At 43.9% G+C, this 72,089-nt stretch overlaps 2 protein-coding genes across 2 annotated transcripts; both read right to left on the minus strand.

Annotated features, from left to right (window-relative positions):
- Nucleotides 1-16,360: 16,360 nt before the first annotated feature.
- On the minus strand, nt 16,361-27,245 carry LOC311327320 (NACHT, LRR and PYD domains-containing protein 3-like; the record flags this gene model as incomplete). Its single annotated transcript, XM_084460353.1, has 10 exons — nt 16,361-16,423; nt 16,539-17,065; nt 17,336-17,385; nt 17,762-17,923; nt 18,199-18,369; nt 21,237-21,449; nt 22,614-24,386; nt 24,569-24,611; nt 25,604-25,852; nt 27,158-27,245. The coding sequence occupies 10 exons, from the start codon at nt 27,243-27,245 to the stop codon at nt 16,361-16,363; spliced, it is 3,339 nt and encodes a 1,112-aa protein (XP_084316479.1).
- A 2,979-nt stretch (nt 27,246-30,224) lies between these two features.
- LOC311327321 (NACHT, LRR and PYD domains-containing protein 3-like) lies at nt 30,225-47,797 on the minus strand (the record flags this gene model as incomplete). The annotated part of the gene is made up of 13 exons (XM_084460354.1): nt 30,225-30,287; nt 30,426-30,949; nt 31,216-31,265; nt 31,644-31,805; nt 32,066-32,236; nt 41,489-41,668; nt 42,261-42,488; nt 43,563-43,645; nt 43,802-45,551; nt 45,734-45,776; nt 46,492-46,740; nt 46,854-46,909; nt 47,538-47,797. The coding sequence occupies 13 exons, from the start codon at nt 47,795-47,797 to the stop codon at nt 30,225-30,227; spliced, it is 3,819 nt and encodes a 1,272-aa protein (XP_084316480.1).
- Between the last annotated feature and the right edge of the window lie 24,292 nt (nt 47,798-72,089).

Consider the following 72,089-nt stretch of genomic DNA (forward strand, 5'->3'; position numbering starts at 1 on the left):
GGGGAAGGTGAGAGTCCAATCTGGGTTAAAGAGTTCCAGTGTGAAGGCAACGAGTCCCGTCTGCTGGACTGTGACTCCTCAGGCTCAGCTATAAGCACCAGCTCACCTGGCAATGCTGTTGAACTCACCTGCTCAGGTACTGTAAGAATCAGTTTGTCTTTCACCTCTGTTTCTCACCTGGAGTGACATGATAGAAAGAGCATGGTTGTGTTTAGTTAGGATACATAGAGTCAGAGGGCCTGACTGTCTCCTGTCTTTCTCCAGGGCCTGATGATGTGAGGTTGGTGGGAGGAGGCAGCCGCTGTGCTGGTAGAGTGGAGATGAACCTCCAGGGAGAGTGGAGAGGTCTGGTCAGTTGGTCTGGCTGGACCATGAGTGCTGCAGCTGTAGTGTGTAGACAGCTGGGCTGTGGCTCTGCTCTTTCAACAAGAGAGACTCGTAGTGGTGAAGACCGTCCTGTATGGAGGTTTAGATCTCGCTGTGCTGGTTCTGAGTCTGCACTGAGGGAGTGTGGAACAGTGGATGGAGGGTTTAATACTGCTGATGTCCTGGAGGTGGTCTGCTCAGGTAATACACACATCATGTCATTATATTCACTACTCAGTTACACTGTTACAGTATTATTACATTAAAGATGTCTGTCTTATTACATACAAGCTGATGTTATCTGTTGAAGGGATTCACATTGTATAAAATGGCAACATTCTGATAGTTATTGGTGTATTCTATAATACTACTACTGTCCTGGAGGTGGTCTGCTCAGGTAATACACACATCATGTCATTATATTCAGCTGATGATCTTGACAGTCACACATTTCCCAGTCTGCACCTGTCACAGTAGCTGTGAGAGCTTTACAAAAAGACTATTACACTACATTACACTGTTACAGTATTAAAGGATTATCTCTGGTATTAAAGATGTCTGTCTTATTGGATACAAGCTGATGTTATTTGTTGTAGCGTCCACTTTGTATAAAATGGCTACATTTCTATACAAGTGTTATTATTGGACAGATACCTACACACTTGTGCTGATGGAGCTCATATGAATAGCTTACTGCATGGTGGTTTAAATGTAAATGTGCTGGTCTGAGGGAGTGTACACCAGGGTTTAAAGAGACTCATACTCATGGTGTCCTGGCAGTGATCTGCTCAGATATGTTTCAGAAATATGACGTGATGCTACTGTATACTGCTGTCTCAGTCACTAAAGTAGCCCATGCTGCCCTGTGAGTGAGGGAGGAGAACACAGCAGATCTCATCACACCTGAATCAGAGAGGTTGGTTTCTCTCCCCTCTTCTCTGTCTTTGCAGATCTCCTATTCCAGCCTATTGTCTCCCTGTCTTCCTCCATGCGAGGGGTCTCCGAGGGCCAGCAGCAGGGGCTGGTGTACAAGGACCACAGCTTTGACATCAGCTGCTCCATCCAGCCACAGTACCCAGGAGGCTCCTTCCACCTCACCTTCACCGGCTCCAACACAACCCTGAGACACACCCACCCAGCTGTCAATCACTCTGCCAACTTCCTGTTTCCTGCTGCAGACCACGCCCACCAAGGAAACTACAGCTGTGTTTATGAGGTCTACGTTTTCTCTCATAACTTCACCTCTGAGAGTGAGCTCCTCTCTGTCACTGTCGCAGGTAACTGATGGACTTTTAGAACCACAATCCCTACCTTTTTCACTCAACCAATTGGTTGGGCTGCTATGACACATGTTTGTAAACCACTGGGTTGGTCTTGAGTGAGTCTAACGGTCAGTGAGTCATTTGATTCCTGTGGTGATCTGGGGGTGGGTGACCACAGAATTATAATATGGATGTCAGTAGCACTACCTTAAGGTCACTGTCTCTCTCCACAGTCCACAAACAAAGTAGCAGCACTTTTGACATGAAATGAAAGCTATATATGATGATGTAACTTTTCAGTTGACAGCTTAATCTGATCTGATGATTCTCAGTTTCCTCATCCGCTGTGTTTCTGTTCCAGACTCTCCTCTGACAGATTTCATCATCAGAGTGGTTGTGGTGCTGCTGATCTTGGTGATATCCACCCCTGCCCTCTATCTGTTCTTTAAGGTACAAGTTATTACCCAGTCAGTCAGGGGAATGACAGCCGTGGCACAGAGGTCAAGTCTTTGCTTAACTACCACGTTTGCCTATCTGCTTGCTGATAGACTTGTTGTGTTCATGTACAGTAGGCCTGTGATAATGAACTTGCTGCTCATTTCTCCAAGTCTCTCCCCTGTTCCTGACTCTTGGTGTTGTGTCTCTCCAGACCAGGGGGCGGAGGCCAGCAGAGAGGGAGAGCATGGAGATGGAGGCCCTGCCTTCCAGTGCTGAGGCGGGGCCAGGAGAGGAAGGAGCAGCCCAGAGGATGGAGCAGGAAGAAACTGCTGTTTAGAGGCTGATCTGAGGTCAGTCATGTGGTGTCCCTGCCAATGGTGACTGACAGCTTTGGTCTGATCCTGGATCTTTGAAGTTCCACCCCGTCTATTTTTATCAGGAGTTTTTTCTTTTTGAAGTTATCTTTTCAGATTGCATTAATGCCTCTGTTGGTTCTGTATTGCATGATCCGTTATTAACATCGTTATTACTGATGTATTTTATGTTTGCTGACAGTAACAAAGTTGTTAAATGATTGTATGAATACACCTTTATTTTTATATTGAAAAATACTTTTGAATGCTGTAAAACACAATGCTTTTTTATTCAAGGACAGTCAGCCAGGGCTGGAATTATCTCTGCAGGGTTCGATATCCTCACCTTGATGTTGAGAAACTGATTGATTCACTTTTTTATTTGGCTCTTGAGGTCCCGGGAGTCAAAACTGAACTTGGAAAGAGTGCTTTTAGTTCTGGTGCTTCTAGAACATGGACTAGTTTAGTTCTGGTACGCGAACATTTGATTTGGGACTATGGGGTCGAGGTTTGTGTATGGTTTAGATAATGTTGTTATTGTATCTAATTGTGTAAAATGTATGAATGTGATATTGTAATTATATTGTTACATAGTTTTGTATTGTTTATGATGTATGCTATGTCACCAGGGCACCATTGTAAATCATCCCTGGATAAACAAAGGGAAAATTATATATATATATATATTCTGTATATATTATATAATATATAATGGATGTAAGTGCATAGATTGAAGTGATTTTAATAAATTCTAATTTGCCAACACACCTGACTGATGGTCCACTCTTCCCACCTGAAACACACCTGACTGATGATATAGATTTAAATATACTGACAATATATTATATTTATACATCTGTATAATAAACAGAGTCTTTATTATAGCTTGACAGGTGACACAGTTACATGACTAATCCAGATTACATACATGAAACGTGTCCTTAAAGTGACAATCTGAAACTTCCCTGCTCAGTTATTCTTGGCAGGTGTGTCTTTGAACTGCATTTCCCAGAGATCACTTCCAAACCTTGTGTGATGTGGGTGATGCCAGAGTGGGTGTTCGGCGATAGATAGGTGTGTGTGTGTGTGAGTGAGTGTGTGTATAAATGTAGTGCTCCTGTGCTGTAGTTAAACTATGGAAACCCATACTGAGGTAATCTGGACTAATCCAGACTGGATTAACCCAGGTTGAACTGGGTGAAAATAGTCTGTAGTCACAGTGACCACAGATACTCTCTCACCTCTCTTATCCCCCTGTGGGAGCCAGAATGGTCTAGTGCTGCCACCTAGTGGTGGAAAGAGTGTCCTGAGAGAGAGAGAGAGGGAGAGAGAGATAGGGAGAGAGAGAGATAGGGGAGAGGGAGAGCGAGAAAGGGAGAAAGAGAGAGAGAGAATCCCCCTAGGGGAAAGTGGGCGTTTCAGTCGTGGAAGTAAACTACAGCAAGGTTGGAAAATGCACAAGATCCAGAGTAGTACTGTAATCATAAAAAGAGGAGCAAGGACTAGATATCTTGTAATCCACATATATACATACACACATGACGTGCACACCTCCACTACACTCAGAACGCTCAGGCACTGTTATAGTCTGATGGTTACTCAGGCCCTGTTATACAGTCTGATGGTTACTCAGGCCCTGTTATACAGTCTGATGGTTAATCAGGCCCTGTTATACAGTCTGATGGTTACTCAGGCCCTGTTATACAGTCTGATGGTTACTCAGGCCCTGTTATACAGTCTGATGGTTACTCAGGCCCTGTTATACAGTCTGATGGTTACTCAGGCCCTGTTATACAGTCTGATGGTTACTCAGGCCCTGTTATACAGTCTGATGGTTACTCAGGCCCTGTTATACAGTCTGATGGTTACTCAGGCACTGTTATACAGTCTGATGGTTACTCAGGCCCTGTTATACAGTCTGATGGTTACTCAGGCCCTGTTATACAGTCTGATGGTTACTCAGGCCCTGTTATACAGTCTGATGGTTACTCAGGCCCTGTGATACAGTCTGATGGTTACTCAGGCCCTGTTATACAGTCTGATGGTTACTCAGGCCCTGTTATACAGTCTGATGGTTACTCAGGCCCTGTTATACAGTCTGATGGCCGCTGGCTCAAAGGAAGATCTGAACCGCTCCGTATTGCACCTGGGTGGGAGGAGCCTGTGGGTGGGAGGAGCCTGTGTCTGAAGGTGCTCCCCATCTGCCACAGCTCGCCATGGAGGGGATGGGAGGGGTTGTCTAGGATAGACTTCAGTTTGTCCCTCGTCCTCTTCTCCACCACAGACTCCAGACTGTCCAGTTGTTGCCCCACGACAGAGCTGCACTCCTCACCAGCTTGTTCAACTGGTTTGACTCCCCAGACCTGATGCCTTCTCCCCAGAAAGCAACGGCAAAGAACAGTGTGCTGCTCCCACAGACTGGTAGAACATCCTCAGCAGCCTGCTACACACATCAAAGACCTGAGCCTCCTGAGGAAGAACAGTCTGCTCTGTCCCTTCCTGTAGAGGCCTCAGTGTCGTCAGTCCAGTCCAGTTTGATGTTCAGGTGCTCTCCCAGGAACTTGTATGAGTCACCATCTCAGCCTCCTCCCCCTGGATGGTGATGGGGGCTGGAGGCCTCCTGTTCCTTCTGAACTAGTCTAATTCCGACCACTAGACGGAGCCATACCAACTGAATACTTCAATCAATACTTTGAATTTATTTTTTGCATTTTTTCCATAACCATCATGTGAATGGAAGCATTCAGTTATGTAAAATGCCAACAATCCTATCACATTCAAATAAGTTTTACAAAAATACATTTTGAAAGTGTTTAAAAGAGTATCAAACTGCATTTATTACAATATAACTACTGACAGTGACTACACATTTCAGTCATCCGTGACCTTGCAGCTAATGTGAACGGTGTGTCAGGGCTGCTGCTGGGGGTGGTAACATCAGCAGTAGCAGTTGAGGTGCTAGTAGGCCTAGGGGGGTCTTAACATTAAGCATAACATTAGTTAATAACTTTAGCCTAAACACATTTCACTGCTACAGAAGTTAAAATACCACTAAGTAACAAATGCACTAAGCAATGCATTACAGTAGGGTTGCTAATGCTAGCTAGCTAGGTAATGGGGGAAATCCGTGTTTTTATGCATTTATTTTTACCATACGCCATAGGCGTGTAGTATAACCATACCTTTGAGCGTTTTGGTGGCATTATCTCAGCGTGCTAAACTGTGTCAACAACTCGCAGTTGCAGCATGGGTTGCAGTCGATTTCACATTAAAGTACCGATACCCCTACTAACACACGCAGGTTGCGCGAACGTTCGACATACGGCCGCTATAGGTGACGATTCGTGTGCGCCGCGTGCGGAAATTACGCGGCCATTTACGGAAACGCGAGATCTGCCGTTTCGTAGACGCTACGTAAGAACGACACGTCATTCCGAAGTTGCGGCCGCGTGCAAAGAACGCACGTGATCACGTGGGCAGGAACCTCCGTCATAAACTCACCTGGCTGACACTAGATTTACAGGTATTTATATGACTTGGTCTGCACGTCTTTTTCGCACGGTGCAAATACGGTGCGGCCGCGTGCAAAAAACGTGGGCAGGAACCTCCGTCATAAACTCACCTGGCTGACACTAGATTTACAGGTATTTATATGACTTGGTCTGCACGTCTTTTTCGCACGGTGCAAATATGGTCACTTACTGACCACTGGCTACATTTAGCATTTGCAGTACCACTGGCTATATTTAGCATTTACCAGTTCAAAAACGAATTAATGCTATATGGGGATATAGCAGCAAGCATTATGATACAAACCAATATAAGACTGAACACCATTAACAGTTTAGAACATTTTATTACACAAAGTACATTACAAATTAAAAGTATACATATTTACAAGGATGAGGTTTACGGTCTGTCACATTACGCATAGCCAGAAAAGCAAAAAAAAGCATGTACAAGCTCTGGCTAGCAACCCATTATCTGACAATTGCAAAAGTTCTAAAAACAAAAATGAAACAGTGCGCATTCTGTGGCAGGCAGACCGGGAACAGACCGTTGTATCCCACAAAAAAAGGTTAAAATTTACAAAATCTATTTACAAAAAAGGCATCCATCCTGGCAGGCTGGAAAGGCAGGTTTAGGGAGACGAGCTGGGGGTCACCCACATCTGAATCGAGGGTCTGGGCAGAAGAGGTCATCCTCATCTGAATACTCCACTGTGGTCAGGGCTGGAGCTGCGGTCAGGGGCTGGGCTGGGGAGGTCAGCTGGGCTGGATCAGATGCCTAAGGACATAATGAAATGGCTGTAAAAGCAAGTCGCATACGTTCATTGGAAGCGTGCCATGTCACTGGATACGAGAAAATTAACTGCCTGACATCACATACCTTTTTGCATCGAGCAGGGGCATGTTTCAGCATCTCCTGCAGCTGGGCAGACACCTCTGTCACAGTGGTACTTGGCTTACAGGCCATAACTGCACCTTTTAACCAAAAATGGAATGGTGTCAAATCACATGGCATGAAGCAAAGACAATGTATTATTTTGCGAAAATATGAACAATCCCTTACGTAATATGACATTGTAGAGGGTCATCTCTTTCAGAGGCTTCTTCCCCCTCTTCCCATGGACGCTGTACACACACCACACACTCTGTGTATCGCTACGGCTGACAGCACCCGCCGGACCACATCTGGCAGATCTTTGCCGCCAATTGAACTCAGATATCGTGTCTGCAAAACATAAAGACAATCATTTACTTAAACATTTCCTTACGTCTGAAGGGCTGAAGGGCTTGGGCTCACAGGACCCGGGCGATGAACATCTACTGCCAAGTAGTGAGATGAGCGAATTAGTGAACTGAGTACATGAGTCTTCAGAAAACCCTGAGTTAACTGTCAGTGTGCAAATATGCATAGCCATTTCACCAACATAAACATGCATGCATGTATACCTGCATTGATAACTGGCAGGACAGGCCTTCCGGCTCTGGCACCTGGCATAGCTGGTCTGGCCTGAGTTCTGCCGACCGGCTGCCTGGGCACTGGAACATCTAGTGGAGTAAATAAAATCAGATTAGCTCAGATTAGTCAACTCAAGTAGTACTCTTTTGGGACCGTTGAATGAACTTCACTATATTACCTTCGCCACTGGAGTCAGACCCCCTGCAGACCCGCTTCCTGGTCACTGGAACATCTAGAGGAGTACATTAGCTCTGATTAGTCACTCTTTAGGTTGTAGTTCTCTTTAGGGACTGTTGAATTAACTTAACTATATTACCTTCGTCACTGGAGTCATAGCGTGTGTTGCGATGTCTCTTCCTTGTGTCTTGTTGGTCTTCCATTGACGACTGCCGCTCAAACACCTTCGTCATGGCCCTGGCTATTTCATAAAGCGCTGTGTAGAAAGTACCATAATCAATACATTTCAACCATCTTATTTCCTCTGAATAATTAATAATGATTAACAGTGTACATGAACACAGCTTACGAGTATTGGAGTCCTTAAACACGCGAACTTTGTGGAGTCTCCAGGCAGGATTTGGTTCCACGTTGTTCTTAATGCGTTGGCTGCTTTTGTGTTCCGTCCAGTAACACAAGTTGCCCTGTGAGTGATAACTGTTAGTACCTGCTCCCCTGTACAATCGGAAAACAGCACTCTTATCAGAAACCACATTGGTCGCTTACCTCTTCCCGGAGCCACGACACTGGGACAGCCGCCACAGAACCCTCCTCCAGAAACTCGACAACGCAGTACATTCTGCACAATAAACAAAAAAACGAACTTAGGTTAAACACATAAGCATAAGGACACTATTGGAAAGCAGAGGGGAAGACATGAATAGTTAAACTGGATTTAAAACAATGACCAATTCAGCTATGCAATTCAACAGTAACTTTACGCAAATGGCTACAAAATGGCGACCACTGGATTTAAAACAAGGACCAATTCAACTATACTATTCAACAGTAACTACAAAATGGCGACCACCGGTGCGGGCAACATGAAGCACAAGCCATCTTAGGCGGTACAGGACGCAAATACACTATTGGAAAGCAGAGAGGAAGACATGAATAGTTAAACTGGATTTAAAACAATGACCAATTCAGCTATGCAATTCAACAGTAACTTTACGCAGATGGCTACAAAATGGCCTTCCGGCTCTGGCACCTGGCATAGCTGGTCTGGTCTGAGTTCTGCCGACCGGCTGCCTGGGCACTGGAACATATAGTAGAGGTAAATTAGCTCAGATTAGTCAACTCAAGTAGTACTCTTTTGGGACTGTTGAATGCACTCTATTATATTACCTTCGTCACTGGAGTCATAGCGTGTGTTGCGCTGTCTCTTCCTTGTGTCTTGGGAGTTAATCCATTGATGACTGCTGCTCAAACACCTTCGCCAAGGCACTGGCTACTTCATAATGCTCTGTGTGTTCCTCAGCAGAGACAGAGGTTGTCATGGCTCCTCTTGATGTGCTTGTGGAGGTAGATCTGGGAGGTATAGGAGAATGGGCACTCAGAGCAGGAGAACACCCAAGTCTTTAACATCACAGCTAGGAGAGCGAATGAGAGAGACCATTAAAAAGGATTATCTCACCTGTAGTACAAGTTCAAATATAGAGTGATTATACGTCATTGTAAATGAGAGCTTACTCTCAATTGATTCACGAGGTTAAATAAAGATTGAATGAATATGTAGCTAGTGGGGGGTTACAACCACACAACTGTGGAGAGAGAATGAGACACTTGGTTCCCTCCTCTACTGGTGTTCATGGCCATGGCCACACACCTGGAATACTCCAACCCTGATTTAAAGGCATAAAAGTGGGGAACACATTCTTGAGACGGTTCCTAAAACTGGAGGGGAAAAAAACGGGAAAATGATCTTCCCTCTCCTCATCACTCACTTCTGCATGGGGCTGAGCTCTACCCTGTCAGCAGTGGCAATACATGGGATAGCGGCTCAGCACACAGGAGAACTGCACAGAGAGGAAGGAGGAGAGAGAAAACCAACAACAAAAAAGGCAAGAAGGGTTAATAACTGAGCGAATCTTGCAAGTTTGCACTACAGGGAAGCAATTGCTCAATTTCCCTGATATTGTGGCGTCACTGGCGTCAGTGATGCGTCTTATGAATCTCACATGTCTACCGCTAACATTAACTCAATATCAATATTCCCTTTTGTTTATCCCGTCTATGGAAACGTATGTGCATTTGTACTTACGTGTGCCTTTATTGATGATCAGGTGTTTCTCCACCTAAGGGCTGGCCAGACAGAACCATCAGAGACCATTGGGCTGAGCTGAGGAGAGAGCGACATGTTAGAGTGTATGTGTGCATATGTATATGGTGCTCTTCTGTTAATACTCATGAGGGCATTCAACTGAACAAGACTCACAGAGCCTGTGGTGCTGTCCCAGGACTGCCCCTGGCCACGCCTGTCCCCGTCTTAGCGCCTCTATTAGTAGTCCACATCATGAGTACCTATTATGCAAAATTTGGATTTGTATGTGAGTGAAAACGTAGTACACAATTCTTTACCCGTTTGACAGAATGAGCAACCATTTCAACAGTTAAGAGTAACATGAAATCCACCAAGATGGCTGCTGTAACAAAATGAGCCAAGATGGCTGCTATAACAAATCCTGCTAGCTAGCCTAGCTCCGTTGTTGGGGCTTCTAGTGTTCTGTTAACGTTAACTTCGGAAAAATGAATGCCTAAAAACAAACACCTACTAACGGTGTCGTGGGTTAATGCGAAATCAATGAGTAAGCTAATTATCGCATTGTATTCCAAGCGATGAAACAGTACGAACGTGCTAGACTCCAGAAGACTCCACCATGCCCGAAAAAGGCTAATCACGTTAGCTGGCTAGCTAGTTAGCTAACATTGGAAAGAGCATCTGCATATAGATAATCATTACAATAGGGTAGCTTGCACATAACGTTGGTGTTTTATCTGGGACGATACCAAAATACATAGTATGTATGTATACATTGAAATTGAGATACTTACATGAACTGTGTTGTCGCGGGGTAGCGTGTTCTCCTTCTGTCTCAAACGGGGCGGAAGTTTACCGTTCTTCTTCTCCTTCGCTGGGTTTAGTGGCGGATCGCAAACAACTTTAATGTGCATACAGCCACCTACTGGCACAGAGTGTGTAACTTGTTTGTCTAGTAGCCCAATGCCTTGCATTCTACGTTCAATGCTCAGCGTTCATTGCTCACATTTAGGTTGCAAAATTAGGACTTTATTCATAGGCATATTTTTTATCATTCTTTTTATTAGGCCTAGACTGCAAATCTTTAGTGTTAATATTAACTGTAAATGAGAAATTACACACAAAACAGACATGCAGGATTTCTCCTCATTATTACAATTCTGTAACTGTATGACTTCTAAATTTATTTTAAAACCTAAGTAATTTACAAATGTTCTGACCCACTGTGACACATTTCCAATAAAGTCAGATTGGGACTGTGATCTAACCACATTGTCACGTTATTTAATTACATCGTAGTTACGGATTTAAGCAGCAGTGGCGGCTACGTTCCCTTACAGTGTACTTGAGGACGGCTATTTTGGTTATTTTGCGACTGAAAAGGCAAGTGTCAGCTAGGTGTCAGCTAGGTCCGCTGCTGGTGACGTCGCAAAGTTACCACAATTACACCAATGTGTCCCGTCAGTTTTACGTACTGTGTTAGTAGGGGAGGCGGCGTACAACCGGGCTCACATCAGGACGCGCGGTGTGATTGAGTGCACATTTGGAATCCTGAAAAGCCGTTTAGATGTCTAGATCATACCGGTGGGGCAATGTTATACACTCCCCCAAAAGTATGCCAGATCATCGTGCTGCAACTTGCATAACATAAAATGACAATTTTTCCTTTGTTCGTCTTTTCAAATCATTCCACCTCCGTTTGCAGTCTTCCGCGTTTACACACACAAATGGCACTGACTGATTGGGAAATTAAACCCCAAATATGATTTTTTGCTGCAGTCGTGATATTTTTTGTGGATGTTTTTGATGTTTTTGAACCTCGTCCGTGAGGCCTTCAAGTTCGCTGTCTGAAAATCGTATCTTTCTTTTTCTGTCTGCCATCGTCCAATGATATGCATACGAGTTGTATGCGCTGTATGCGCAGTATTTATAGTCATTTCCTATATCAGCAGCAAATTGCACTCAACCGCAAACACCGAATGGGCGTGTTTGCGCTGGGATATTATTAGCGCAATGTCTTTAGTGAATAGGTTTTTAAAACGGAGCACATAGCTGGCGCAATTGACGCGCAATGTAATGGTGCAATTAGCGGGCGCAATTTGCTTTAGTGAATTCGCCCCACAGTGTTCAATATGCAACCTTACCTTTGAGTTCATCGCTCCTCTTAGTCTCTCTCTGCTTGTCATGACAGGAGGATGATCTGAAAATGAGAAAACAGGCATTTGGTTTCATTTCAACAGCAAACTAGTAGGAATCTTTGTAGCTTTCTAGACACATTGACAGGATAGCATCTGACTGATATCAGTTGACCTCACCTTGAGTCTCTCTGGTCATCAGATGCAGCTCCGCTGCTGTCCTCCTCTGTCTTCTCTTCTGTCTCCTCCTCGTCTCTCCTCCTTTCAGCCTCACCCTCATCTCTCCTCTCTTCTCTCTCCTCTGTCTTCTCTTCTGTCTCCTCCTCGTCTCTCTTCCTCTTAGCCTCTCTCTCTCCTCTCCTCATCCCAGCCTCTCTCTCATCTCTCTTCCTCTCTGGTCCCTCTGCTTTTCTCTTCTCTTTTGTCTTCCCATCTTCTATCTTCTCGTCCTCTCCCTCTTTTCTTTTCTCTACCTCCCTCTTTTCCAGCCTTTTTCTGATGCTTTCTCTCCTCTGTTCTGTCCTCCGTTGAGAGTCCCTCTCCTCACTCCGATATTTGGAAGTATTTCTCCTCATGGTCTGATCTCCTCAGTCCTTACACCATGCATGTAATTTAGTTACTCCATATGTGTATATATATACCCCCCCTCTCTCTCTCTCCTGTCCTCCCTCTCCTTTCCCTCCTCCGTCTCTCTATCTCCCTCTCTTCTCTTCCTCTCCAGAACCTGTTGAGAGAGAGAAGAAAAACAGGTAAAGAACAGAATAGGGGGAGAAAGAGGGGAAGGGGAAGAAAAAAGAGGGGAGGAAAAAAGAAAGAGAGAGAAAGAAAGTAAGTCACCACAAAAACCCTCAGTGTGTGTGTGTGTGTCTGGGTCTGGAATCAAAATTCATAGTTCACTAGGTGTGATAGTCATGTGGTGATTCTGCCACTGGGGGGCGCTCTCCCTCCATCTCAGGACCTGCAGGATGAGGGGATGATTTATGACCCTTGAGGGCCACTGTAGTTAGTCCCACCCCACGTCAGTCTTGAGAAACAATTTCACTCATTTTCTTTGAGTTTGTCTGTGAACTTGATTATGCATTACACATTTAATTGTGTAGCCATATTCATTTGATATGTTTTTCTGTTGGCAGCCAAATAAATGCTTAAGTGTGATTTACCGGGTGATTTAGATGAGTCTTAATTTCCCAGAGGGGAAAATGTTTAATGTGGTCTAACATTATGAAGAGATCATCTGTGTTATCGTTCCCTGTTTTTGGTCCTAAATCAATCATAGCCTACCACAGAATGTGTGGAATGTTTGCTTCCCTCACAGCCACATAATACAGAATGTCCGTGTAGCCTACGCCACATACAGGATGCACGAAACGTACAGTAGGCTACCTAAACTGTAGGAGCAATCAGACAAAGGTAGGCTCGTACAAATACCTTCCGAAGATGATTTGTTTCCTCGCGTGGACCTCACCAACAAGCACATGCACCTCCGTCTCCGAAAAGTTTCTCTTCTTTCCGCGTTAGGCTCTGTGCACCAGCTTCACTACTTCCTGAAAGTCACTTGGCTCCTTTGGCCCAATCTCAAACCACCCCCTAAGCCCTCGCCCTATCCACTCCCCCTCCGTTTGCGCGTTCACGCCGAGCTTCGCCATATTAAGGGCCGTCCCAAACCAATTAGCTTGGAGTGCGCTTGGAGTGCGCTTGGAGTGCGCTTGGAGTGCGCTTGGAGTGCGCTTGGAGTGCGCTTGGAGTGCGCTTGGAGTGCGCTTGGAGTGCGCTTGGAGTGCGAGTGGGCTGTCAACCCCTTAAATAGCAAGCCTGTGTAACAGGATTAATATTGTTCCACTAGATTTTCTTATTGTATAACTTTAATAATTATTATTTTCCCTGGGTTTCTGCTCGCCTTTGATTTTAATTGGTTGATTTATTATACACAGGGCTGGGGATTGGTTTTGGGGTATCTGGGGGTGTGACCTTGTGGGGTTAACTGTGCGCATCTATATTTCCTTCCCGTTTGGGGAGTATGGGTGCAACAAGGTCAGTGCTGTCAGTCTGTCTAAGCTAATCTTGTGACAGTACTTAGTCTGCTGTTATAATGTATGTAACCCCCCCCTGGGAGATTTGAAGTATTTCATATGGAATGAGTTATGTTAGACTTGAGGTCACTTTTATTTCACATAAGAATATAAAAAGAATGTTTCCCCGTTTTCATGACTGCAGGGTTAGCCAACGAGCAACGAACTATTGCCAGAGGCTAATGTGTTCTCGTGCCCTGTCTATGTCCATGCAGATGTCCATGCAGGAACAGTCTACAATAAAAAAGATATTTGAATGCACGTCGTCCTCCAGTGTGCTCCGTAAACACAACGCAGATTGAGCCTGGCTACACCTGCATCGATAGCCCGATAGCCGAAGCAGGAAGTGCACGTGGAAGAGATGCCTCAGGAAACCGCATATAAATAACGTTCCGTCTTCCTACACTGTCAATTATTGCAGATTATTTTACAGCACTCAAACATTTGTTTTTCTCACACTGATTTCATTGCCTCAAACAAAATCGAAGACAAAAATAGGAGAACATCACTTTATCCCTATATCACTTGACTTGTAGCAAACTCTTAAAAGCCTGTATTCATAGCCGACATAAAATAAATCTAAATAGGCCTAGGTCTACGTCAAATGTAGCCTACATCATATATTCCTTTCCATTAGGCTGCGATATGCAAATTGAGCTTCACAAAAGAAGGAATGCTGCCCAAGAGGCATAGGAGTAAGTTATTAATGGATTTATGTCTTTGTCTCGGGACAGTGTCATAGTATTCATTTAGTTAGAGTTCATTTGAAAAAACATTTCCGTTTGGACTTTTGACCATTTCTCATCATACATGGATTTAATTATAGTGATTTATATTTGTATTATAAATCCTAATTTTTTTTCCCATAAATCACCTAAACATGCCATGGTGACGGCCCTGTCCCAGTCGGTTCCGGTGGAGTGGGGAGTCCGTCCCACATTTGGCTTTCCATTTATATACCCTCCCCCTCGATTGAGAGTGCGATCCACAGCTGCGAGTGACACTTCATTTGGAGGGACACTCGGTGGCGGAGTGGGAGTGGGTAGGGGGTGGTTTGGGATTGGCCCTACATTTCCTGTCCAATATGATTGGATTTAATGATTCATCAGGTGTGCGCTGGGTCTTCCGCACACCTGATGAATCACTTAAGCCAATCATATAGGACAGGAAATAAAGATGCCAAGTGACTTTCAGGAAGTAGTGGAGCTGGTGCACAGAGCCGTTGATTACCGTCATAGTTTTGACCATATATGGTTGAATTTGGGCGTGGAGAGGGCGGAACACGAGGCGCGTGCACGTCCGCTGTGTTCTACGACACCGTGGGATTGAGAAATCGGCGCAGCAGCGTGTACGCCATGTTTGATGGATCCGAAAAGCGTGTAAATATTCTCGTCGTACGCGGCAGTCCGCCCTTTTCTGGTTTTCGTCGTACGCCCTCTTTTACACCTGAATTTACACGCTCTTTGATAAATGAGGCCCCTGATGTCCATAAATCTAGTCAACATAACATGTGACTTCTAGTTCCACTGAGTGAGTCCAGGATAGAGAGGCAGAGAGACTCTGTTCTAAAGCTATGCTAGCTGTAGAGTAGCACTAAAGAGTAAACACAGAGCACAAATACACACACACACAGTCACACACTCTTCTCTCTTTTGGAGATAGTGCCTTAATCAGGGTGTGATCATAACAAGCAGAGACATTTACATATTTCCTGGTCACGTCACATGACCACTGACCCACAAGCCCAGCAAACCAAGAAGAGTAACCATGACGGCAGCAGTCAACCACACACACACCAACTAGTGAAGCATAGGATTCCTCCTCTAGTGTTTGTGTGTGGCAGGGTGTGCAAGCAGACACACACACACACACACACACACACACACACACACACACACACACACACACATGTGGGCACACGTTTTCCTTGGGTGCTAGAGTATGAACCTGCAGCTTGTCTTTCCATATGGCCAGCCAGAAACACTTAGTTCCAACCAAACACACACACACACACACACACACACACACACACACACACACACACACACAGTAAGTACCTAAAATAGATCTCATATCACTAGTAAAAACATACTCTTTGGGAGTTGAAATATGAATTCATGTTAATACGAAGATTTAGCATTTTATTATCACAATGTGCAAAACAACAATCATACTGTACATAGACGAGCAATTTATGCACGACTTAAAACATATTCTGCAGGATCATTGTTTCCATAAACAGTATCTCAATTATTCATCTTGAACAAGTCATGAAATCAAAAGGTTGTCATTATAAAACAGGAGTGTTGTGTTGAATTCATGCTGCAACACAAACATTGAACAAATTGACATATTCTCAGATATCATACATTATATCATATTTACAGACGTCACACATTATATCAACCTCAATCATAGATTTAACAAGTCAAGTCTCTGCTATTCACAGTGAAAGTCCTTTTACAGCGCAGCACTCTAACAGAACAAGGACGTCCAGTCAAAGGGGCAGAACCCTTCATCTCCTCATGACCACAGTGGGGTCATCAATGTCAACATTGACCTGGGACAACCTCTGTATCTGTAGTCATGGTTACAATCAACCACACCCCATCATGTCACACAGGTGTGTGGGGACAGAACTGTGTTTCCATGGAGACCAAGGTGTTCCTCCAGGACACGGGAGGCTACTCTACCTGGCACAGGGTCACTGAGGTGTTAATCTCATTCACCCTAAAAGCTGGGTAGAGGGGCTCAGTGAATGTGGTGTGGAATGTGTACAGGTGGGTCATTGTGTCAGAGGAGATCCTGTAGAAGGAGAGTACGCCAGCTGACCAGTCCAGGAAAACTCCTACTCTGATGGATGCAGGTAACCAATCAGGTAAAATAGTCATTTCTTGATTGTGCCAGACAAAGACTTTCTTCCCCCACTTCATCAGATTCCAGGATTTGTCATTGGCTCCAAGTCCACAGGCACGGCTGCCTCCCTTCCTGCTGATGCTCTTATATGTCACTCCTATCCGACCATCCCCCTTCATATCCACCTCCCAGTAATGGCGTCCAGTCAGACCCTCTCTACACAGCACCTGTTCATGTTCATCAAACCTCTCTGGGTGATCAGGATACAGCTGATCCTCTTCAACCCTCTCCACCCTCCTGTTGTCCTCAGACAGAGAGAGCTCTCTGTGTGCTGTGTTTGGGTCCAGACTGAGATCACAGGCATCTACAGATGAGAGGAGAAAGGCTGGATTACAACCTGTGTTAGAATGTGTGTGTGTGTGTGTGTGTGTGTGTGTGTGTGTGTGTGTTCCTGGCTATGTTAACATTTTGGAAAATTAAATATGAATTGATCCAGGAACAACAAGGTTAAAGTTTGAGTCAACAAAAGATTGAGGTCAAGCATTTCCACATATCAAGTCAATGGATGGTTGTGATTCCCTCAGGTTATTGTTTTGTACATTGACCAAAACAGCTCTTCAAAACAACAACTTACACTTCTTAAGCAGCTGTGATTTCACCCAGATCTCTTCATTATGGTCCACACTATGAGAGAGGCAGAGGAAGAGAGTGAAAGAGTGATACACACACACACACACACACACACACACACACACACACACACACACACACACACACACACACACACACACACACACACACACACAGCCTATGTACTGTATGAAGAGCAGTCTGGACAAGAGACAACTGACAAACAGTGATAACTCAATATAAGGATCTGTCTGTGTGTGAAGTACTGCTTAAAAGAGTGATGAGGCAGGAGCCAATATCAGGACCCACTGTTCTCAGACTAACATGAGAAATACAGACAATCTGAAAATGGTTACAGCAACAGTAACTGGACTTAAAAACACAGCTCTGCAAAAAATGGCAAAAACATGCATTACTAATCAATACTAACTTGAGTTTCTCCAGCCTTAAGAGTGGATCAGAGAGCAGCTCCACTCCTGAGTCTCCTGGGTGATTGTAGCTCAGGTCCAGTTCTCTCAGGTGGGAGGGGTTTGACCTGAGTGCTGAAGCCAGAGCAGCACAGCCTTCCTCTGTGACTCGACAGAAAGACAGCCTATAGAGAGAGAGGGCATCAGGATATTACAACAGCTCTGCTGCACTCTGCTGGTGAGAGATGGAACTGCATACAATGTGTTTACCAGTATGATGCATGATGTAAAATGAGAGCAAGTGACATAAGAGAAATTGAATAATCTATTATTTGCCAAATAAAGAATAATATATTCTCAGCTACATATCAATGTTTACCTTTTCATCATAAATACATTGATTTGTGGAATTATCAAAATATTTATCTCTCATTGGTGGAGTGTGTTTCTAATAACTGACCTCAGTATCTTCAGTCTACAGTTGGGACTCTTCAGTCCCTCAGAGAGCAGCTTCACTCCTGAGTCATGCAGGTCATTGTGACTGAGGTCCAGCTCTGTCAGGTGGGAGTTTGAGCTGAGGGTTGAAGCCAACTCCTCACAACTGTTCTCTGTCAGGAAACAGTTGTCCAGCCTAAATAGGAGATGCAAATACACGACAACATGCTGAGTAACAAGTAGACTAGAGTGAGAATTTAGTCTACACAGAGAAACGTAAATGACAACATAGTGACTCACAGGCTAGAAGTCATGGAGAGAGTTGGTTGAGCCACACGTTAGTCAGTGTGTAGTAACATAGAACATGTCGTTCATGTGTTCAGATGAAGCAGTGTTTTAGTCCTGAGCCCTATGTTACGTCCTTCCTAACTACTGTAGGAGCCAGAGATCAGCCAGAGATCAGTGGTGCTCAGCTGAGAACTGGTATCCTTCCCCTTTCTATTGAAGTAGGTCGGTTCACAGCGAAGCCAGAAGAGAACAGGATATGCTCATGCATTATGTGGGCTGTGATCTAAAAGATGTTGAAAATGAATTTCATTTCATATTTTATCATACATTATATTATGATTTGAGGATTCCCTTGTTTGATGAAATGCAAAATCAAGACCCTGAGCTGTGCTGGGCAGATAATGGCCAGAAGCTGAAGTGGATTATTTAAGGCTGAAGTATTTAAGATTGCCCGTTTTATTTATAAGGCCTGGATTAGAGAACAATCTGTTTTTAAGTAAGATATGTCAGGCTCTCCTGACATGATGTGTGAGTTCCAGTGCTGGGTAAGCTACTTTCAAAACCTAACTATTACACATTACGAGTTACGTTCATTTGAGAGTAATTCATTTATTTATAAGATTACATTTTAAACAATCCTGGACATATGTGAGTATGAAAATAAAACTATACATACAGCAAACCAATATTTTACGAGCTAGGCCTAGGCTAGCTTACTTTAATCTTTTACACTTTTTTTTCAAATCTACTGTAGATAATAAACAAACTGAATAATCATGTAATAATTGGCATCCATGGTTGAACCTAATTGCTGACCTATATCAATATGTAGCCTACAAAAAGCTGGCTAGATAGGAAACCTGTTACAAAGGCTGATGAATGGTAAATGGACTGCACTTATACAGCGCTTTTATCCACAGCACTTCACAATGGCCTCTCATTCACACACCAATGGTGGCAGCTGTCATGTAAGATGCTAACCTGCTCACTGGGAGCAATTTGGGGTTCAGTGTCTTGCTCAAGGACACTTCGACATGTGGACAGGAAGAGCAGCCGGGATTTGAACCGCCGACCCTGCGGTCATTGGACGACCCACTCTACCACTTGAGTCACAAGTGAAGCTACCTAGCCTAACCTATACCTAGGGCTCTGGAGGGCTAGTATTACATACTACTAAAATACCTAAAGCATGTGTTTTTAATTCTGAAAGTGCATTTTGCGTGTTCTTTTTCTGGTTCTCAAAGTTGAACAGTGGAGTAAAAGGGCACTTGGAACTTGGCCAGTAAGTCTCATGATAAGCTTTCTAAAAGTGCTCAATTCTACTGTTGACAGAGGCAGCATGTCTTCGGCAACATACTCTTACACAAATCTCCTCAAGTCTCGGGGATCAAGGGCAGATCGAAATCCAAAGAAATCAAATCTATGTTGCTTGGTTTGCTCTCGTAATGAGAGTGTATCCATTGTGAAAACATAGCACCTGTAGCCATTGTTGTCTTCTCTTCGCTGGTCATGTAGCGTTGCGCTGTAGCTATGCAGATTCCAGGTGAGTGGACTTTACCAATCAATCATTCATCCTCATTCTCCCCCGTTCCCGTTCACACCCCCCCAATCAAATGCCAGCAAACAAACACACAAAAAATAAACTTCCCTCTCCCTGTGCGGTCTGTGTTTCAATACCGTAAGTAACAAATTATTTGACATTGTAACTGTAACAATAATACCGAAATCCTTCAGTATCTGTAACATGTTATATTGGTTGCTTAGTTACTGCCAACAGCAATATGTTACTGTAATGCATTACTTTTGTAGCGCGTTACACCCATGTTTCTTTAATTATATGTTTGATCTTTGTTTATGAAAAACTATGTTCTTCAGGTGCAGCTCTCTCAGGGGACAGTCTGGTGACTGGAGGGAGGAGGCCAGGGATTCACAGGCCTCTTTGGCGAGACACACTTTAGTTAGTCTGTAGAAACAGACATGTCCTTCATGAGATGGAGTGCAGTGTAGAAGTTAGGACCTCTGACTGCTTCTGTAGGTCTGTTGGCAACCAGGGTTCAAATCCCATCTCTATCTCTTTCACAGACCTACTGTATGTCTCCTGTCACCCCACCTACTCCCTTCCTACTGTCTAGAGGAAACACATGTCCACTGTCCTTGTAATGGAACATGTCTATTGTGGCGTGGTGCTTGTCAGGTTTGTTGAACAGCTTGTAACGTGGTGGATGGAGTGTATAAAAACACTGCATCTATTTACGGAGTTGTAAGTTTTATTTTTAAATGTCATGTTATTTGCTGTTAGTGACAGATAAATATGAATTCTACATATTTGCACTTTCACACTCAACTTCCCTGAACTATAGTCTGCTCTAACCCTGGTTAGTAGAGTACAGTATGTTCACTATTTTGACAACATGTCCCTCAAAACGATAACACTAGTCTTCCTGACTGAAATATACAATCCCTACAGATGTGATGGGAGTGTGTTTAGTGATACTGCATCAGTCAGCTGAGTTGAATATTCACATAAATGGTTAGTAACAAGTCAATAGTAACAATGTATGTTAAACATTAAAACATTCAAAATTTCTCCCCATCTCTCCCACCTGGTGTGTCCCATATATCTGAGGGTCAGTGAGTCACCAGAAAATCAACTGAACTGAAAAAAGACTGCATATGAACATGCTCTAAGAGTGACAATGTGAGACTAACAGACTGTCCAGCTATGTGTCCATTTTAGGGTTGTCATCATGTGAAAACTCCTGTAAAGGTACTGACCTCAGTGTCTCCAGTTTACAGTGTGGACCTCTCAGGGCAGAGAAGAGGACCTTCAGGTCATCATCAACGTCATTCTTGCCAATCAATATCTTCATCTCCTTTACAATGCTGATAATGTTCTTCAGGTGCAGCTCTCTCAGAGGACAGTCTGGTGTCTGGAGGGTGGAGGCCAGTGATTCACAGTCCTCAAGGCTGAGCTTCATGTCAGTCAGTCTGTAGAAACAGAGAACATGTCCTTCATGAGCTGGAGTTGCCAGGGTTCAAATCCCATCTCTATCTCTTTCACAGACCTACTGTATGTCTCCTGTCACCCCACCTACTCCCTTTCTACTGTCTAGAGGAAACACATGTCCTCTGTTCTTGTAATGGCACCAATGTCGTGGAGCTTGTCATTTTTGTAAAGCAGCTTGTAACATGGTGGTAGGAGTGTAGACACTGAATCTGCTGAGTTGTATGTTTTCTTTTTACTTTTAATTTTGTTGTTGCCTCCACCATCCCAGCCTCCATCTTTGGTTCTATTTGACTCTGTCAGGGGATTGATGGATAACATGCTGCTCTGTGCCTTTGCTGTTGATCATGTAGCACATGCATTTCCAGACTGAGAGCTTTCTGAAGCAGAACCATACTGGTTGCTATGGTAAATGGTAAATGGACTGCACTTATACAGTACTTTCATCCAAAGCGCTTTACAATGAAGGCCTCTCATTCACCCATTCAAACACACATACACACACCAATGGTGTCAGCTGCCATGCAAGGTGCTAGCCTGCTCATTAGGAGCAATTGGGGGTTCATTGTCTTGCCCAAGGGCACTTCGACATTTTGTCAGGAGGAGCAGGGATTTGAACCGCCATTGGACGACCCGCTCAACCTCCTGAGCTACAGCCGCCCGTCTCCGGGCTCTCCCCCCACACTCCCCAGTCCAAACCCTGTGTCTATATCACCCTCACACGGACAGCTGGCTTCGCTCAAATGTTTGTTTTGATTTGTGGATCTGCCCCCTAATATGTATTCACTCCAAAATTGAATAGGTTCTACTGTAAGTTGGCCTATGCTACACCCCTCCACCAAGTTTCTTGAAAATCGGTCTGGTAGTGTTTGCATAATCATGCTAAGAAAACAACCAATCAATGAGTGAACACACATCACTGACAACATTACCTCTCGCCCTGCGCTGTTGCTGGAGCGGAGGTAGAGTACACTGTAAACACGAATACATTCAGATAATATATACACCCTCTTTCCCACCTGGTGTGTCCCATATATGTCTGAGGGTCTGTGACTGCACAGAAAAGCAACTGAATTAACACAGTCCTTTAAAACAATCAGCGTCATTTATACTAGTGTGATATGTGTCAGTTTGACATTAATATTTACATTGCCTTTCTGCATTTCCTCACAGCTGGGATCAGTCTGTTATGCCCTTTCTTGGCTATGTTGTATTTCCTCTGGTCCATCTCATCCAGCACACCCTGTGACATCAGAAGTGCGTTGGCCAGTGCTGAGCAGTGATCTCCTGAGAGAGCGCGTTTATCTCGATCTGGTGACATGAGGAACTTGTGAATGTCTTCATGTACTGAACTGTCTTTCATCTCAGTCAAGCAGAGGATGAGATTGATGTAACTATCAGGTGAGAGGTTCTCCACATCTGGCTTCCTAAGGTATTTCTTCATCTCCTCAACAGTCTCTGAGCTGCTCTCTGTCTGTGGCAGAAGGCCTTGTAAGAGAGTCTGGTTGGACTCCAGTGAGATGCCAAGCAGGAAGCGGAGGAACAGGTCCAGATGTCCATTCTCACTCTGTAGAGATTCATCCACAACTCTCTTCAGCACCTCATGCAGGGGCAGCTCTGTCGACACATTCTCCAGGAGAGACTCCAGTGAACTGATGTCGTTTCTCACACAGCAGTAGAACACATAGACAGCAGCAAGGAACTCCTGAAAGCTCAGGTGCACAAAGCAGTACACCTTGTTCTTATACAGGCCATGCTCTTCTTTCAGGATTTCTGTGCACAATCCACTTTCCACTGCTGCTTTATTGAAATCAATTCCACACTTTTTCAGCTCCTCCTCTGAGAATATGAGATTTCCCTTCAGCAGCTGTTGGAATGCCAGCTGGGCCAGTTTCAGAATGTCGCCGTCTCTTGATTTCAGGATCTGCTGTCTAGACTGATCTTTCTCGTTTCTCTCTTCATACTTTCCAAGCGCCACCCCTGTTTGAGTGATCAGGAAGTGAATGTACATCTCAGTCAGAGATGTAGGGATCTCTCCTTTCTTGTTTTTACTCAGCATAGGTGCTAGAACCTTGGCAGTGATGTAACACATGATAGGTATGTAACACATGATGTAGAGGCTTCTGTTTTTCTTGATGTGATCGATGATTTTGTTGGCTAGTTCTTCATCTTCACTGAACTGCTTCCTGAAGTACTCCTCCTTCTGTTGGTCTGTGAACCCTCGTACTTCAGTCATCTGGTCAATGCACTTGCGTTCAATCTGTTTGGCTGCTGCAGGTCGTGTGGTTATCCAGAGGAGAGCAGAGGGAAGCAGATTTCCATCAATGAGGTTTGTCAGCAGCATGTCCACTGATGATTTCTTCATGGTATCCCTCAACCTCTTGTTCTGACTGAAATTGAATGGAAGTTTGCTCTCATCCAGACCATCAAAGATGCACAGAACTTTAGAAGATGCAAACATGCTTGCATCTGCTATCTCTGAAAGTTCAGGGTGAAAGTAACACAGAAGGTCATGCAGACTGTACTGCTCATCCTGGATCAAATTCAGCTCTCTGAATGGAAGCACAAAGATGAAATCTATATCCTGATTGGCTTTCCCTTCTGCCCAGTCAAGGATGAACTTCTGCACTGAGACTGTCTTTCCTATACCCGCCATGCCTTTCGTCATCAGAGTTCTGATGGATTCTTCTTGTTCAGGACGGGGTTTGAAGATGTCATTACAGTTGATAGAAGTAACTGATGATTTTTGGAGTGATTCAATCCGCCTGATCTCATGTTCTGTATTAACCTCTTTACTCTCCCCATCAGTGATGAAGAGCTCTGTGTAGATGCTGTTGAGGAGAGTTTTTCTGTCTTCTGTAGTCCCCTCAAACATGAATCTGAAACGTTTCTTCAAACTGTCTTGAAGTGTGTCTTTAACTCTTTTTTGGTTCAGCACAGGGGAGAATGGGAGAAAGTGAAAATGTAGAGTGAGACATGAAGAATAAAAAGCATAAAACAACATCCAGTACAAGCAGAATCCTCATACAGTAGCAGTATATAGATCTGTGAAACACAATGGACCCTTCTAACAAAAACATTCTCCTGATTTTACATATCTCACCTTTGTTTGGTGGCACTGCATGGTGTGGCCTTGGCTACGCCTTCTGAAATTATAAGGAAAAACAAGACCCATGATGTCCAAGACCAGGACGATACTGTCCTACAGAACCTCGGGGATGATAAAGGACGATACTGTCCTTCAGAACCTCAGGGATGATAAAGGATGATACTGTCCTACAGAACCTCAGGGATGATAAAGGATGATACTGTCCTACAGAACCTCAGGGATGATAAAGGACGATACTGTCCTACAGAACCTCAGGGATGATAAAGGACGATACTGTCCTACAGAACCTCGGGGATGATAAAGGATGATACTGTCCTACAGAACCCCAGGGATGATAAAGGATGATACTGTCCTACACAACCTCAGGGATGATAAAGGATGATACTGTCCTACAGAACCTCAGGGATGATAAAGGATGATACTGTCCTACAGAACCTCAGGGATGATAAAGGATGATACTGTCCTACAGAACCTCAGGGATGATAAAGGATGATACTGTCCTACAAAACCTCAGGGATGATAAAGGATGATACTGTCCTACACAACCTCAGGGATGATAAAGGATGATACTGTCCTACACAACCTCAGGGATGATAAAGGATGATACTGTCCTACAGAACCTCAGGGATGATAAAGGATCATACTGTCCTACAGAACCTCAGGGATGATAAAGGATGATACTGTCCTACACAACCTCAGGAATGATAAAGGATGATTGTGTTCTTGTAGCAGTATGACCTTCTGGAGGGGACAACAATGCTACTGTAGCACAGACAGAAGTGCGGGATGAACAAACACACATGCGCGCGTGCCCGTGCACACACACACACACACACACACACACACACAGTTTACTATAGATTATCAGGCTAACTTGGTAGAGCTCTGGTGCAGTATGTTCTCCATATGTTATCTCTTAGATAGTTTGGAGTTCATTGTTGTCATGGTGCAGTTATAGATAAGAATAAGAAACACAACTTATTTGTTTGTGACAAGATTAAATAAACATAATCTAACAACAGAGCTTACCAAGGTCCTGGACCAAATGAGCCTCTTTCTCCTGGAGGATCCTGTAGAAGGCTGATTTGACCTTGACTCCCCCGGATTTTAAGGCGTTGTCCAGCTCCCTCATCTTCTTCTGTCTGGTCGGGGCTGCTTGGATGTCAGAGTAGAGCTCATCAGGGATCATACCCTTCTGGTGCAGTTCATCTGCTATAGGCATCACCTCAGCAACCCTCTGAATGAGCTTAGACCAATGTGTGTCCACAAACTTTGCCTCTAGAGAAGAGAAATACACACACAAACACACACAGAGAGAAGAGAATGGTAAACTGGTAGCTTTTACTTCTAAACATGTCCAGCGTTCCACCTCAGTACAGACACACAGCCTCACCTCTGTCTTCTCTTGTCCTCTCTGTCTCACTCTGTCCATCATGAGAGGTGGAGGGCCTGAGGAAGAAAAAAGGTGTCGTCTTATATTCGGGGTCTAGACTTTTAAATGTAATTATACATTCACAACAGCAGATGGCGTTGTTTCCCCAAGCATGCCACCGCTTTTCTCCCTCAAGGCACAACACACAGTGACGGGTGGCTGGCTATAGAGATGGAGAGACGTGAGCTGTGTTCGGAATCGCTCCCTCGTTCCCTCACTCCCTATTCCCTATATAGGGTTCACCATGTAGTGAACTACCTAGGGAACGGAGAAAATGTAGGGTACATGCACTGTTCCCTGCAAATCAAGGTGAATTGTGGGTAATAAATAGTGAACTATATAGGGAACGAAAATTCCGTGGAGAATTCGGACACTACAAACAAAATGGCTGACGCCCTATATAGTGCACTATACAGTGAATAGGGAGCGATTCCGAACATAGCTGTGGTATATAATAGGCGATTTTACCCTCTGAGAGTAGAAGACACATTTGTCAAGTATTTCTTAGTTACATTTTGTGATAGAAGAAGCTAGTAATTATTTATAGGGATATTGTGCTATTTTGGACATTTAGTCCTATTTGTGGTCTGTTTACCATTAACTTGAAACGTAGAGATCATACTTTCACTGATCATTCCAATATTGAGCTAGTTGCAGTTCCTATGCAAGCTCTCACTGGACTACAATGGAAGTCAATGGGGCACAGTGAATGTGGGTGTAGTCTTACCAGTCTCAGTATGCTCTCCTGTGAAATGTATTGCAATCCTAATATTTTAACATGTTTGGCATGGCTTGGACATAAGCATTCCGCTGGCACTTGTTTTCACTGCTCCCACAGAGGACTATGTTGAAGTCATGCCAAACACCTAGAAATATTCGGATTATGATACATTTCACAGGAGAGCATACTGAGACTGGTAAGATTATCCACACCCTGGAACTACAACCCAGGAGCAATGTTGACACTGCCCCCTATATTCACACTCTGGTACTACAACCCAGGAGCAATGTTGACACTGCCCCCTATATCCACATCCTGGTGCTACAACCCAGGAGCAATGTTGACACTGCCCCCTATATTCACACTCTGGTACTGCAACACAGGGGCAACATCAACAAGATATAATCTGACTGATAACAACTGAACTCACCTTGAGTTTCTCTGGTCATTAGATGCTGCTCCACTGTTGTCCTCCTCTGTCTTCCCCCCTGCTTTTCTCTTCTCTTTTGTCTTTCCATCTTCTATCTTCTCCTCTGGCTCTCCCTCTTTTCTTTTCTCTACCTCCCTCTTTTCTATCTCTTCCAGACTTCTTCTGCGGGCTGTGGAAATGATGATGCTTTCTCTCCTCTGTTCAGTCCTCCGTTGAGAGTCCCTCTCCTCACTCCGATATTTGGAAGTATTTCTCCCCATGGTCTGATCTCCTCAGTCCTTACACCATGCATTTAATTTAGTTGACTTGTTTGTCACTCATGCCTAATTCCTTCACCTGACAAGAGTTAACTGGATTCTGAACAGACTGGATTCTGTAAGAGACATTCACAGGTGTTTTAAAAAGCCCTGAAGCCCTGATGTCCATAAATGTAGTCAACATAACATGTGACTTCTAGTTCCACTGAGTGAGTCCAGGATAGAGAGGCAGAGAGACTCTGTTCTAAAGCTATGCTAGCTGTAGAGTAGCACTAAAGAGTAAACACAGAGCACAAATACACACACACACAGTCACACTCTTCTCTCTTTTGGAGATAGTGCCTTAATCAGGGTGTGATCATAACAAGCAGAGACATTTACATGCAGCCATTTAGCAGATGTGAACACATTAGTCTCTGACATCTTAGAGTGTATAGGAAGGAATGTCTATGATGTAAATGATATTGTCATGTGAATATTTAGTGTATATAAATGCAGGATTCTCACCTGACTGCTGCAGATTCAAGGTTGTCTCTTCAAATGTCTGAATCTTTCTGAGAACAAGGAAATAATTTACATAAAAATAGACTCACCTGTCTAAGAAGGGACTTCAGACCTACATATTTGTGGTTATCTATGTGGGTGTGTGCATGTGTCTTTAACAACACACAAGGAGCGAGAGAGAGAGAGAGAGAGAGAGAGAGAGAGAGACATACTTCCTGTTTACTGTCACTCAACAACACATTCTAATTCCAATAGAACTTTCTAATGCAAATGTAACTATCCACAATGTCACACCAGCTTCCTTTCTCTGCATATTCATGACGTTTACAAAGCATTATACACAAACATTTACTGACCAACACATGTACCATTCATTTAGAACATGTTCAAACCTAAATAATTGTATCCAGTGGGATGAAATGGTTGTATTCTTCCACACGTAGTCTCATAGGATCTACCTCCATATGAATCATTATTCTAAATACTAAAACTGACTTCTGGTAATGAAACGCTCAGCAGACTTCCTGCTACACCATTCTAGCCTCTGATCTGATCTGAGTTCTGTTCAACCAAGAACACACACAGGGGTGTACTGGACTAAGAACGTTCCAGAAAAAATGTTCAACAAAATAGATATACCAGTATATGTGTATATATGCAAATATTTAAGATTCTCACGTCTGCTGCAGAAACAAGGTTGTTTCTTCAACTCTCTGGCAAGGAGTGTCATTACACTCGTATAAACACGCTTTGGAGGCAAAAACACGTTACGTAATGCTACATTTGTGTGTGTGTGTGTGTGTGTGTGTGTGTAGGATCAGACTTCCACTAGTCTGTGTGAATATGTCACTTAGACCATCATTATAGCAAGAGGCAGCCCACTGATGATGCAGGGTCTTTTTCTAATTTGAAACCCATTTGTCTGTGATCTGATGTTTTTAGTGTAGTGTAGTACACTTGTAGTGTAGTGTACAAATTTAGTGTAGAAATGTAGGATTCTCACCTGACTGCTGTAGATTCAAGGTTGTCTCGTCAACTGTCTGAATCTCTCTGAGAACAAGGAAATGATTTTCACAACTGACTAAGGACACGCACGCGCACGCACGCGCACACACACACACACACACACACACACACACACACACACACACACACACACACACACACACACATTCACCCTCTAGCACTGTAGAGCAGCTAAATCCACAACAAGTCACTACGAGCTTCAGATCTCTGTGCCGATGCCCTCACATGACCTCTCTATACGGGTCCAGACTGGTTTCCTGTCTTCTACTGGTTCTGCCCCACGGCCATCAGCCAATCCTCCTGTCTTCTATTGAATCAGTATTGAAAGTGCATTTTATTTTTTTCATTACGGGACAATCCTGTATTAACGACGACTTGCATACCGTTGCAAACGTGGTACGTTTTCGGGGTGTGATCATAACAAGCAGACACATTTACATGTAGACATTTATATGAATATGATAACAAACGTGCGCGGAGCAAAACGTTCTTAGGAAGAAATTTAAGAACAGAACTTAAGAAGATATTGGTGAATGAGGCCCAATTGTTTTCATATGAGCAATGACAATGAAGAGTATTAACATACTTATTTCTTTACAATCTGACCAGCAAGATTATCTACAGCTGCCGTAATATTCCTTTAATAGCTTTTGATATTAGCAACATCCAGCCTAGATCAATTACATTGATCAACTTGAAAGTGTTTGAAAAGTACTAAGTAGGATAGATAGATAGATAGATAGATAGATAGATAGATAGATAGATAGATAGATAGATAGATAGATAGATAGATAGATAGATAGATAGAGGTGGATAGATAGATATATAGATAGATGTAATAAATAGTAACAACTCATCATAATCCCATCTGTGTGAGTTGAAATATGAATTCAGGACAATATGAAGATTTAACATTTTATCACATATAGTGTGCAAACACAAACAATAGTTATTCGTGTAAACTAAAAACATTACTGCAGGATCAAGGTTTCCATAAACAATATCTCAATTATTCATCTTGAACAAGTCATGAAATCAAAAGGTTGTGTCATTATAAAACAGGAGTGTTTAATGTTTAATTCATGATGCAACACAAACATTGAACAAACTCATACATATTCTCAGATATCATACATTATATCATATTTACAGACATCACACATTAGATCAACCTCAATCATAGATTTAACAAGTCAAGTTTCTGCTATTCACAGTGAAAGTCCTTTTACAGCGCAGCACTCTAACAGAACAAGGACGTCCAGTCAAAGGGACAGAACCCTTCATCTCCTCATGACCACAGTGGGGTCATCAATGTCAACATTGACCTGGGACAACCTCTTTATCTGTAGTCATGGTTACCCACACCCCATCATATCACACAGGTGTGTTGGAACAGAACTGTGTTTCCATGGAGACCCAGGCGTTCCTCCAGGAGGCTACTCATGACTCGAATCAGAGTCAGAATCTGTTTCTGATTCTACCTGGCACAGGATCACTGAGGTGTTCTCATCAACCCAAAACCCTGGGTAGAGGGGCTCAGTGAATGTGGTGTGGAATGTGTACAGGTGGGTCATTGTGTCAGAGGAGACGCTGTGGAAGGACAGTATGCCAGCTGGCCAGTCCAGGAAAACTCCTACTCTGCTGGATACAGGTAACCACTCAGGTAAATTAGTCGGTTCTTGATTGTGCACGACGCCGGCACTCTCCTCCCTCTTCCACAAACTCCAGGATTTGTCATTGTATCCAAGTTCACAGGCACGGTTGCCTCCCTTCCTGCTGATGCTCTTATATGTCACTCCTAACTCAATATCCCCCTTCATATCCACCTCCCAGTAATGGCGTCCAGTCAGACCCTCTCTACACAGCACCTGTTCATGTTCATCAAACCTCTCTGGGTGATCAGGATACAGCTGATCCTCTTCAACCCTCTCCACCCTCCTGTTGTCCTCAGACAGAGAGAGCTCTCTGTGTGCTGTGTTTGGGTCCAGACTGAGATCACAGGCATCTACAGATGAGAGGAGAAAGGCTGGATTACAACCTGTGTTAGAGTGTGTGTGTGTGTGTGTGTGTGTGTGTGTGTGTGTATGTTCCTAGCTATGTTAACATTTTTTAATTAAATAGGAATTGATCCAGGAACAACAAGGTTAAAGTTTAAATCAACAAAAGATTGAGGTCAAGTGTTTTCCACATGTCATAAGTCAATGGATGGATGTGATTCCCTCAGATTGGTTTGTACATTGACCAAAACAGCTCTTCAAAACAACAACTTACACTTCTTAAGCAGCTGTGGTTTCACCCAGATCTCTTCATTATGGTCCACACTATGAGAGAGGCAAGAGGAAGAGAGTGAAAGACTGATACACACACACACACACACACACGCACACACACACACACACACACACACACACACACACACACACACACACACGCACACACACAGCCTATGTACTGTATGAAGAGCAGTCTGGACAAGAGATAACTGACAAACAGTGATAACTCAATGTAAGGATCTGTCTGTGTGTGAAGTACTGCTTAAAAGAGTGATGAGGCAGGAGCCAATATCAGGACCCACTGTTCTCAAACTAACATGAGAAATACAGACAATCTGAAAATTGTTACAGCAACAGTAACTGGACTTTAAAAAAACACAGCTCTGCAAAAAATGGCAAAAACATGCATTACTAATCAATACTAACTTGAGTTTCTCCAGCCTTAAGAGTGGATCAGAGAGCAGCTTCACTCCTGAGTCTCCTGGATGATTGTAGCTCAGGTCCAGTTCTCTCAGGTGGGAGGGGTTTGACCTGAGTGCTGAAGCCAGAGCAGCACAGCCTTCCTCTGTGACTCGACAGAAAGACAGCCTATAGAGAGAGAGGTCATCAGGATATTACAACAGCTCTGCTGCACTCTGCTGGTGAGAGCTGGAACTGCATATGTTTTTAGCAGTATGATGTATGATGTAAAATGAGAGTGACATAAGATACATTTATTATTTGCCAAATAAAGAATAATATATTCTCAGACAAATATCAATGTTTACCTTTTCATCATAAATACATTGATTTATGGAATTATCAACATATTTATCTCTCATTGGTGTTTCATGTTTCTAATAACTGACCTCAGTATTTCCAGTCTACAGTTGGGACTCTTCAGTCCATCAGAGAGCAGCTTCACTCCTGAGTCCTGCAGGTCATTGTGACTGAGGTCCAGCTCTGTCAGGTGGGAGTTTGAGCTGAGGGTTGAAGCCAACTCCTCACAACTGTTCTCTGTCAGGAAACAGTTTTCCAGCCTAAATAGGAGATGCAAATACATGACAACATGCTGAGTAACAAGTAGACTAGAGAATAGTCTACACAGAGAAAAGTCAATGACAACATAGTGACTCACAGGCTAGAAGTCATGGAGAGAGTTGGTTGAGCCACACGTTAGTCAGTGTGTAGCAGGGTTATAATAGTTTTGCTTTTTTCATTAGTTTTTATTTTTATATCGTTTTAACTTTTTGTGTTCAATTTCAGTTTAGTTTTAATTAGTTTTTAAAGCAGATTTGCTAGTTTAGTTTAGTTTTTATTTTTTGATAATGCTTAGTTTTAGTTTAGTTTTTATTAGTTTCAGTATTAGTTTTAGTTTGTTTTTTTCTTGATCTCATGAGCTCATGTTTCACTCTGTGCAAAACAAACCATCTGGCGAACGTCAGATTACCTCTGCGTAGGGGCTCAGCTAAAGAAATAATGGAGGATAGATTACATATCCACCCAAAATACTAGGCTTGTGTATGGAATGAAAAAGACTAAAACTAAGGACATTTTCTCTACAATTTTTGTTTATTTTAGTAAGTTTTGTAAACACACAATACAGTTTTAGTTAGTTATCGTTTTTTTGTAAAGCCTAGTTTTTATTTTTATTTCAGTTAACTAAAATGTTTTTTCACACCTAGTTTTCGTTTTTTAGTTAGTTTTCGTTAACTATAATAACCTTGGTGTGTAGTAACAGAGAACATGTCGTTCATGTGTTCAGATGAAGCAGTGTTTTAGTCCTGAGCCCTATGTTACGTCCTTCCTAACTACTGTAGGAGCCAGAGATCAGCCAGAGATCAGTGGTGCTCAGCTGAGAACTGGTATCCTTCCCCTTTCTATTGAAGTAGGTCGGTTCACAGCGAAGCCAGAAGAGAACAGGATATGCTCATGCAGTATGTGGGCTGTGATCTAAAAGATGTTGAAAATTAATTTAATTTCATGTTTTATCGTGCATTATATTATGATTTGAGGATTCCCTTGTTTGATGAAATGCAAAAGCAAGACGTATTTAAGATTGCCCGTTGTATTTATAAGGCCTGGATTAGAGAGCAATCTGTTTTTAGTGTAGTATATTTTTATACTGTATCATACTGTATTGCATCAATACATCTGTATTACTCTCATGTAGTAATCATTTTAGTAGAATAATGAATAAACTTCACTTTAGTAGGAATTGTGTTAACCTAAGTAGTTGAACATGAGTTATAGCAGTTGTCCTATCCTGAGTCAGCATTTCTGTCCTGAGTCCATAAAATAGCGCCTTTGAAGTCAGTTAGCCCACAGTTATGATCCTAGGAGGACAGGAGGAAGCTCCTAGGGTCCAGGGGGGAGGAGACCAGCTGACACCTTGACCAGTCAGAACATCAGTTGAACCGTTTGTGACTATATTTGTGTTAATGAACATTCCTTGTATGCTAATTTGTTTGTCATGTGATTCCTGGCCTGAAGCCAGATATAAGCTCGGCACCTCATGAGAACGTCAGTATTTGCCTAGAGATTCGGCCCTGTGTTAGGCATGCTCAATAAATTGATGATTAGACGTTTTTGGCCTCCTTGAAGTTCTGTTCCATACGAAGATGATGCTTTTGAAATACACTGCATTAGTTAAGATATGTCAGGCTCTCCTGACATGATGTGTGAGTTCCAGTGCCGGGTAAGCTACTTTCAAAATGTAACTATTACACATTACGAGTTAGATTCATTTGAGAGTAATTCATTTCTTTACAAGATTACATTTTAAACAATCCTGGACATATGTGAGTATGAAAATAAAAGTATACATACAGCAAACCAATATTTTACGAGCTAGGCTAGCTTACTTCAATCTTTTACACTTTTTTTTTCAAATCTACTGTAGATAATAAACAAACTGAGTGAACACTGTGATAGTATTTTAAACTGATCTAGTCAAAAGATTTACCAAGATACGTTCAAAAGGTTAAGTCTGGTTTATTGTGAAAAACAATACGAGCGCAAGGACTTCCTGAAAAACGCAACAAAGGTGGTTTCGTCAGCCGAAGTGAATTCAAAGCTTGTCATGCCCAGTCTTATATTCAAGCAAAACACAGGTACGGCGCTTTGAGGATGTGATTGGCTAACTCATTGCACGTCATGAAATGGCAGGCGTGGCCAAGAGTACAGACATGTGACAAACAAAGAAAACAAAAGGTCTGAGCCAGGACGGGGAAGACGAAGGTGTGGCCCTTCTGACTTAAACAAAGAGATGAGGAAGAGCGAGGCAGAGGGGGTGTTTACAATTACAAAAGTTGTAAATATTTTATTATTTTCTTTCCACGTGCAAAATCACGCACCAAAACCCCTTGTTTCAGAAATTTGACAGGAAACAAGATAAAAAAAAATGACATGATTATATACTATTTATAGTCTAAGAGTGGACAACAATTCACCAAAAAACTTGATTTAACAAGGCAAAAAAAAAAAAATGGTTACCAGTGTAAGAAGGGCAAAAAACCTCTTGGTCAATTTAGAGGAAAAACCCAAACTTATTTATCAACTCATGTTTCAACCATTGTAACTCTTGTAAGCAAATATGATATTTTTCAGATTATTTCAAAGTTCATTTACTCTTGTTGTGAATAATCGCATGTGATGTCCTATGGAACATAGCTTCCATGTGTGCGTCTCTGAATGTTTAATGTAGGTTCCAGTGTGTGCGATTAGAGGCGCAGTCATTGCTGTTGAGATTGTCCATGTTGTCATACCACAACCACAAGAAGGAGGTGACCGGCAAGGACAGTCTCCGATTGCTCATCAGAGGAGAGGAGAGTGTGGCGGTGACTGTCAAGTTCACTCTTGTTCACAGTGTATATCCAACAGTCATTTAGGTGACACTTCTCTTTTGGGCAATAGAATGTCATTGGGGAATGCAAGGCGTCTTCTCTTCTAGATCGCAACTTCAATGTAGCGTTGTTTGAATCAGTTATGTTCAATGTTAGTTGCAGTGTGTGCAGGTGTGTGTGCGTGTGTGGTGCATCTTGTGAGGTCATGGCTGTGGAGTTTCTCCATGTTGCCATCATAACGATCATGAGAAGGAGGTGACCAGCAAGGTCATTTTTCCTCCGATTCCTCGTCAGAGGAGAGGACAGTTGTGGCAGCTCATGGCTTTGGCCTCTGAGCCCTCTGGTTCAGCTGCATCCTTGATCTCCTGGTGTTGGCGATCCCCTGGTGGACCGTCCTCTGCTGCTTGGACCCGTCGGCAATGGCTTGCATGGATCCACGAAGTCCTCTCAGATCGCTGTCTGCGTGGTGAGTAGAACCTGGTACGGCCCGAGCCACCTCGGCGAGTTCCAGCTCCTTCGTCTGTGGTCGCGGACCAGGACCCAATCCCCAGGAGAGATGTGATGCAGGAACCCCTCCTTAGCCTCAGGAATGGCGGTCCTCACTCTGTTGAAGACATCCCTGGCATGGAGAGAGTTCAATAAAATCCATTATTACATGTTCCCATGGCCCACTTGGCCGAGGATGTGCTGACAGTTCCATTTTTTTGACGGGTAGGTTCCTCCCGCAACATCTACTTCTCTTCCATGTTTTCTGGCCTGTTCTCAGGCTGCTTATCTGCTCCTGGTAGTCTCTTGTCTCCCCACTGGGCAGGTCCACATAGAGCGGTCAGCCAGCGAGCTCTCGGCAGGTGAGGAGGGAGTCCCTGTCCTGGTTCAGCAGAGTGAAGGTGCGGTGGGACACCACACAGCCAGGGCGCCAGCAGCACGTACAGGCTCTTGAACTGAACCCGGTCCATCCCTGTACTGCTCCACGTAGGGCCGGCCCGGGTCGTGCTGCTGGAGGGCTCACCTCGGCGCTCCCGCTCCCCCAGTACAGGCTGATGAAGTGCTCCGTCTGTGGATCCACAGATGAGAGAGACAAACAGAGACAAAACAGAAGAGCAAAAGGAGAGTCCTCTGGTCTGGTCTCCCTGTTCCCCTCTTTGGTCAGGAACGGTTATTCAAAGTCTGTTGGAGATTCTCAGAAACATGGTTAAGCGCAAGCTCCTGCTTTGGGGAAAAAATGTTGTTATTCAGTCAGGAAAACTTAAACAGGGTGTCTGTTCAAGTGTCATTAGAGCCAGTCTGCAGTAGCCTACAGTGACATCAGGGGCAGTGTTAGAATGACTTCAACACGCCCAGTCCCCAGTCATGATCAAGGCAATTGGATTTGGCTCTAGAATTTCTCTCGCGATTTTATGAAAATAAAATAAAATAACCACATTCTCGTCTCAACAAAACAACACCCCCTAAGGGTGAAAACAAAATTTCCTGAAGTCAGGATAAAAATAGAGATGGGGCAAAGAAAATGACACTAAAATGAACTGGCTTCATTTACAATTAACTAATCAAAAAATCCATCAAAGCTTCATTTGTATAGCTAAAATTTGTATATCTAAAACCTCCCTCTTCTGCATTTGAGGACAGAGTATTGGACCCGCTTCGGACAAAATGGTCTCTTCCCTGTTTCATACTTATCTGTCGCTCACAGTGAGTTGGTGACATGGCGTTGGCCTTGCATCTCACGAACCCCAGATCGCCCATCTGTAGGGAAACAGGCCAGTAACCTCCATCTCCACCTCCGGTCCTGTGCCCGTCTCCTGGTTCGGCATTCACCCATCACTCCCGGAACGACAGTTGTCCCGTCTGAAACAGGGAGAACACTCCAGAAATGTCCAAGAATGACCCTCAAGTCATTCGTGACTCCACACAGTTCATAGCTTCATGCTGGCGAGGGGCAACCACTCCTTGGTAGCCCACACAATACACTCCAGGAAAATCTGAAAACATCAACACAGAACTTCACAGAAACAGAACATCCTATAGAAATAGACTAACCCTAAATTACTACAAAACAGAACAATCTAACCAAGGAGACGTGTACACACACCTGAATCAAAAACACAGGTGAAATGTAGGCGACATCCTCAAGCTTTATCGAACAAGACCCGCTTAAACAGAAATGATATATAATGCTAAACATCCAGTAACCTCATGTTCCTACATATATCAGAAAGAGAGACAAAACAAACAACAGTTAAACGGACAAACAGCAGGTTCCAAGCAGTCCCCAGGAAGGCATGATCCAGGCTCCTCAAAGACCTGCCGCCCAGGGTCCATAGCACCTGAAAATTAAGACTCAAACACAGACTGGGTTCAATAGCAGAGGGGAAGGCCTAAAGCCAACTCCTCAAAAAACACATCATCATTATATGAATGAAATGCATACAGTAGAATGCATAAAACGAACAGCTTATGGCCATTCATTGACTATTGAAACAAACTCCTGAATCAAACACCTATTCAAAACCCTGTCAGACTTTTGAGTTCGCACCAATACCTAAAAGATCCGCTCAGAAACATTAACAACAACTTAAGACTCAAAGGCTCTACATCTATTTCCTCCTGTTTATTTACCTTAAAAATTATATATATATCTCTATCTTGGCTAGTTAAAATCTCCCTTGTGAGTTGTTCAAGGGAACTCCAGCAGGTGGCGCTCGACCCCAAATCGGAGGCTCTTCCCTTTCATTCAGCTTGCGGTAACTGTGACACTGTTCAATCCAGTGACCATATTGACCACAATGAAAACATGCCTCATCTTTCCCACTCTGTCTGTACCTGTGAACATGCTTAGACCTACTGCTACGTTGCCTATTCTCCCTTTGTCGCCGTTCCCGTTTTTGTTTCAGACCTGCACCTTTATTTTGAATGTCTAATTGTCTCAATTGAGCAGCCTGAAGTCTAGCGGCACCATCCTTGACTTTTTTCAAATTCCGTTGTTCGATGTAATGTCGGAGGCGTTCGGAATACCGGAAATGATCAACAACTTCCCCGAGAGAAGTTGATTCCCAGGTGTGGCATATCATCCTCACTCGGTCAGACAAAGAGGAGAGAGAGTTATTCATTAACTGTTGTTTCAAAATCTTTTTATAATCGGCGTTCGCTTTGTCCATGCCACTGTGTGACGCGAAGATTGATTCCAGTCTTTCCCAAAATTTCTCGAACTGCTCATCGGAATTTTGTTTACAATATGTGATACGGTCCCAATCCATCTTTTTAGGGAATCGAGTTTTGATTCTGTTCAACAGCGCAGCGTTTTGTGCAGTAAAATCGACATGAGAAAAAGGCAACGTTATATCAAACGGGTCTTTTACTTCGATCCATTTTAACCCAAGTACTTGTCGCATGATCATGGCGATTTCCTCGGCGTGAGGCTCATACATTCGAACTAAACTGTTAAAAAGATTCTCGAACTCGTTCATGTCTTTGGTTGGATCGGGCAAGGTTTTAGCAACATCACGGAGTTCGTCTGAACGCCACGGTCTGTACACCCTGATTTCAGGGGTCCAGGCCGCGTGGCCCTCTTCATCATCTGTTTGAGACGGTCGGGGATTAGGGTTCGGGCATCGTACCATTGGGGCTAGGAGTTGCGGTTCCTCCAGACTATTACTAGCTATTTGTAGTTGTTCCAAATTTAACTTAGCCTCAGATATGGCTCTAGCCAATTCTTTCTTCCTGTCCTGCTTTTGCTCGGACGAATACCTCGTAGAAAGGGGCGCGCTTAACTCGTATTGTAGAGGCGAGAGAGAAGGGGCGTGGCTAAATGCGGGAGCAGCAACAGCCTGGTTGGGTGTGAGCACGGAGCAACGAGTCGAGGGGGGGGGGAAATCTAATTTTAAATCAGAGTTATTCTGCTGGGGAAATGGTGGAGAGACTGTTTGCGGAACCTCCTTGTCTTTCCTTCCTGACCTAAAAACCCGCTCTCGTGCTACTCTCTCCCAAATCTTAAAAACAGACCAGTCTATAGAATTAACAGGCTTTTCCCTTAACCTAATCATCTCAACCACCTCTAGCTGAGCCCGAATCTTAGAATTTAACACTAAAATGTCAGATGTGGATGTAAGAAATCGAAAATGCTTTAGCACATAACGAAATCTGCCAACAAACGCTCGCAGAATAATGCTTCAGCGCAACAATCTCCTCAGGGCTAGACAAAATGCAAGTTAGCAGTAGAATCCTGTGACATCCTCTAGCCATATGTTAGTAGCCGGTGTTACAGGGACACCTAGTGGTGCTCCCAAAATGTTGCATGTATGACCCGGATGTGGTCTATGGCCGTGCGCGGGGAATTCAGTTTAATAAAGGCTATACTGCGAAAAACCCTAATAAACACGATGCAGCCTAAAACCCCAAAACAGCAATGAAAGGAAACCTTATAGTTAACTCACGGCGGGAAAGAATACAATTTCGAAAGAAACAAAGACAATAACCCGCTTAGTACTCACCCAGTCAGGAAGTTCTTTGTTCTCTGGCTCAATGGCGGATCACCGGGAGAGTTGTTTTCCTGCGTCTCCTAGACAACCAGCTAGCCTACTGGAATCTAGCAGTTACGAATTTTAACAGTCTAAAAAGTGTACAAAAATACTTACAATATCCATGGCGCGCGTAACAAACAATACAAAGCAAGAGCCGAGGCTCAAACAGAGAACACATAAGACACATAAGACGAAACAAAGGCCCACGTTACAACAAGCATGCCCGGCTGCACCAGCAACTTGGTCAAGGCTAAACCGGATGTCTAGATCCTTCCAAATACTGTACAGCCACTTGGTCAAAGCTAACGCTCGTTAGGTTTTACCAAACCACCCGGGATCAAAGGGACAAACGCTTCTACTAGAAACGCGGATTGCAAAACTCTCAATCACGCCCTGTAGCTACATTTGTTGGTAATCGTTCTTCAACGAAACATCAACAATCACTTCGAAGCTAGTTGGCAATCGTGCTAACACGAAACATCAACAAACGGGGCTTAAGCTAGTTGGTATCGTTCTGAAACGAAACATCAACAATGAGGCTTAAGCTAGTTGGTATCGTTCTGAAACGAAACATCAACAATGCTCGCCCTACCCTCGGTAGGACTAAATACCCACGCTCGGGTTCCTGTTTTCAACAATCCAGACCAACACAACTGAACCAAATCAAGGCAAATACAACTCAGAACCATAAGAGGGTTCGTTTAAACGTACCTGTGAGCCTCAAGAATCCAGTGGAAGAACTGAGGAAATAATCTCGGCGTGCGCTCTGGCGCAAGAGAGAAAATTGATTTTCCAACGCCCACTATAATGGACTGACACGTCTGCCGATCAGTTCATCCACTGGAATCCCGAAGCAACATGCAGGCAGTCCTCCCATTACCATTCCCGTTCGCCAACTGTGATAGTATTTTAAACTGATCTAGTCAAAAGATTTACCAAGATACGTTCAAAAGGTTAAGTCTGGTTTATTGTGAAAAACAATACGAGCGCAAGGACTTCCTGAAAAACGCAACAAAGGTGGTTTCGTCAGCCGAAGTGAATTCAAAGCTTGTCATGCCCAGTCTTATATTCAAGCAAAACACAGGTACGGCGCTTTGAGGATGTGATTGGCTAACTCATTGCACGTCATGAAATGGCAGGCGTGGCCAAGAGTACAGACATGTGACAAACAAAGAAAACAAAAGGTCTGAGCCAGGACAGGGAAGACGAAGGTGTGGCCCTTCTGACTTAAACAAAGAGATGAGGAAGAGCGAGGCAGAGGGGGTGTTTACAATTACAAAAGGGAGAGTTGAGGTGTTTACAATTACAAAGGGGAGATTGAAACTAGAGGTTGCAGGGGACTTGATGAATACTTGGGGGGAGGTGATGAATTACAAGAGAAGTGAGAGGACAAAGGTTTAAGGTGTTTGGATGTAAATTCCTGGACAACACTCATGTAATTATTGGCATCCATGGTTGAACCTAATTGCTGACCTATATCAATATGTAGCCCTACAAAAAGCTGGCTAGATAGGAAACCTGTTACAAAGGCTGATAAATGGTAAATGGACTGCACTTATACAGCGCTTTTATCCACAGCACTTCACAATGGCCTCTCATTCACACACCAATGGTGGCAGCTGTCATGCAAGATGCTAGCCTGCTCACTGGGAGCAATTTGGGGTGCAGTGTCTTGCTCAAGAACACTTCGATATGTGGACAGGAAGAGGACCCGGGATTTGAACCGCCGACCCTGCGGTCATTGGATGACCCACTCTACCACTTGAGCCACAAGTGAAGCTATTTAGCCTAACCTATACCTAGGGCTCTGGAGGGCTAGTATTATCATACAAACATGCTCTAAGGGTGACAATGTGAGACCAACAGACTGTCCAGCCATGTGTCCATTTTAGGGTTGTCATCATGTAAAAACTCCTGTAAAGGTACTGACCTCAGTGTCTCCAGTTTACAGTGTGGACCTCTCAGGGCAGAGAAGAGGACCTTCAGGCCACCATCATCATCATACCATGTAATGTTCTTCAGGTGCAGCTCTATCAGGGGACAGTCTGGTGACTGGAGGGAGGAGGCCAGGGATTCACAGGCCTCATCGGCGAGACACACTTTAGTTAGTCTGTAGAAACAGACATGTCCTTCATGAGATGGAGTGCAGTGTAGAAGTTAGGACCTCTGACTGCTTCTGTAGGTCTGTTGGCAACCAGGGTTCAAATTCCATCTCTATCTCTTTCACAGACTTACTGTATGTCTCCTGTCACCCCACCTACTCCCTTCCTACTGTCTAGAGGAAACACATGTCCACTGTCCTTGTAATGGAACATGTCTATTGTGGTGTGGTGCTTGTCAGGTTTGTAGAACAGCTTGTAACATGGTGAAAGGAGTGTCTAAAGACACTGCATCTGTTTACAGAGTTGTTGTTTTTTACAGTATCAGTCAGTTTAATAAAATATTTCCCCATTAAAGTTTAGTAACAAGGTAACAGTGATAATGTATGTTAAACATGAAGACATTCAAATAATCTCTCCATCTCTCCCACCTGGTTTGTCCCATATATCTGAGGGTCGGTGAGTCACCAGAAAATGAACTGAACTGAAAAAAGACATAATATGAACATGCTCTAAGAGTGACAATGTAAGACTAACAGACTGTCCAACCATGTGTCCATTGTAGGGTTGTCATCATGTGAGGACTCCTGTAAAGGTACTGACCTCAGTGTCTCCAGGTAACAGTGTGGACCTCTCATCGCAGTGAAGACAACATGCAGGTCATCATCATCGTCATCGTTATCATCATCATCATCACCATCCAACACCATTATATCCTTTACAAAGGTACTAATGTTCTTCAGGTGCAGCTCTCTCAGAGGGCAGTCTGGTGTCTGGAGGGTGGTGGCCAGTGATTCACAGTCCTCAAGGCTGAGCGTCATGTCAGTCAGTCTGTAGAAACAGAGAACATGTCCTTCATGAGCTGGAGTTGCCAGGGTTCAAATCCCATCTCTATCTCTTTCACAGACCTACTGTATGTCTCCTGTCACCCCACCTACTCCCTTCCTACTGTCTAGAGGAAACACATGTCCTCTGTCCTTGTAATGGCACCAATGTCGTGGAGCTTGTCAGGTTTGTAAAGTAGCTTGTAAAATGGTGGTAGGAGTGTAGACACTGAATCTGCTGAGTTGTATGTTTTCTTTTTACTTTTAAAAATGATTGCACTGTCAGTAGATCCAAACAAACCAATATACACGAGAAACCATAAACAATGAAATGAACATTATGTATGTATAAAGTATTAATGTGATAAGTGTGGCTGATATGTGCTAGCTATAGTTTTGTTGTTGCCTCCACCATCCCAGCCTCCATCTTTGGTTCTATTTGACTCTGTCAGGGGATTGATGGATAACATGCTGCTCTGTGCCTTTGCTGTTGATCATGTAGCACATGCATTTCCAGACTGAGAGCTTTCTGAAGCAGAACCATACTGGTTGCTATGGTAAATGGTAAATGGACTGCACTTATACAGTACTTTCATCCAAAGCGCTTTACAATGAAGGCCTCTCATTCACCCATTCAAACACGCATACACACACCAATGGTGTCAGCTGCCATGCAAGGTGCTAGCCTGCTCATTAGGAGCAATTGGGGGTTCAGTGTCTTGCCCAAGGGCACTTCGACATTTTGTCAGGAGGAGCAGGGATTTGAACCGCCATTGGACGACCCGCTCAACCTCCTGAGCTACAGCCGCCCGTCTCCGGGCTCTCCCCCCACACTCCCCAGTCCAAACCCTGTGTCTATATCGCCCTCACACGGACAGCTGGCTTCGCTCAAATGTTTGTTTTGATTTGTGGATCCGCCCCCTAATTCGTATTCACTCCAAAATTGAATAGGTTCTACTGTAAGTTGGCCTATGCTACACCCCTCCACCAAGTTTCTTGAAAATCGGTCTGGTAGTGTTTGCATAATCATGCTAAGAAAACAACCAATCAATGAGTGAACACACATCACTGACAACATTACCTCTCGCCCTGCACTGTTGCTGGAGCGGAGGTAGAGTACACTGTAAACACGAATACATTCAGATAATACACCCTCTTTCCCACCTGGTGTGTCCCATATATGTCTGAGGGTCTGTGACTGCACAGAAAAGCAACTGGACTGGAAAAAACAGTCCTTTAAAACAATCAGCGTCATTTATACTATAGTGATATGTGTCAGTTTGACATTAATATTTACATTGCCTTTCTGCATTTCCTCACAGCTGGGATCAGTCTGTTATGCACTTTCTTGGCTATGTTGTATTTCCTCTGGTCCATCTCATCCAGCACACCCTGTGACATCAGAAGTGCGTTGGCCAGTGCTGAGCAGTGATCTCCTGAGAGAGCTTGTTCATCTCGATCTGGTGACATGAGGAACTTTTGAATGTCTTCATGTACTGCACTGTCTTTCATCTCAGTCAAGCAGAGGATGAGATTGATGTAACTATCAGGTGAGAGGTTCTCCACATCTGGCTTCCTAAGGTATTTCTTCATCTCCTCAACAGTCTCTGAGCTGCTCTCTGTCTGTGGCAGAAGGCCTTGTAAGCGAGTCTGGTTGGACTCCAGTGAGATGCCAAGCAGGAAGCGGAGGAACAGGTCCAGATGTCCATTCTCACTCTGTAGAGATTCATCCACAACTCTCTTCAGCACCTCATGCAGGGGCAGCTCTGTCGACACATTCTCCAGGAGAGACTCCAGTGAACTGATGTTCTTGGTCACACAGCAGTAGAACACATAGACAGCAGCAAGGAACTCCTGAAAGCTCAGATGCACAAAGCTGTACACTTTCTTCTCATACAGCCCATCCTCTTTCTTTAGGATTTCTGTGCACAATCCACTTTCCACTGCTGCTTTATTGAAATCAATTTCACAGTTGTTCAGGTCTTCCTCTGAGAATATGAGATTTCCCTTCAGCAGCTGTTGGAATGCCAGCTGGGCCAGTTTCAGAATGTCGCTGTCTCTTGATTTCAGGATCTTCTGTCTAGACTGATCTTTCTCGTTTCTCTCTTCATACTTTACAAGCGCCACCCCTGTTTGAGTGATCAGGAAGTGAATGTACATCTCAGTCAGAGATGTAGGGATCTCTCCTTTCTTGGTTTTACTCAGCATAGGTGCTAGAACCTTGGCAGTGATGTAACACATGATAGGTATGTAACACATGATGTAGAGGCTTCTGTTTTTCTTGATGTGATCGATGATTTTGTTGGCTAGTTCTTCATCTTCACTGAACTGCTTCCTGAAGTACTCCTCCTTCTGTTGGTCTGTGAACCCTCGTACTTCAGTCATCTGGTCAATGCACTTGCGTTCAATCTGTTTGGCTGCTGCAGGTCGTGTGGTTATCCAGAGGAGAGCAGAGGGAAGCAGATTTCCATCAATGAGGTTTGTCAGCAGCATGTCCACTGATGATGTCTTCATGGTATCCCTCAACCTCTTGTTCTGACTGAAATTGAATGGAAGTTTGCTCTCATCCAGACCATCAAAGATTAACAGAACTTTAGAAGATGCAAACATGCTTGCGTCTGCTATCTCTGTCAGTTCAGCGTGAAAGTAACACAGAAGGTCATGCAGACTGTACTGCTCATCCTGGATCAAATTCAGCTCTCTGAATGGAAGCACAAAGATGAAATCTATATCCTGATTGGCTTTCCCTTCTGCCCAGTCAAGGATGAACTTCTGCACTGAGACTGTCTTTCCTATACCCGCCATGCCTTTCGTCATCAGAGTTCTGATGGATTCTTCTTGTTCAGGACGGGGTTTGAAGATGTCATTACAGTTGATAGAAGTAACTGATGATTTTTGGAGTGATTCAATCCGCCTGATCTCATGTTCTGTATTAACCTCTTCACTCTCCCCATCAGTGATGTAGAGCTCTGTGTAGATGCTGTTGAGGAGAGTTTTTCTGTCTTCTGTAGTCCCCTCAAACATGAATCTGAAACTTTTCTTCAAACTGTCTTGAAGTGTGTCTTTAACTCTTTTTTGGTTCAGCACAGGGGAGAATGGGAGAAAGTGAAAATGTAGAGTGAGACATGAAGAATAAAAAGCATAAAACAACATCCAGTACAAGCAGAATCCTCATACAGTAGCAGTGTATAGATCTGTGAAACACAATGGACCCTTCTAACAAAAACATTCTCCTGATTTTACATATCTCACCTTTGTTTGGTGGCACTGCATGGTGTGGCCTTGGCTACGCCTTCTGAAATGATAAGGAAAAACAAGACCCATGATGTCCAAGACCAGGACGATACTGTCCTACAGAACCTCAGGGATGATAAAGGATGATACTGTCCTACAGAACCTAAGGGATGATAAAGGATGATACTGTCCTACAGAACCTCAGGGATGATAAAGGACGATACTGTCCTACAGAACCTCAGGGATGATAAGGGACGATACTGTCCTACAGAGCCTCAGGGATGATAAAGGACGATACTGTCCTACAGAACCTCAGGGATGATGAAAAAGGATGATACTGTCCTACAGAACCTCAGGGATGATAAAGGATGATACTGTCCTACAGAACCTCAGGGATGATAAAGGATGATACTGTCCTACAGAACCTCAGGGATGATAATGGATGATTGTGTTCTTGTAGCAGTATGACCTTCTGAAGGGGACAACAGTGCAACTGTAGCACACAGACAGAAGCATGGGATGAAGGTTTCACCTTTTCTCTGAGCCTCCACAACGGGTAGAGTTGTAAAGTTGTGGAACAAACACACACACACACAGTTTACTATAGATTATCAGGCTAACTTGGTAGAGCTCCGGTGCAGTAGGTTCTCCATATGTTGTCTCTTAGATAGTTTGGAGTTCATTTTTGTTATGGTGCAGTTATAGATAAGAATAAGAAACACAACTTATTTGATTGTGACAAGATTAAATAAACATAATCTAACAACAGAGCTTACCAAGGTCCTGGAGTAAATGAGGCTCTTTCTCCTGGAGGATCCTGTAGAAGGCTGATTTGACCTTGACTCCCCCGGATTTTAAGGCGTTGTCCAGCTCCCTCATCTTCTTCTGTCTGGTCGGGGCTGCTTGGATGTCAGAGTAGAGCTCATCAGGGATCATACCCTTCTGGTGCAGTTCATCTGCTATGGGCATCACCTCAGCAACCCTCTGAATGAGCTTAGACCGATGTGTGTCCACAAACTTTGCCTCTAGAGAAGAGAAATACACACAAACACACAGAGAGAGAAGAGAATGGTAAACTGGTAGCTTGCACTTCTAAACATGTCCAGTGTTCCACCTCAGTACAGAAATACAGCCTCACCTCTGTCTTCTCTTGTCCTCTCTGTCTCACTCTGTCCATCATGAGAGGTGGAGGGCCTGAGGAAGGAGAACAAATGAAAGAAAGAAATTACCGTATTGTTCCGAATATAAGACAATATTTTTTTCCTAGAAAAACATCTGAAAAAAAGGTGTCGTCTTATATTCGGGGTCTAGACTTTTAAATGTAATTATACATTCACAACAGCAGATGGCGCTGTTTCCCCAAGCAAGGGTGGCTGGCTGTAAAGACGGAAAGACGTGGTATATAGTTGCATAGGCGATTTTACCCTCTGAGAGTGGGGGGGGGCAACATTTTGACGTGAGAAAAAAACAAAACAGTTCTGCCGTCCCGTCCCGTCTATTTACAAAGAATGCTTGTTGTGAACAGCATGCTAATAAGAAATCCGTATGACAATTCAATATGCACAACGCATCAAACTTCATTAAACACCTAAAAATATTCGGATTATGATACATTTCACAGGAGAGCATACTGAGACTGGTAAGATTATCCACACCCTGGAACTACAACCCAGGAGCAATGTTGACACTGCCCCCTATATCCACATCCTGGTACTACAACCCAGGAGCAATGTTGACACTGCCCCCTATATTCACACTCTGGTACTGCAACACAGGGGCAACATCAACAAGATATAATCTGACTGATAACAACTGAACTCACCTTGAGTTCCTCTGGTCATTAGATGCTGCTCCACTGTTGTCCTCCTCTGTCTCCCCCCCTGCTTTTCTCTTCTCTTTTGCCTTCCCATCTTGTTTCTTCTTCTTTGTCTCTCCCTCTTTTCTTTTCTCTACCTCCCTCTTTTCTATCTCTTCCAGACTTCTTCTGCGGGCTGTGGAAATGATGATGTTTTCTCTTCTCTGTTCAGTCCTCCGTTGAGAGTCCATCTCCTCACTCCGATATTTGGAAGTATTTCTCCCCATGGTCTGATCTCCTCAGTCCTTACACCATGCATTTAATTTAGTTGACTTGTTTGTCACTCATGCCTAATTCCTTCACCTGACAAGAGTTAACTGGATTCTGAACAGACTGGATTCTGTAAGAGACATTCACAGGTGTTTTAAAAAGCCCTGAAGCCCTGATGTCCATAAATCTAGTCAACATAACATGTGACTTCTAGTTCCACTGAGTGAGTCCAGGATAGAGAGGCAGAGAGACTCTGTTCTAAAGCTATGCTGGCTGTAGAGTAGCACTAAAGAGTAAACACAGAGCACAAATACACACACACACAGTCACACTCTTCTCTCTTTTGGAGATAATAATCAGGGTGTGATCATAACAAGCAGAGACATTTACATGCAGCCATTTAGCAGATGTGAACACATTAGTCTCTGACATCTTAGAGTGTATAGGAAGGAATGTCTATGATGTAAATGATATTGTCATGTGAATATTTAGTGTATATAAATGCAGGATTCTCACCTGACTGCTGCAGATTCAAGGTTGTCTCTTCAAATGTCTGAATCTTTCTGAGAACAAGGAAATAATTTACATAAAAATAGACTCACCTGTCTAAGAAGGGACTTCAGACCTACATATTTGTGGTTATCTATGTGGGTGTGTGCATGTGTCTTTTACAACACACAAGGAGCGAGAGAGAGAGAGAGAGAGAGACATACTTCCTGTTTACTGTCACTCAACAACACATTCTAATTCCAATAGAACTTTCTAATGCAAATGTAACAATCCACAATGTCACACCAGCTTCCTTTCTCTGCATATTCATGACGTATACAAAGCATTATACACAAACATTTACTGACCAACACATGTACCATTCATTTAGAACATGTTCAAATGTAAATAATTGTATCCAGTGGGATGAAATGGTTGTATTCTTCCACACGTAGTCTCATAGGATCTACCTCCATATGAATCATTATTCTAAATACTAAAACTGACTTCTGGTAATGAAACGCTCAGCAGACTTCCTGCTACACCATTCTAGCCTCTGATCTGATCTGAGTTCTGTTCAACCAAGAACACACACAGGGGTGTACTGAACTAAGAACGTTCCAGAAACATCATCATCATCTTCATCCGCTTATCCGGGGTCGGGTTGCGGAGGCAGCAGTTCCAGCAGGGGGCCCCAGACATCCCTTTCCCTAGCAGCATCAACCAGCTCTGCCTGGGGAATCTTTAGCCGCTCCCAGGCCAGTGCGGAGATGTAATTCCGCCACCTAGTCCTGGGTCTACCCACCTAGTCCTGGGTCTGCCCCGCGGCCTCCTCCCACCTAGTCCTGGGTATACCCCGCGGCCTCCTCCCACCTAGTCCTGGGTCTACCCCGCGGCTTCCTCCCACCTAGTCCTGGGTCTACCCCGCGGCCTCCTCCCACCTAGTCCTGGGTCTCCCCCGTGGCCTCCCCCAGCCGGACACGCCTGGAACACCTCCCTAGGGAGGCGCCCAGGAGGCATCCTCACTAGATGCCCGAACCACCTCAACTGGCTCCTTTCGACGCAAAGGAGCAGCGGCTCTACTCCGAGTCTCTCCCGGATGACTGAACTTCTCACCCGATCTCTCAGGGAGACCCCAGCCACCCTCCGGAGAAAACTCATTTCGGCCGCTTGTATCCGTGATCTCGTTCTTTCGGTCATGACCCGACATTGTTTACAATGTAATGTGTGAAATTATTAACCTTTTCTAGTCTGACACTTCAAGCATGTTCTGTGTTGATATTGAAGTTGTGCTTTCTGACTTTGAATTGTTGTTGGTAAACATGTTTTAATGTCATAAATGGTGGTGAAGTAAGAGTTAATAGCTGAAACAGTCTTGGTTGTGTAATACAGGTTGTGTAATATTCAGCAGGAAATGACTCCGCCTTTACTTTCACTTTGACCGTAGCCGTATCGCTGTACTTTTCTGTACATTGTCTAAAGTTTTCTGTTTGTTATGTTTCTTAAAGACATTGCACCAATTTATTTGTAAAAATCAGAAACAGTATGACAAATAAATTTGAATTCCCATTTGATCCTGAGTGTGTGGAGACTCCTTTCTACTTAATGTTACACGGACACATGACAATACCCTGACTGTTATGAACACATTATTATTTACATTAAAATGATGGTTTCCTTTAATGATATCCTCATAGATGTACTATACACTTTTGGGGATGCAGTAACTCCCCTTCACTGTAACTTCTAGGCAACAATCCATAAAGTTTCATGTTCAGTCCAGTCTCAAGAGCACACTTATTATTGATATTTCAAGGAGCACAAATCTATCCTTGAAATATAGCCTAAATGAAATATCATTGATATTTCAAACTTTGGAATAAAACCTCAGAAGTGTTTTTATAGCAAGATAAGAATGAGTAGGCCTACTTACAGTTCTCGTTGAGCTCTGTAGAGTTCCTGTAGATTGTGTCAAAGAAAAGGGTGTAACTCTTTCCTGCTGAGCTACATACAATCAAGCCCCCAGGATCAGCTTGGCACAATGGCGCCACCATTAGCTTAGAGGCCAAGCTCGGTATTGCAAGTCACGTGACAGCATGCGGCCCAAAAGCCTTATTTCTACTAGAAATACATTATAGTAGATATGGCTAGCAGAGGAAAATATTTTTTTTTCTGGGTATCATTCAGCATCAGAGACCAATCTAAAAAAAAGATAAACTTTGAACTCATTTATTTTTTTTTCATCTTTTTTCATAATACTGGTTTCCTCCATTTAGCAGTCTCTGCCATTATGAAACACGTACACATGTTGTCCCCCACCCATCATGCATGTTCCCTTGTGGTAACAAGCCCCTTGCCTCTCACTGGATTAGGCCAGGTTTCCCAAAAGCTTCTTTTGTTAAGAGGCTCTTTAGCCAATTCAGTTGACCAATCAGAGAGCTTGCCCAGACCAGTTGACCAATCAGAACGCTCTAAATGAATGGCCCAAGAGCCTCTTAATGAAAGAAGCTTTTGGGAAACGCAGCTGGAACCTCCACTCCCCTACTCAATGTCTCCATCTATTGGGCAAACAAGTCCATGTACATGTATGATCTTCAGTCCAATATAATGAATGTTGAAATACAGACGTATCGAAGGCTACTAAACACCTCAAGCTCTGCTCTCTGCTGATGTAGAAAGTACATGGTTTCCTGAGTAAACTTATCTAAGACTATACTGAGACACCAAGCATAGTGTTTCATGTAAAAATAAAAAATGTACTTCTCAAGGGAAAAATGCATTGAAAATGTGCCCCTTTTGTGGTGGATTTTGGTACTACGGCGGGACTGACTCATTCACTGACTGACACACTGACTCATCATCAATCTCGACATGACGCCTGCTGTCTTGAAGTCCCCCCCCCCACCTTCTCCCCTTGGCTGTAGTCGGGTAGGGAACAATGTTATTTGGAGATGGGACATATCTTTAATTACAGAGGTTCATTACATGAACAAATCATATTTGTTCTAATCAGCTCGAGCCACCTCTTTACTAAATAATCAAGTTGGCATTGCACTTTGGCCAGTTAAAATACATAAAGAAAATGCACAGTGCATGATTAAAGAATCACAACATGTTTATTTTGCTTCATTGTTTTCCCAAACATGTTTATGTGCCTACAGCACTGAAGACATTGGGATAAATCAATTGGAATGCTTAGTACATGCTCAAATACTGTGCATTATATACAAAAGACATTATGAAAAATACAAACACATTGATATAAAAAAAGTAAAGAAGATGCACATGGTATCTTTGCTTACAGTCAAGTTACTGTATCTTTCCAGGGTAAAAAGGAATGTGTACATATAACACAAGTAGCACACATCATATTCATCTAACTGTACATATCTCTTTCATCCCATTCTACAATTAATGTCTTGACAATGTTTTGTGAGATGTGTGATTTTTGTTCGCAAGCTCTATTTGTTTGCAACCTCTAAATCATTTGGACAACTGTCTACACTTATAATATTTAATTATTTATGTCCAAGAAAAAAAAAAAAGCCTGAATTCAGTTGCTCCTTACAGATAAGCTTCATGCAACATCAGCAGTGTCACTGTGGTAATGTAGGCACTTTTATTGATAACAAAGAGCTCAAGGGTCATGTTGGCATATCAATGAGCTCTGAACACCTTCAGAGTATCTCTGTTAGGAAAGGAGTAAGACAACATGTGTAATACACATCAGCATGAAATTCAAAATGATCAGCACAAATTGGGATAAATACACATGTTCATTTGAAACTGTCAAGTGAATAAAATGGATATTAATTTAGTATGGCCCACATTTTCAAGAAGGGCTGCATTGGAGGACACAATTGTGCATGACTGCTTCTGGTTCATGTTCTACTTTTCCACTGTTATGTTGTATGCAACAGGTCCTCTAAATGTGAAGCCCAAGTAGAATGTAACATTCTCATTGCCATAGGGCACAGAGGCTAAATTCAGAGGATGAATACAGAACTTCTTCTGTTTTGGACCATTAAGATAGACCATACCATCTTCTGTCCAGCCAGAAACAGTCCTCAGTAGTTGTGATATTTCTGGCATTTTCCACACCTCTCCACGGAACCACTTCAGTCTCTTCTCAGACACAGAGAGGATCTTAGTGATTGCTTCAACTTTGCTCTTGTGGACAATCTTGCTCCATCCACTTCCATTGCTCAGGAAAAAATGAGTGTAAATTCTTCTCCTTCTCGCAGGAACATCCTTTATTTTGGTACAGTAGCTTCTTTTAAGGTACTCAACGGCTGACTGAACAATTTCATATTTCTTCTCTTTGTCATGGTCGCTCTCATGATCCTCTGGCCAGAACAGTAAGGTGAGCAGGAACAGGGCACTGGACAGACATTTACGTTTGTCAGTAGGAAACTGCTGACTGAGTGTCTGAAGGTCTCCCAGGTCAGCCACCTTTGGAGACCGAGTTGAGAGGCAACCCAATGCAATATGGACTGCCATGTAATTGACCAGATCCATTTGATCCAGCCTAGCTCTAAGGGGGTTGTTTGGGTAGAGAGATATGATGGTCTCTAGAATTGTCACAGCATCTCTTTCTTTCTGGTCAGTCAGAATGGAGAGGATAGTGGTTATATTTCCCCCGCCAAGGCGATAAATGATCATGCGTTTCATGAATGGTGTCAAAGTAGCTGGATTTGACTGCATTTGTTTTAGGTTTGTGCTGGCCTCACTGAAATATTTCCCGTACTCAGTGGAATTCTTCACCAGCCATTTCATTGGATGGCTTATTTTCATTTCAGGACTTTCAATGGTCTCCACGGCTGGACTGGCCATGTGGCGTACCGGGCAAATGCCCGGTGGGCCGGACCTACTTGTGGGCCGATCTAAAAAAAAAAAAAAAAAAAAAAAAAAAAAAAAATCTTTGGGGGCTAACGAACGGCCCATAGAGCAGGGACAGCGGCCCATTGGTCCATTTTCTATACTGACACTGGGCTGGCCCAATCATATGTAGGCCCCACCCCTCCCTCTGTTAGTTTCAGGTGTCATTTGCGTGGGCCGTTAGAGAGCCAAAAGTCAGTGGATGGAGAACGATGGATAAGGACAAGTATAGTAAACCAAAGCGCAAGGGGGGCGCAGAGAAATTACGAGCTAAAAAGATTAAAAGTCTTGAGGCGATGCTGCAACATGTGCAAAAATTACTGATATGTTTGCGCCAGGGGCTGCTTCAACGTCTACAGCCTCAGCCGACGTTGTGCAGCAACACCATGTTGAACACGAACTTGAAGGAGAGGTGGCTGGTGGCCATGGTGGCCGAGAGCAGGACAGGGAAGCCGAGGAGGGACAGAGACATGACAGGGCCGAGGAGGGACAGAGACATGACAGGGCCCTGGAGGGACAGAGACATGACAGGGCCGAGGAGGGACAGAGACATGACAGGGCCGAGGAGGGACAGAGACATGACAGGGCCGAGGAAGGACAGAGACATGACAGGGCCGAGGAGGGACAGAGACATGACAGGGCCGAGGAGGGACAGAGACATGACAGGGCCGAGGAGGGACAGAGACATGACAGGGCCGAGGAGGGACAGAGACATGACAGGGCCGAGGAAGGACAGAGTGAGCAGGAGGAGTGTGTAGTTGAAACGGTAAGTAAATATAGCTGAAAGCTAAAAAAAGCTATAGCTAAATATGAATATGGGTGACGGCTATCTGCTGGCTGGCGCCAGCTAGCATTATCTAGGTACAGCTAGCTAGCATTATCTAGCTACCCACCTCCCTGCCAAGCACATCGGGTCGTAGCTAGCTACGTTTGAGCTAGCTAGCGTTAACACTGTTTGTCTAGGCCAGCCAGATAACGTCAGTACTAGTAGTGCTAACTTTAGCACGTTAGCTTGGCAATTAGCACTAGCGCTATTACTAACGTTATCTATTCTGGCCTAGCCTAGCAGTGTTGCTGCTGCTGGGCTACTTAACGTTATATCTTCGAAGAAAAAGAGGAGAAGGCTAACGTTAGCTGTGTGTGGCCATGGTCCAAAATTAACCCTAGCCATTTACTAGCCAATGGCTGGCTGCTAAAAATCTATTGGTAATGGATAATTTACAAGCCAGTTGACTGGTAAGCCTAGCTCCTTTCAGGACTGTTACTAAGGGGCTAGGTTAAAAAAGTCATTCTCAACACTGAAATATATCAAAAGCAGACTGAGGAGCAGCCTGTCTGCCAGCAAATTGGAAGCCTTCATGTTGATGGCCACTGAAAAAGACGTCCATGTTGCTTTGGACATAGACACTGTCATTGACAAAGCGTCAGAGAAGAGTGAGCTACTGAGGAAACTTATAGTAAGTTGATATGAAATTGTTGTTATTATTATAAGATTATTCATAATAATGTAGCAGCTTTTTAGACTGAAGATAGTGTGATCATGTGACTCATTATTACCCCCCCTCCCCTGTCTCTCAAAGGATGCCCTGCCCTAACTTGTGTGGTTCATTGTCCATTGTTGATGAGGGTATTCAAAGGGCCATGCAGCCTTTTCCACTAAGTAAGTATACAATACATGCAACTATGTTTTTATATTTTCTAGAATCTGTCATTTAATCATTTATAATTTAAAAATGATCATTGATCATGTCTCATCTCTCTCTCACTCCCCCCCTCTCTCTCTGTCAGGATATTATTGTTGAGGGTATCCAGAGGGTCATGCAGCCTTTTCCAGTAAAGATAAAGGTATTATGATCATGTAATTACCAGTACTGTGATCAACTCAATCAATTATAATGTCTCAGTCTCACCTTTCTCTCTGTCTCCCCTTTTCTCCCTCTCTCTCTATCAAAGGTTGCCCTCATTTGTTTGAAAAGAAGCACTTGCTTTTAACTGGAGTGGACTTCACAGGCATCCTTTTTTATGTAAGTATTGAGTTTACAATCTATGCAACTGCTTACATTTTCTAGAAGATATTGTTACTATCTGAATCTATAGTTTATCTCACTTATCGTGTTTATCTCACTTATCGTGTTTCATCTCTCTTCCTCCCTCTTTCTCACTCAGGATGCCATTGTTGACAGAGGGTATTCAGAGGTCCATGCAGCCTTTTTCCAGTAAGTAAGTATACAATTCATGCAACTCTGATCATCTGAATCTGTCATTTAATCATGTATGACTTATCATTGATCATGTCTCATCTCTCCCTCTCTCTCTCCCCCCCCCCCCCCTCTCTCTTTATCTCTCTCTTTCTCTCTCTCTCTCTCTCTCTCAGGAGATGCCATTATTGTTGAGGGTATCCAGAGGGCCATGCAGCCTTTATTACTAAGTAAGTATCAAATACATGCAACTATCTCTCTACATTGCTCTCAATTGAAGATACTGGACCAGTACTGTGATCATTTAACTCCATCAATTATCATTCTCACCTTTCTCTCTTTGTCTCTCCCTCTCACTCTTTTAAAGGTTGCCTTGTTTGAGGAGATCTTTTCAGCCCAGTGGAGTTCACAGGCAACATTTTGAGTTACTTGTATACTTTGTACATATATTTCTATACTAACATTTGAATAAGAATAATAATAATTTAATAAATAATTTGAAATTATACTTTGACTTCTATCAGAGCTTTTTCTTTGACAATTTCTTGTACTTGTACTGTAACTGTTACTTGAGTATGGAGATTGTTTACTCCACGGCCACGTCTGACCACCAGGGAGTCAAGAGTGAGTGAGTACACTCGTCCATTTGCACTGGTACACTTGTCCACGGAACTTCCCTACTAACACAATCAGGTTGCAGCAATGTTGCAGAAACGTGCAATTTAGACTTTTGTATGGTCCACTCAACGTCAAGTTAAACGTGCATGCAACGCAAACGCGGTATCTGCACACAAGTTGCTGCAACGTGCAGGTCCAACGTGTCTGCAACGTGCCTGCAATGTGTACACAACGTTGTGATTTCCGCGATGATTTCGATGTATATTGCTGCAACGTTGTATACACGTTTATATATTACTTTGTTACGTTGCTGCAACGTGGTCTACACTTCCGTTGGCTACATTTATAATTTGCATTACAAAACAAATCAGCTCTTTGCACAAGCTCCACTACTTCCTGAAACTACAGGCATATTTCTTTACCGTCCTATACTATTGGATAGCAATTGCGATGAATCCGGTGTGCAGCACACCTGATCAATCACTTCCATCCACTAGTATAGGACAGGAAAGAAATGCGCCTGTAGAGTGTCAGGAAGTAGTGGAGCTTGTGCAAAGAGCCTATTAATGTCATAGTCAATGCAGCAAGCAAAATTATGGTACAAAAGTTATGACACAACACCATTCAGTCAAGAACAATTTATTTTATTAAAAAAGTACACAATGTCTGGCCTGCAACATGATAAACAAGTTTAAAAACAAAAAGGATAAAAAAAAATAATACAAAAACAGTTATTTACAAAAAAAATGGCAGGCTGTGCTCAGATAGGCTGGGGGTGGGCGTCAGATGGGCTGGGGGGGGGGCTGTGCTCAGATGGGCTGGGGGGGGGGGCTGTGCTCAGATGGGCTGGGGGGGGGGGCTGTGCTCAGATGGGCTGGGGGGGGGGGCTGTGCTCAGATGGGCTGGGGGGCAGCTAGGAAGGGAAGTCTTCCTCATCAGAATGCTGGGGAGTGCTCAGATGGACTGTGCTTGGATGGGCTGTGCTCAGGCGGACTTCTGCAGATACCTAAAGACACAATGAAATGGCCGTAAATACACAACGCACATACATGCACAAAAAAGTGGTACACAATCTTTGGAACCATGCAGTCACACTGGGTAGGAGAAACCAAAAAAAAGACATCACTTACCCTTCTGCATTTAGCAGGGGCATGTTTCAATGTCTCCTGCAGCTGGGCGGCCACCTACGCCATCATAGCCTTTGGCATGGAGACCATCACTGCACCTTTAAGTTATCAAGAAAGGTAATGGTTTCAATTCACATCGGTCATGGAACAAAGACGATGTATTAAAAAATATTCAAAATATGAACCATTTCTTACGTGTTAGAACATTGAAGAGTGTCATACTCTTCAGTGGCTTCTTCCCCTTCTTCCCGTGCACACTGTAGGCGCTCCACACCGCATGTGTGGCTATAGCTGACAGCACCCGCCGGACTGTGTCCGCCAAGTCTCTGCCACCAATGGCACCTAGGTATTGTGTCTGCAAAACAAAGACAGTCATTTACTGTACCCTTACCTGCACTGCAAAAATAAGACAAAGTTCCGCCCTGCAGACACTCACCATCTTCCTCTGATGTTCCCGGTCCTTCAACCTGGCCTCACAGACCTGCAGCTCCTCCTCCGTTTGGGCAGGGTTCAGTACATCCAGCACTTCTCCCTGGGCTCCAGACTCCCCAGGCCGCGTGCTCTGGGCCAGTTCCCTCACAGTCCGTGCAAGCTCACGGAGTTGCTCCCGCATCTCTGAGAACTGCTGATGTACAGACCTCTGGAAATCTAGATAAACACAGATGTGGCTATAAGTACATTGACATAAAATAAATAAAAAATAGTCCAACTATCAGTGTGCAGTAGGCATAGACATTTCATTTCAACACAAACATGCATACCTGGATTGTACAGCACACGTGGATTGTACTGGACCGCTGGCAGAGGCCTTTCAACTCCGGCACCTGGCACCTGGTCTTTGGCCTGCATAGTGGGGACCAATGGCTGCCCGGGGCTTGGAATATGCAGTGGAATATCAGTAAATTAGCTCAGATTACTCGATTTCAAAAGTACTACTCTTTTGGGACTGTTGAATGCACTTTAGTATATTACCTTCGTCACTGGAGTGATAGCGTGTGTTGCGCCGTCTCTTTCGAACGTCTTGGCACTCGTCCATTGACGACTGCTGCTCAAAGACTTTTGCCATGAGCCTGGCACCTTCGTAATGATCTGTGTGCATAAAGTACCATAATCAATACATTTCAGCCATCCTTTTTTCCTCAGAATAATGAGTCATGATCTTCCCCCCACCCCCATCAGTATTTTTTAATAGCTTAAAATGCAAACAGTACCAGTTGTGGACTTTGGGAAAACCCGGACTCTGTGGAGCGCCCAGCCAGGGTTAGGTTCCACACAGCTCTTTATCCGTTGGCTGACTCATTCATTGGCCAGGAACACATCTGCAACTGTGAGTGAAACCATTAGTAGCCGCTTCCCTGTACAATTGAAAAGTAGCACACCAAACACACAAACATGTTCTTACCCCATCCTTTTTGGAGAGCCAGGATACTGGGACAACCGACAGTGTCCTCCCCCAGAAACTCCACACTGCAATAGTCTGCCCAATAAACAAAAAAATATTAAGTTTATAAACACACAAGGACCCTATGGGAAAGTAGGCAGAGGGGAAGAAGCGACTAAAACAACAATTCAACAAGTCATTACAGCCGATAAGTAATTAGTGACACGCCACTATTCTATTCTTTTTTTTTTGATTCTCTGCCGGCCCAGGACAGATGCGGTCAATGGCGGTCAATCATCAATCAATCGTGTGGGAAACATGAAGCTAGTTTAGGCATTAGCCACTGCAGTGCACAGAATAAATGTATAAGGCCTGTGAATCACGCGTTACTACTCGCAGTTTTAACAGGAACGCCTGTTTTTGACTCGAACTCCAACAATACACACCGATACTACTAATGTGGCAAACAAAGCTGCCTCCATCTTTGTTTTGAGCTAACGCTATTGTCCATGGTAACCCGCGGTTACCTCGTGGGTGGCATTGTTCTCAGTCTCCCACTTTCCAGACAAATGGAAATATTATAAAGCATTATCTTGGCTTCGCCTTCACCTTTGCCTATGTAAAATTAGCCTAAGATTCGTGATGGCCTTAGAAAGCCTGACACGAGCGAGCTCCCAATGTGAGTCTCAAATTCAGCAGAGTCGAACAAACACATATTCACATTTCCCTCAGTCCAGCGGCCATTTTAGATTGCGTGGTAGCGTGGTAGCGTGCTAGCTAGCATTAGCTAACGTTAGCTAGCTATCATTAGGCTTCCAATTCCTGAACTTAGTTTAGCGTGCAGGTTATGAGTTACTTCTGTTTACTTAAATTATTACCGGTAAGTAAACAAATAAATAGCTAAACCAACAGTCAAATCAATGTAATTTGATGAGAAAAAACCCCCGAGGTGACTAGCTAGATAACTTACCAGAGATGAAGTGCGCACCACAGTGTTTGTTGGTCCCCAATCTGTTCTCTTTATGGCTTTAAACCACAGCTTTCGACGGTTCCTCTGAAAAGGGTGACATCTCGAGGAGATGCTGAAGAATCTGAGGCCATCATCTTGTCCTTTTCTGTTTGTACAGTTCACAGCACAGCAGCTTTGAGGCATAATTAGCTACATGAAACGAGTAGCTAGCGAGTTCGTTCCTCGTTCGCTCGTTCCTTTTTACCCAGAGGCCTCGTGCTCGCTCTGCTGTGACGTAGGCGGCGAACCCATCTATAGGGAGGGAAAGTGATCTCATCGCCCCCTAGTGGAAGCGTTCCATAATGCCGAGAGAATGAATGGGTTTTCTCGACACGTCTTTTGAAAAATGATATCTTGGTCGACACCGAAACGTTAGTTTTAATTAATGAAAAAGCATTAAATGTATAACAAACAGGGAAATATACAATCAATAACATTTCTAAGATGAGTTATTCACCTCAACATACAGTACAATATGAAGGATATAAGCGAAAATTTAAAAAAAGAACAAAAGACAGGAGCAGTTTGGCAAAGAATCCTGCTTTAACTTTGAACCAAGCAATGCAATCCTATTGCTAGCCTAATAGGACTTTAATCCAACGTCACTGCAACGTTATTTAATGACGTTGCAGGGACCCATATTGCCAATGTTTCTGCAACGTTGCAGAAAAGTCTAATTAGACTAAGGAGGGTAAAGTTATTTTCGACCTTAGATGGACGTTGTCACAACATCGCCTGATGGTAACGTTGCAACTTACCTAAGTACAACTTATGTGCAACGTTGCTGCAACCCACTGTGTTAGTAGGGATGTTTGACCTAAAAAAAGACCCGTAGTCAGATGCGCTGTGCATTGTGGGGCGCACTGTTTGTTTACTCTCCAGTGGAGTGCGAGCTAGCTAGCGCAAAGGTGATGAGGGACTGAATAACTGAAATATTATAACTGAAATAACCGAAATAAGAGGACAATATACATGAATAAGCACTAGTGCTATGAGCAACAGGCGTTGTAACATCTCCATGTTTACTTCATCTCCAACGTTAGCAGCATACCTAGGCTAGTGCTTAGGCTAGTGCTTAAATTACTCTGTCGCCATGAGTGTTATACGTTCTGCTTTTTGTGGTAATTGTAACGTTGAGTTGGCAACTTTGAAACATTTCAGTTGTGACCGTTTCTTGAACTTTTGTGAGGCGTTGTGGAGGGCCTTTGTTCGTTGGCCACCATTAGGCTGCCTGACGCAAATTCATCTCGGCTAACGTTAGCTAGCTACAGTTTTGGCAATGTAATCGTCGTCTGATTGGCTATAAGCCAATCTTTAATCATTTTGAGAGAGAACAGAATAGCTAACTGTCCCAAATGCTCTGGCAACGTCTGTGAAAGTTCCCATGTTCATTTGGTCAATGAGTAGGCTGTGCTAGGTAGGCAGTTGGCACTACTAGCTAGCTAAGCTATTATTGCTAAAATTAGCCATCTTATTAGATTCTGCAAAACTTCCGATGTCTATCACAGGCTGGACAGTCATATCAATGTCTCTTCTGTGTGCAGTATTTCTGTCTCTTTCACTTGGTTAATTGTCCTGTCTCTCCCTCCAGCCCAGGTGGCCTATGGGCTCTGGCACATCCAAACTGGAAGGTGCCAGAAACTGGGAAAAACTTGAGGTGATGATGCAGGCGAAGGGCGAGAGGAGACATGAGGACCAGTACAGAGAACAGGTATGGAGACCAGAGTAGAACCAGGATGTTACTGTTATACTAGCACAGAACAGTGAAGATTAGCACAGACCAGCATATTCATGGGTTTCAAATGTAGTCCTAGACCTGCCATATTGGGGACCAACACAGGTGTTTCAATTTATCTTATGCAGTAGAACTAATTCATTAATTTGAAACACCTGTGTTGGTCCGGCAGGTCTAGGACTACATTTGAAACCCATGAATACGTGCAGACCAGGTACTCTATAGCCGGGCACTTGGTCTAGACTTTATCTTAATATTATTTTAAATATTATTTTAGACCACCTACTTTATCTTAATATTATTTTTTATCTTATTTTAGACCAGCTACCTTGGGGCCCGAACATGGGACTCCACGCCACATTGTCCACAAACCACAGCATGCGACGCCAGTTCTTATGGTTGGTGTTTGTTTTTTCTGACCTGTTCACATTTTTTTAATTATATACTTATCAAAGACCAATTCTTTCAGCCATGTACAAAGTCAAATTTATTTTGAATTCTGTGTTTTAGATCGTCCATGACGTCTTGGGGGCCCATCGTTGGAGTGCCATCTGTCTAGAGTATTTATATAGCCTACCATATGTCTAGTGTCCATCTCCATAATGTCATATGCTGTTCATAGTGTACTATATGTATGCTGATAGTTATGTACTGCATGTTCGTTATGCTGCTTTTGAAAAATTTCTTTACTGTACCTGTCTCCTTTTACGAGTATTACCTGTCTCCTCTTACGAGTATTGCATTAATCTGTGTTATATTGATGTGCTACTTTAAATAAAATTAAAAAAAAGTTCACACATCTGTTCTCATTTATTGCATGCATTATTAGCAATATTACATGCATTAGCATAGCAACGTATAGAGCGCATTAGCATGCAGTGTGTGGGGAGGGTGGTGCAGTGTGAGCGGCAAGCCACCAACGTACTGACGGAGGACCGCTAGCAGCGCCAGCGGCAAACAACAACGGCCTGCCGACGAGCCGCTCGGAAGCCACTGATCACGCCGTAGCGGGGCCGCTGCGGCTCCCGCCGTAGGGCCGCCGAGTTGGCCGCTGGCTGCCCACTGATGATCTGCTAGCTGGGCAGAGTCCCCCTGGCGCACAGTGTAATGGGCCTGCAACTTTTGGAGGATTGGAATGATCTGGCCACAGGTTGGGTTTCTTTCACTGGAGACACAGAGTGTGGATGTGTGCAGCAAACCGATGTGCAGGGAACGCTAACTTTGGCAAATATAACGTTAGTCTACAGGGAGCAAAGGCAACTGGTCTGTGGCGAATGCTCTAAAAATGCACCACCAATCTGCAGGGAATGCTAACTTTGGCAAATATAGCCTACAGGGAACAAAGGCCTCTGGTTAGTGCTTATGTCCATCTTAGCTAGTTGAGCTAGCTAGCTACCCCCGGACCCTAACCCTAACCTAACCCTCACATTAACCTTATCCTAACCCTAACCTGCGATATTTTACCGTTAACACTCGTTGCTCGGAACTAGCCTTTTTTATTTATTTATTTATTATTATTTTATTTTTTTGCTCGGAACTAGCCAATCGGAGGCCACTTCCAGCAGTAGACGTTTCCCTTCCAGCCATCACCTGATTGGGACTTCAGTGCACGAGGGCGGGATTTCTGGTCATACATGTCACGTCCAGTTTTTTGTAAACAAGCAAGCACTATGGCGCGTTTCAGGCAACCCGTAACCCGTGTTTTTCCAACCTTCTACATGTGAAAATGCACTGGAATGGCAGTCAAACAAGATGGCAGCCCACATGGGTACAGCGACAAAGATAACTTTAGGGCAACGTTAAGTAAATTTGTACGTTGTAATCAAAATAATACAAACGATTATGCACTACAATCTGCTATGTGTATGTAATGATGCCCAAATATGTTGACAAGAGATAGCTAGTGCCAGCTAGCTAACATTAAGGTAAACCTGAACTTGACCACGCAAACGGCGAAAAGTTGATGATGTCAATAACGTACGATTTCTTTGCATACGAATTTAGGCATAATGTTTAGCTTGCCAGCTCTGACAGTGTAAATCTCAAGCTGTTGCCATATTGGCTTGTTTACATTTATCAGTTTGCCTGGAATGAAGTCCTGAGTCGTGACTTGAAGTCGTAATTTACGGGCTCAAAATACTATGTGACGCACATTATTTCAAAATAAAGTGTAAACTTATTATTGTTGGTGTCAATTTATTTTTCAGTACAATACAACTGTGCTCATGTGTCACACTGTTTGTAGCCCTCTGCAAATACCAACCCCCACCCATACAACAGTATACTACAACTACATAACATTGGTTGGATAGGCTAATAATAGAAAAAATATTAAAACTGTTTGAGCTAGCTAACGTTAGCTACCATTAGCTCAACCGGGCCAGTTGCCAGTTAGCGATGAGAGGCAGAGTCCCAAGCCCAGTTGATAGCCTCCATCTTGGGATGAGGGTTGTGCAATTGGTCACAATCCAGCTTCATACACCCAACGTAAGGCTAGCTAGCAAGCAAGCAAGCAGTTGCAAAGTTGCAAAAATGATGCGGGGGTCAATATCTCTCGCTAGCTATGCATGACGTATTAAAAGCTAACAAAAGCTGGGGCCGTCTATAAACTGGGGCCGTCTCATTCATGACGGCGACAGGCACTAGCCTGGCAGACTGCATCGAATAGTTATCAAACAAGCTTGGGAACTAACGTTAGCTGGCATAATCCAATAATTCCCCCAAAAGAACCCCTCCACTGCACAAGCTTTTTACCAAACCTAGCTAATAAGCACAAGCTACTGAGTGCAACGTTAGCCCTGCTAACGGAGAGAACGGATTTGGAGGAGATTGTTGCAGCTGGTGCTAAATAAGGCAAAGGAACATGTCAAATAGAATACAACAAACATGCGGAAAATGTTTTCAATAGCTGAATCCCAAATCGCGCACTTAGGCGAAAGTGCAGAGCACTCGCGGCCTTGTGGCCTTACATGCGCGTTCCCGCTGAGTCCACAAGGGCTCAGGGTAGTCCCAAAACGGAATTGCTAGGTCCACAAGTGCGCCACTGCTTCCATTTTGCGCACTTTAACCGCACTTACCGAAAGTCCGCAATTTCACGGACTTAGGAGCAGAAAATACCCACAGTCCACCACGTCTCATGTGACACAGTGCTTGAGTGCATCCGAGTCATGATCCGAGTGCATCACACATAAATTATGACATTTGCGATAACACAACATTGATCTGCCTCGGAGGGATGCAGCAGCCAATGAAAACAAAGTGGGAGGGGCATTGAGCTAAACTGGCTTGGGAATCGTTGGCGCGCAGCTGGAAGTGCTGTCCCATTTAATTCACGGCCCTGCACCCTCTGGCCCTTCCAGCTGATGTCATTTAAGTGCTCAGGCCTCAGGCCGCAAGTGCGAGGGGCCGCAAGGGTGGTTTGCGCACTCAGATTGGGATTCAGCTATAGACACTATTTCAAACAGCTTGTCAATCTAAACCCAGGGTTACATTTGCATATCGTATGCGGGTCAGTCTGTCTAGTTATCCGTAGAAAGGGGCCTGGTTTGTGTGTTTGCAATCGCTCTAGCCAAGCTATCCTAGTGCTAGCTAACGTTAGACGACTAGCTAGCAGTTGGCTAAATATATAAATATGTCAGGCTGTTGCTATAGCAAACCATGGCATGCATTTCTTGTCGAAGCAAAACTTTTAAGCCACCATAGTGCTATCTTGTTTCATCCAGTCCATTGTGTTACATTTGATTTGAGACTCTCATGGCTAGCTACGGTAGCAATGCTACCTAAATACCCCGAATAGGATGGAATTGGATGTCAATTATAATGCAGTGGCTGGACATCAGATGCGCCTTTTTGTGTAATGGCAATCACGTATAGCTATATACGGTTTGTTTTTACATCTGTCTTATGTCAGTATTAAAGTCGTGTTGCTATCTCCGCTGACCTCTCTCTTCCGGGGTCGGCCAGCATCAGAGCTGGACGGACGACCTGCCGCTGTGTCAGATGTGCGGTGTCGGATCTGCGCCCAACTGTGTTTACGGCCCGGATGGCAAGGACACCCAGAGCCACCCCAACGAAGACGGGCACCTCCGATTCAGGTGCTAGCTCACCCAGAAACGACCCTCAACCACACCCGGTGGGGGCTACACGTACTGTGGATATATAATACAGTGTGCAGCAGATTAGAGAACATGGTTGCAATGACAGTATAGTGTGACAGTGATGACAGTTCACTGCAATTAGGACTGGGCGGATGTTGAAAGTATTAACACATCCTGTGTGTGTGTGTGTGTGTGTCCGTGTCCGACCAGAGGCGAGGATGGCTGCTTCCTGTATGGGGTGTTTAACGGGTACGATGGCAGCAGGGTGGCCAACTACGTGTCCCAGTGTCTGACGGCAGAGCTGCTGCTGGGACAGCTCAACTCCAGCCACACCGACGCCGACGTCCGCAGGATCCTCACACAAGTGTGTGTGTGTGTGTGTGTGTGCGCGCGCGCGTGTGTGTGCGTGTGTGGGCCGATGGGGGGGGTGCGTTGGTTCATTTACGCCGTTAAAAAACCGCCGTGTTCTGAATGTAGCAGTAGAAACCAGCAAGACGCAACGTGAATAAATATGAGTCCGACTAAACGCTGGTCAGTAGAGGCTTGAACAGAAGGACCAGATGAGCACACGCTACACCACACCTGCACATTCTGACATCTGAAGAATAGAAGAGAGTTGCAGCATATTGTTTAAATGCTAAAGATTTTATTGAAGTTTTCATTGAAGCTGTGAACTGATGAACGGACCGTAATAGAACGAAGGGATGATGTTTTATGTGTAGTGATATTGAGGGTGATGTTTTATGTGTAGTGATATTGAGGGTGATGTTTTATGTGTAGTGATATTGAGGGTGATGTTTTATGTGTAGTGATATTGAGGGTGATGTTATGCAGCGGTCCAGCCCTCAGAGAAGCTGCTGTGTTGTTGTTGTAGTTCAGTCAGTGGGCAGGAGTCGCCCTCTGCTGGCCAGTCTTCTTCCTGCAACAGCTGAAGCAGAAAGCCCTGGAGAGCGCGGAGGAGGCCCTTTGGAACCAGCCTCTGCTGGACCTCCTCTTCTTCTTCTCCTCCTCCTCTCTGCTGCTGGAGGACTCAGCAGGCTCTGGACCAGGACAGGAAACACACCACCATGCACAACAGGATATGACATCACAGCAAGTCTCATGAAAACAGAGCTTTTATGTGTGTGTGTGTGTGTGTGTGTGTGTGTGTTGTGTGTGTGTGTGCGCATGTGTCTCTGTGTGTGTGTGTGTGTGTGTGTGTGTGTGTGTGTGTGCGCATGTGTATGTGTGTGTGTGAGAGTTATAGTGGAAGAGGAGTTTGGAGAACAGACATGTAGGGGTCTTACCATCGTAGGACAGGGGAGTAACGCTGCTCTTTTTGGGTTTCTTGCTTGTCTTTTTCTTCTTGTCCTCTCTAGATGTCTTCTGTCCATCCTGGGGGACAGCTTCAGCTTCCTGACCACTGATCTGGGAATCAGAGAAAAGAAGACAAGCATATAAATACTGTAGAGTTAACGTCTAATAAAAACTCATTATTACTGTATGTATTCATTATGTGGATGTCAATACATTTATATTATATCTGGAGCTATCTATCTACTATCTAATGTATTAATCCTACTACTACTCAGGTCAATTCTAAACACGGCATGTGTGTGTGTGTGTGTGTGTGTGTGTGTGTGTCTGTGTGTATGTGCAAGTGTGTGTGTGTGTGTGTGTGTGTGTGTGTGTGTGGGTGTATGTGCACGTGTGTGTGTGTCTGTGTGTGTGTGTGTGTGTGTATGTGCATGTGTGTGTGTGTGTGTGTGTGTGTGTGTGTGTTGTCTCCTTACCAACGAGGCGGTGTTTGGGAGGCTCCAGGAAGAGGTGAGGGAGGTGGGGGTCTGGTAGGAGGAGGAGAAGGAGGAGGAGTCTCTCTCCAGACTGCTCACAGCTCCTCCTCCTCCTGCTCCTCCTCCTGCTACTCCTGTTCTTCTCCATGTTGCCAGTAGTAACACTCATAGCTGTGTTGAAAAATATGCTACTGTTACACAGTAATAACACTCATAACTATCATAACGTTTTAAAACATGCTCAGGTAAAACTATTATTAAGGTGAGAATGACTCTGGTCTACAGTAACATGAAAACACTAGACTGCCTGTAATATCATGATAACATTAGACCGTGTATAATAACATAACATTAGACTGTGTAATATCATGATAACATTAGACTGTAATAACATGATAACATTAGACCGTGTGTAATAACCTAACACTAGACTGTGTGTAATAACATGATCATATTAGACTGTGTGTAATATCATGATAACATTAGACTGTGTGTAATACCATGATAACATTAGACTGTGTGTAATATCATGATAACATTAGACTGTGTGTAATTACATGATCATATTAGACCGGGTCCAACAATAAGGATTGCCCGACTGCCCAGGTCAAGTAAAACGCCACGTCAGGCTAGTAAATCAAGCAACTCACTTGCCTCGGGAGAGTAGTAACAATAAATGTACTTTTTTTTTACAAATTTTACCCCTTCCCCCCCCCACCCAATTTTTATTATCGTCATCGATCATCGTCGTATCATAGCGAATGTTCTCTCTGGCACATAGCATAGCCCCCTCCCCTGGCACTCGCCGTTGGCCAATGAAGACACATGGCTAGTAGTGTGACACAAGGCTAGTAGGGTGACACATGGCTAGTAGGGTGACACAAGGCTAGTAGGGTGACACATGGCTAGTAGGGTGACATAGCTAGTAGGGTGACACATGGCTAGTAGGGTGACACATGGCTAATAGTGTGACACATGGCTAGTAGGGTGACACATGGCTAGTAGGGTGACACAAGGCTAGTAGGGTGACACAAGGCTAGTAGTGTGACACATGGCTAGTAGGGTGACACAAGGCTAGTAGGGTGACACATGGCACGAATTGTGACACATGGCTAGTAGTGTGACACAAGGCTAGTAGGGTGACACAAGGCTAGTAGGGTGACACAAGGCTAGTAGGGTGACACAAGGTTAGTAGGGTGACACATGGCTAGTAGGGTGACAAATGGCTAGTAGTGTGACACATGGCTAGTAGTGTGACACAAGGCTAGTAGGGTGACACAAGGCTAATAGGGTGACACAAGGCTAGTAGGGTGACACAAGGCTAGTAGGGTGACACAAGGTTAGTAGGGTGACACATGGCTAGTAGGGTGACACATGGCTAGTAGGGTGACACAAGGCTAGTAGGGTGACACATGGCTAGTAGGGTGACACATGGCTAGTAGGGTGACACATGGCTAGTAGGGTGACACAAGGCTAGTACTGTGACACATGGCTGTCAGTCAGACGTCTTTCAAATGGTGCTGGGTAAAGACAAGATGTATGAGCTCAAGTACGAGCGTTTTAATTCTCTTGGACAGAGGAGTTTAGTTGGGTCACTTGGGTGCATTAGAGGATGTGGGCTAAACTCCAACTATGCACAGTTTGCTGAAAGTTTGAGAGCAGGCTGGATAAAACTGGTTCGTTTTTATAGGGGCAAGTAAAATTTGACTTTGGGCAACGTTCTGATCCACTTGTCCGACCAGGAAAGTGAAGAAAAAACGTACTGTTGGACCCTGCATTAGACCATGTGTAATAACATGATAACATCAGGCCATGTGTAATAACATGATAACATCAGGCTGTGAGTAATAACATGATCACATCAGACCATGTGTAATAACATGATAACATCAGACCGTGTGTAATAACATGATAACATCAGGCCGTGTGTAATAACATGATAACATCAGACCGTGTGTAATATCATGATAACATTAGACTGTGTGTAATAACATGATAACATTAGACTGTGTGTAATAACATGATAACATTAGACTGTGTAATAACATAACATTAGACTGTGTAATATCATGATAACATTGGACCGTGTGTAATAACATGATCATATTAGACTGTGTGTAATATCATGATAACATTAGATTGTGTGTAATATCATGATAACATTAGACTGTGTGTAATATCATGATAACATTAGACTGTGTGTAATTACATGATCATATTAGACAGGGTCCAACAATAAGGATTGCCCGACTGCCCAGGGCAAGTAAAACGCCACGTCAGGCTAGTAAATCAAGCAACTCACTTGCCTCGGGAGAGTAGTAACAATAAATGTACTTTTTTTTAAACAAATTTTACCCCCCCCCACCCAATTTGTATTATCGTCATCGATCACTGTCGTATCATAGCGAATGTTCTCTCTGGCACATAGCATAGCCCCCTCCCCTGGCACTCGCCGTTGGCCAATGAAGAACTCAGTAGGCTAGTAGAGTGACACATGGCTAGTAGGGTGACACATGGCTAGTAGGGTGACACATGGCTAGAAGTGTGACACATGGCTAGTAGGGTGACACATGGCTAGTAGGGTGACACAAGGCTAGTAGGGTGACACATGGCTAGAAGTGTGACACATGGCTAGTAGTGTGACACAAGGCTAGTAGGGTGACACAAGGCTAATAGGGTGACACAACGCTAGTAGGGTGACACAAGGCTAGTAGGGTGACACAAGGCTAGTAGGGTGACACAAGGCTAATAGGGTGACACAACGCTAGTAGGGTGACACAAGGCTAGTAGGGTGACACAAGGCTAGTAGGGTGACACATGGCTAGTAGGGTGGCACATGGCTAGTAGGGTGACACATGGTTAGTAGGGTGACACATGGCTAGTAGGGTGACACAAGGCTAGTAGGGTGACACAAGGCTAGTACTGTGACACATGGCTGTCAGTCAGACGTCTTTCAAATGGTGCTGGGTAAAGACAAGATGTATGAGCTCAAGTGCGAGCGTTTCAATTGTCTTGGACAGAGGAGTTTAGTTGGGTCACTTGGGTGCATTAGAGGATGTGGGCTAAACTCCAACTATGCACAGTTTGCTGAAAGTTTGAGAGCAGGCTGGATAAAACTGGTTCGTTTTTATAGGGGCAAGTAAAATTTGACTTTGGGCAACGTTCTGATCCACTTGTCCGACCAGGAAAGTGAAGAAAAAACGTACTGTTGGACCCTGCATTAGACCATGTGTAATAACATGATAACATCAGGCCGTGTGTAATAACATGATAACATCAGACCATGTGTAATAACATGATAACATCAGACCATGTGTAATAACATGATAACATCAGACCATGTGTAATAACATAACATCAGACCATGTGTAATAACATGATAACATCAGGCCGTGTGTAATAACATGATAACATCAGGCCGTGTGTAATAACATGATAACATCAGGCTTTGTGTAATAACATGATAACATCAGGCCATGTGTAATAACATAACATCAGACCATGTGTAATAACATGATTACATCAGGCCGTGTGTAATAACATGATTACATCAGACCATGTGTAATAACATGATAACATCAGACCATGTGTAATAACATGATAACATCAGACCATGTGTAATAACATAACATCAGACCATGTGTAATAACATGATTACATCAGGCCGTGTGTAATAACATGATTACATCAGACCATGTGTAATAACATGATTACATCAGACCATGTGTAATAACATGATAACATCAGACTGTGTGTAATAACATGATAACATCAGACCGTGTGTAATATCATGCAATAAGAGAGACGTCTGTACCTTTGTCGACGATGACTCTGGCTTCATTGGGGTCATCGCAGGTGTCCTGGAGTTTGGCCAGCACCCGGGCGGTCAGCACCTCGCATGTGGCGTCCAGCTCGCCCCTCCGGTCACCGCTGCTGTCGCTGCTGCCCCACGACGCCTCGCCGGAGGAGTCCCGGCCCCTCCGGCCGCCGTCGTGCGGACGGGTGTTGGCGGCGGCGGCCACGCCCAGGAAGTCCGCCACCAGCTTCCCCACGGCCCGTTGGATGAAGCGGTAGAGCAGCGGCGTGAAGATCTGTTCTTCCAGACGCCGCTCGGTCTCGGGGCTCCGCAGGGCGAGGTCGGGTCCGTAGGCGGGGAGGGGTGTGGCGTGGTTCTCCTGCTCCTCCTCCTCCTCCAGAGCCGCGCTGGGGGAGCGGGGTGGGGGGTCCGAGCCCGGGAGAGAGGCGTGGTCCTGGGGAGAGCCTGCTGGACTGAAACATGAAGGGGTCTTACCATCGCAGGACAGGGGAGTAACGCTGCTCTTTTTGTGTTTCTTGCCGGTCTTTTTCTTCTTGTCCTCTCTAGATGTCTTCTGTCCATCCTGGGGGACAGCTTCAGCTTCCTGACCACTGATCTGAGAATCAGAGAAAAGAAGACAAGCATATAAATACTGTAGAGTTAGACGTCTAATAAAAACTCATTATTACTGTATGTATTCATTTTGTGGATGTCAATACATTTATATTATATCTGGAGCTATCTATCTACTATCTAATGTATTAATCCTACTACTACTCAGGTCAATTCTAAACACGGCATGTGTGTGTGTGTGTGTGTGTGTGTGTGTATGCACACGTGTGTGTGTGTGTGTGTGTGTGTGTGTATGTGTATGTGTATGTGCACGTGTGTGTGTGTGTGTGTGTGTGTGTGTTGTCTCCTTACCAACGAGGGGGTGTTTGGGAGGCTCCAGGAAGAGGAGGGGGAGGTGGGGGTCTGGTAGGAGGAGGAGAAGGAGGAGGAGTCTATCTCTCCAGACTGCTCACAGCTCCTCCTCCTCCTGCTCCTCCTCCTGCTACTCCTGTTCTTCTCCATGTTGCCAGTAGTAACACTCATAGCTGTGTTGAAAAATATGCTACTGTTACACAGTAATAACACTCATAACTATCATAACGTTTTAAAACATGCTCAGGTAAAACTATTATTAAGGTGAGAATGACTCTGGTCTAC

Source organism: Borostomias antarcticus (assembly GCF_949987555.1).
Source record: "Borostomias antarcticus genome assembly, chromosome: 31".
Classification (NCBI taxonomy): domain Eukaryota; kingdom Metazoa; phylum Chordata; class Actinopteri; order Stomiiformes; family Stomiidae; genus Borostomias; species Borostomias antarcticus.